Source organism: Zeus faber, assembly GCF_960531495.2.
Source record: "Zeus faber genome assembly, chromosome: 21".
Lineage (NCBI taxonomy): Eukaryota > Metazoa > Chordata > Actinopteri > Zeiformes > Zeidae > Zeus > Zeus faber.
Genome location: NC_137208.1, coordinates 22,533,316 through 22,605,404, shown reverse-complemented (window position 1 = coordinate 22,605,404; position 72,089 = coordinate 22,533,316).

The window sequence follows — 72,089 nt, the reverse complement described above, 5'->3', positions numbered from 1 at the left end:
ATCGCAAAACTCTTCATATCGGGATGGTATCGTGTCGTGAGGTCTACGATGATTCCCAGATGATGATATATTTTTATACACATACATCAATAATTATTTCCACTTTTATATTCTAACACATTATAACCACTTTTCATTGACTACCGAAGTGGGCCACAGATAAAGCCTTGGGCTACATTTTTGTTTGCACTTAATCGTTGTGTCCTCCCAAGGTCTGGAAGCCACCACACCTAACACAAACATATGCAAACACAAACCCATTGACAAAAAATTTGACATTCCAATGGAGCAATCAACCCTATTTCACGGAGAGGTGAAAATTCCGATCCTCCCAATCCAATGGGCTCTCTGTAGTGGAGGAACCTATATAGGTTATTCAGTTTACTGTCATATAGGTCATCTTAAATAATGACTCAAAGCGATTAATCATTATCAAAAAAAGGTGGCGATTCATGAAATAGTTGGCAACTAATCTGTTGACTAATTGTTGCAGCTCCAAAAAAGGATAATTATTATTTTTTTTTAATATAAACCATGAACTTAAAACTGTGTTAACAGTGAAACAATCTTGAGTGTTCAGCAGAATCCATACACTATGAAGCCTAGTTATCTTTTGTACATATTGCTGGTGTATATTTTATTCTATTGACTTTTATTTATTGATTGTTCATATGTTATACATTACATTTACATTTAGTCATTTAGCAGACGCTTTTATCCAAAGCGACTTACAAGGGAGAATAACATTCAAGCTACATTGCGACAGAGATTAGTGTAACAACAACATTAGTGTAACAATAAATACTGCTAGGTAGTGCTAAGTAATTGTAGGTTAGGACAGGAGGTACTCACTGAAGAGCTGGGTCTTCAAGTGCTTCTTAAAGACAGAGAGGGAGGTCCCTGCTCTGGTCATTTTTGGCAGCTCGTTCTACCAACGTGGAACTACAAATGAGAATAGCCTGGATTGCCGTGGCTGTATGGCCGGCAGAGCCAGGCGACGCTAATTTGACGAGCGCAGCATCCGGGGGGCAACATGTGCTCTTACAGGAGCATTTAAGTAGGCGGGAGCCTTCCCAGCAATCACTCTGTAGGCCAGCATAAGAGACTTGAACTTGATGCGGGCGGCTACAGGTAACCAGTGGAGCTCGATGAGCAGCGGAGTGACATGTGCCCTCTTTGGCTGGTTGAACACCAGTCGCGCCGCCGCATTCTGCATCATCTGTAGTGGCTTCCCCGCATAGGCCGGCAAGCCTGTGAAGAGGGCGTTGCAGTAGTCGAGACGGGACACCACCAAGGTTTGTAGCAGCAGTTGAGTGGCATATTGGGTCAGGTACGGCCTGACTTTTCGGATGTTGAGTAGTGCGAAGCCGCAGGACCGGGAGACGGCGGCAACATGGTCCGAGAATGTCAGTTGGTCATCAATAATGACACCAAGATTCCTTGCAGCCTTGGTAGGAACAAGAGATAGAGAGTCGATTTTAATATCAATGTTGTGATATTGTGTTATTGTTTTATTGTTGCTTTTTGAAAATTTTAAATTTAATCTATTGAATGTGGGGTGGTTGAGGGGGGATGAGGCGTTTCTCAGAGAGCACTGCAAATGCAGAAATCTATTGCAATATTTCACAATTATTTTGATCCCAATAACTCCTAAAAATAGAAAGTTCAAAGACCTTGATATTGAAATCAAAAGGCCATTGACTAGAACCAATAAATCTACACACTTGGCCACTTTTAAACAAGGGAAAACTGTGACTTACCTCTCTCTTAGTAGTAAATTGCAGTGTTTGTCTGACAACAATGTCTCTACCTTACCATTCAGTATGACACTATATTATTGTGGCCCACGGATATTAAAGATGTAATATCACTTATTAGTGTCTTTATTTTACTAGTTTTTCTTTTAGGTAAATACTTTAATATGATTTATACTACTCCTTTGCATTTTTGATTTTTTTAAATACTGTTTTATTTTAATCACTACTATGCCTTTATTTGAGCTATTATGTAGAGTTGAGTTGGACGGCCTCTTTAAGTGGCTCCCATTGTACATCAGGGAACTGAATATAACATGACTTTTAATTCTAATACATTAAGTACATTATTACGCTGATGTTTATCTTGTTTATTTGCCTCCAAATATATAAAATTCACTGCAAAGCCAGTGTTTGATAAACAACCAGACACAAATCGCATAGGCTGGGAATCAAACCAGGTCAACTGCTTGGAAGGCAGCTATGCTCACCACTATAACACCAATGCCCATGCTGAGAAAAATGTGAGGGTTTCTTGGATTGTCATGTCTTACATTATTGCCCTGACGTTAATCTTGTCAATTTGCCTCCAATGTGTGTTGAAATCGGCTGAAATCTGGCTGGAGCAGTTCCTTATTATAAATCAGTTGAGTCGGTACAAGACCAAAACATGTAGTGTGTATGTCCTTGGCAAGGTAGTCAGAGTGTAGAAAGAACTCTGTACTTTAAATTGCCTTTCCCTGGAATTACTCAAAATGATGAAGGATGGTATCCACGGTTGTTGTTGAGGATGTGCCAAGCCTTTTCGGATGAGGTGGCCGAGTGGTTAAGGCGATGGACTGCTAATCCATTGTGCGCTGCACGCGTGGGTTCGAGTCCCATCCTCATCGTAGTATGGGAGAAATTTAAATAAGAAAGAGCATTCGTTATCTTGCCCATATGCTATATGAATGAAGTAAGTGTGTGTGAGACAGGGGTCAGCAAAGACATGAATAAGTGCTTTGTTGACTGTGGGCCATGTGACATGGGAAGGTGTGTGAATGCAACCATCCCCTCATAAAATGTGGCCTGGACTAGTGTCGGGAGGTTTGTTGTTGTAACTGATGTCAAAGAATGCAGACAAATGGCTTTTTTTGCACTATTGACCGTATAGGAGGAAGGAAGGGATCCTAATTGAGTAAACAGATGTACTTTCTCTACCAACAGAAAGAGGTTAAAAGGAGGAGTCCATGAGCGGCTCGGCAGTTCTTTGCCAAACCAACTCAGATTCTGTTGTCACTTCTTGCAAGTGATAATAAAGTCTTATATCTTCAGACCTCGACTCTCTCGAACTTCTCTTCTTCAGTTTAATTGTTAGATGCAGTTTTTTCCACTACATATTTGGCGTTGTCGGCAGGATTGAAGAACAGGGACCCGCCGGCTGCTGGGCTGTGGGTCGGGGACCGGCAAGGGTCACACAAAAACGGGTGGCCACCCAATTTGAAAAGGTAAGCATTGTTCTTACCTATTAGTTTAGTAAATTTGTGTGATCATTGTCTGCCCGATTCTCATGCCCGGTGGTAGGTTTTGTGTCTCTCCAAAAAGAACCAAAAGCATATATGTAAAGAAGGAGGAGAGAGAAAGAGAGTGGCTTGGAATGAAGTTGACGCATGCATGCACACACAACGCTCTGTGAATTATACACATTGTAGCAGAGTGTGGAAACGGTCCTGTATAGATCTCTTTTATTTCTGGTAAGCAGGTTAGTGACGTCCTGTATAAGATCTATTTTTGGTAAGCAGGGTAGAGACGGCCTGTATAGATCTCTTTTATTTCTGGTAAGCAGGTTAGTGACGTCCTGTATAAGATCTATTTTTGGTAAGCAGGGTAGAGACGGCCTGTATAGATCTCTTTTATTTCTGGTAAGCAGGTTAGTGACGTCCTGTATAAGATCTATTTTTGGTAAGCAGGGTAGAGACGGCCTGTATAGATCTCTTTTATTTCTGGTAAGCAGGTTAGTGACGTCCTGTATAAGATCTATTTTTGGTAAGCAGGGTAGAGACGGCCTGTATAGATCTCTTTTATTTCTGGTAAGCAGGTTAGTGACGTCCTGTATAAGATCTATTTTTGGTAAGCAGGGTAGAGACGGCCTGTATAGATCTCTTTTATTTCTGGTAAGCAGGTTAGTGACGTCCTGTATAAGATCTATTTTTGGTAAGCAGGGTAGAGACGGCCTGTATAGATCTCTTTTATTTCTGGTAAGCAGGTTAGTGACGTCCTGTATAAGATCTATTTTTGGTAAGCAGGGTAGAGACGGCCTGTATAGATCTCTTTTATTTCTGGTAAGCAGGTTAGTGACGTCCTGTATAAGATCTATTTTTGGTAAGCAGGGTAGAGACGGCCTGTATAGATCTCTTTTATTTCTGGTAAGCAGGTTAGTGACGTCCTGTATAAGATCTATTTTTGGTAAGCAGGGTAGAGACGGCCTGTATAGATCTCTTTTATTTCTGGTAAGCAGGTTAGTGACGTCCTCTATAAGATCTATTTTTGGTAAGCAGGGTAGAGACGGCCTGTATAGATCTCTTTTATTTCTGGTAAGCAGGTTAGTGACGTCCTGTATAAGATCTATTTTTGGTAAGCAGGGTAGAGACGGCCTGTATAGATCTCTTTTATTTCTGGTAAGCAGGTTAGTGACGTCCTGTATAAGATCTATTTTTGGTAAGCAGGGTAGAGACGGCCTGTATAGATCTATCTTTAATTTTGTCTGCGGGTAATCATATAGAAAGTCCATTAAAAGCATAGGGACAGTGCTCAGAGGCTTATCACTCATGTGATTATCTATTATAAGTTTTGTTTTTCCTGTATAAGATCTATTTTTGGTAAGCAGGGTAGAGACGGCCTGTATAGATCTCTCTTTAATTTTGGTAAGCAGGTTAGTGACGTCCTGTATAAGATCTATTTTTGGTAAGCAGGGTAGAGACGGCCTGTATAGATCTCTTTTATTTCTGGTAAGCAGGTTAGTGACGTCCTGTATAAGATCTATTTTTGGTAAGCAGGGTAGAGACGGCCTGTATAGATCTATCTTAAATTTTGTCTGCGGGTAATCATATAGAAAGTCCATTAAAAGCATAGGGACAGTGCTCAGAGGCTTATCACTCATGTGATTATCTATTATAAGTTTGTTTTTCCTGTATAAGATCTATTTTTGGTAAGCAGGGTAGAGACGGCCTGTATAGATCTCTTTAATTTTGTCTGCGGGTAATCATATAGAAAGTCCATTAAAAGCATAGGGACAGTGCTCAGAGGCTTATCACTCATGTGATTATCTATTTTAAGTTTGTTTTGAAGTTTAAAAATCTGGGGTTCTCCCTCTGACGAGAGGGCCCAGTTGGTCGAAAGAGTTATTTTGTGTTGTTTTGTGTTTGTTAGGAGCTTTGTTATGTGTTGGTAAATCTGGGAAACCGCCTTTCAAGAGAGAAAGGGTCTGCATAGTCAGAGAATTGTGTTTGTCTTCGTCTATTGTAGTTAATTAGCTTAGAGAAGGAGTTCTAGAAGTAATAGATAGAGATATAGGTGAAGATAAGGTATTGTAATTAACAACTAATATAAAATACATTTCTAATAATAGGGCCAAGCAGAGTGGCTTGGGAAGCCTGTAGAGAGCAGGGGTTAGAAAGGAGGAGAGGAGACAAGAGAAAAGGTGGGGGTCGAGGAGCTCCGGGGGAGCCGCAAGTCAGAAAAGAAAAAAAAGGGGAGTGGAGCAGCTTTACATTCACTTGGAGAAGACAGAGAAAAAGGCGTGAACGTAAACTGTAGTGAATAATAATAAAGTAAAACTAGATAATTAATAGTTACATACATTAGTATCATGGCACCTACAGCCGTGGAAATACTGACTAAAAAAAACCCTTTAAATAAAGAGGAGATAATAAAAATCTCAGCCAAATGGGGTAAGAGGACTGCCAAATTGGGAACAAAGTGGCCAGAGGGAGGAACATTTGATGCAACGGTGTGTGAAGAAATGGAGGTGATGATGAAGAATCACAAAATAAATAAAACCGGGAAAAAAGCGATTGAGAAAAGAGAAAGAGAGAGGATAATATTAGCAATGTTTCAAAAAGAAGGTACAAAGTGGAGGCAGAGAGAAAGAACAGCTAGGGAAATGTTGAGTGGAGTTGAGGAAGTTGAAAAGGTTCAGCCACCTCCATATAACACAGGACAGTACCCAATGATAACAGGTACGGTAGAGGTTAAAGGGGAGGTTCAGCTGGACAAAGAGAGGGATAAGGCTTGTAGAACACAGAGAGGGAGAGGACCACCCTTACAGATGGACTGTTATAAAGGCCTTAGAAGGACAGCAAACGAGTGGAGTAGTGATAGCGGAAGTGATAGTGATGGAGACGAGGTGGTTAATAGAGGAAGAAGGTTAAAAGATAGCCAGATGGAGATGACAGCGGAGCGCAGCCATGAGGGAGAGAGCTTCAGTGGGACACCAGGGAAAGAAAGGGAGGGGGCCGAGCCCAGCAGCAGTATATCAGCGCAAGTTCCCCTAGTGTTCGACTCTCAAGAGGAACTTAGGAGATCACAAAGGAAGAAAAGAGCAGCTAAGACTTATTCAGGAATATATCCTATCCTGGTAAAAGGACAACAAGCCCAATATATCCCATGGGGGTCCCAAGATTTAGAAGGATTGGTAAAAAAGTTACCTAATATTAACAAAGGGGCTGCAAAGTGGATAGGGATGTTTGAGGAAAACACCATAGGGAATATAATGGCGGTGGGTGATCTGAAAGCTTTGTTGGCCAGAGTGTTGGGGATAGAGAAGATGAAGAGCATACTAACAAACGGGGGTTTGAGCCAACTGTTGGACGAGGCCTCTGATGGAACCACATTTGACGCTTATAGACAAAGAACTTGGACAGCACTCAGATGCGAGTACCCAGTCTGTATTGACCACAGGATCCTGAGAGGTCACACAATAGGCGACACAGAGAACCCTGCAACATTCCTGCAGAACCAAGTTAGGAGGTGGCAATTGGAGACGGAGAAAGATCCAGAAAATGATGGATTGATCTCGATGCTGTTCAGAAATGCCATAATAGAAGCATTGCCTGGCCCGGTCAAAAGCAAGCTAGGAGATGTGGTGGGACTGACCTCATCAATGCCCCATAAAGAGTTCAGCGATCATCTGGTCCACGCAGTGGAGAGATATCGACAAAAATAACAGAAGATTCAAGAACAAAGCAAAGAGGTGCAGAGAAAGCTGACTCAGCTTCAGCTAGAAGAACTCACGAAGAAAGAAAAGAAAAAGCAGGCGGTTGTTGTGAAACCAGATGTTGCAACAATGCAAAACGTCCAACAGGCCCCGCCACAGATCCAACCTCTTCAACAGACACTACCCCCCCCCCGGCACGACAGCCTCAGAGCCAAGGGTCACTCACCCCACCTGTGGTTAATGTATATACGCAGAATAGTGGGAACACACAGAACCAGTATAGGGGACAGCGAGAATATTCAAGGTATATTTAGCAGCAGGGACAGACTAGTTACACCCTGGGACGGGGGACCCCGAGACAGATGAAATCCGAGGCAGAGGCAGGCATTGCTCCCACCATAGAAGGACTAATAAAGGCAGGTGTTATAATAGAGACAAAAAGTAACTGTAACACTCCTTTGCTTCCTGTGCTAAAAGCAGATAAACAAAAATGGCGGTTGGTGCATGATTTGCGAGCTGTCAATGATGTTGTTGAGGACATGCAGGCTGAAGTTCCAAATCCACACACGATGCTGACCAACGTTCCTCCTGATGCCAAGTATTTCACAGTGATTGATTTATGTGGTGCATTTTTCAGTGTACCTCTTGCAGAAGAAAGCAGACATTTGTTCGCATTTACGTATAAAGGTAAACAATACACTTATACAAGAATGCCATAGGGGTTTAAACATTCTCCACATTTGTTTAATCAGGTGTTGAAAAGTGATTTGAACGAACTGGTACTACATGGTACACTGATACAGTATGTGGACGATCTCCTGATCTGTTCTCCTACATTGGAACAGTGTCATGAGGACTCCATGGCTGTATTAACACGATTGGCAATAGGGGGGCACAAGGTGTCCAGGAAAAAATTACAATACTGCCAGACAGATGTTGAATACTTGGGGAGGCTGATAGCACACCAAACTAAAGCCCCCAAATAGCACCCAATCAGCTCGAGGGGATTAGCAAAGCACCTAAACCAGACACGGTACGACAAATGATGACATTTCTGGGGATGACAGGGTTTAGTTCAGATTGGATAGAGGACTATGCCCTTAAAACTGCACCATTAAGAGCAATAATGAAGAACGTAGGAACAACTAACCTTCAAGCTAAACTTATGTGGGATGCAGATGCATTGGCAGCGTTTGAAAGCATCAAATGAGAACTTCAGGGAGCAAGTGTATTGGCAACTCCAGACTATACAAAACCATTCCTATTGTATGTAGCAAATAGGAGTCAGGGGTACGCATCAGCAATACTAATGCAAGAATCCTGCAGTGGGAGGCGAAATCAACCCATAGCATATTATAGCTCAAAATTGGATACAGTAGCACAAGGCTACCCACCCTGTTATCAGGGATTAGCTGCGGTACAGTATGCTTATGACAAAGCTTCGTCCATCACGATGGGATATCCGGTAACTATTTTTACACATCATAAAGTTACTGAACTGATTGAACAGGGGAAATTTGTGTTGACAAACGCGAGGTTGTTGGAATATTTGACCTTGCTTACGTTCCCCGATGTTACCATCAGAAGGTGTTCAACGGTGAACCCAGCAGAAAAAATTCTGCATGATTTTGAAGGGACGTCACACGACTGTGTGACTGATTCTCTGACGTTTACCAAGTTAAGGCCTGATTTGTTGTCAACACCACTAATTGGGGCTGAGGAGGAGTTGTTTGTAGATGGTTCGTGCTACAGAGATCATTTGGGTAACCATGCAGGATTTGCAGTAGTACGACAAAACCCGGATAGAACTTTTGCTGTCATTCAAAGTTCTTATTGTAAACAACCATGTTCAGCACAGGTGGCTGAATTGAAAGCTCTTACAGCTGCCTGCCGGGAAGGGGCAGGTAAAATTGTGAACATATATACTGATTCTGCATATGCACATGGTGTGTCATCTGTTCGGAGCAGTATGGAAAATGAGGGGTTTTAAGAAGACTGATGGGTCCCCCATAATGCATTGTGATCAGATTGTGGAACTGATGTTGGCATTGTTGCTACCTAAGCAAGTGGCGATAATCAAATGTCAGGCACACAAGAAAGGAAATGACTATATCACAAAAGGTAACAGTGCTGCAGATGAGGCGGCCAAGAGAGCCTCTAACAGTTGTGTTCTGATTCAGGCAGTGTTGACTATGCCTGTGGCGTCACCTACTGAAGATGATGTTGTCCGCATGCAAGAGAAGGCTGGTGTCTATGAGCAAAACATGTGGCTGAAGAGGGGTGCGGTGCGCACTCCGACTGGGTTATGGAGAACTCATGATGGGATGTTAGTGGCACCGACCGCGTTGTTAGGATTGCTTATCACTAATGCGCATGGTTTTGACCATTGCGCAAGGGGGGAAGTAGTAAGGAGAATCAGAAAACAAGGTTTTTGGTCACCATACTTGCAAACAATGGTTGAAAATCAGCTCAATGAATGTGAAGTATGTGCGAAAAATAATGTAAGAAAAACAATCACCACCCCATTGGGACACATTCCAACACCAGAGGGACCATTCAGACATCTAGTCTTAGACTATGTGGACATGATCAAAAAAGTAAATGGGAAAAGATACATGCTTGTAGTCATTGACAGATTTAGCAGATGGGTGGAGGCAGTCCCATCAAAAGATCAGAGTGCGGTTACAGTAATCAAATTTTTGACCAGAGAGGTCATGCCAAGGTTTGGAATTCCAACAGAAATAAGCTCAGACAACGGCTCTGCGTTTATCCAAAAAACTGTTAAACAAGTAATACAGCAATTACATGTCAAACAAAGATTGGGTTGTGTGTATCACCCTCAATCACAAGGAATGGTGGAAAGAGTGAATGGAACAATCAAGACAAAAATTAACAAAATTTGTGCAAGTGCTAAATTGAACTGGGTAGATGCACTCCCATTAGCACTAATGAGTTATCGCATGCAAACTAACAGAATGACACATTTAACTCCGCACGAAATGCTCCGGGTCGACCCATGCCTGCACCTAACCTCAGAGGACCCCATAAGGGTCCTCCACTGGAACAATTGCAATTAGAAATAAGAGAATATATCAAGCAACTAACTGGCATACATAAGCATATATTCCAACAGGAGAAGAACCGAGTACCAGAACCAGAAGACGACCCACCAAGGGGGGTGGAACCAGGCGACCAGGTGTACCTAAGGGTGTTCCGGAGAAAGTGGAACGAGCCCAGGAGAGAAGGACCATACAAAGTCACCAATGCAACCCCAACTGCCATCCAGGTGGAAGGGAGTTCCACCTGGTACCACCTCAACCACTGCACGAAAGCTGCGCAACCCAGGACGAGGGAAGAGAGTGGGGAGGAGTCGGATGCTGACGCACCCGATACTGACCCACCACCCCAAGACCAGACCTAGCCCAGCCAGGATGATGATGATGTTGAAGCTGATGAAGCTGTTCCTGATCCTCTACGGCTTTGGGCAGACCCCAGTGGCCCAAGGACGGATTCAGAGGAAGGATGAAATCACACTAACAGAGCAGACCTGGAACAACCAGGAATCAGATGGTAACAACAGAGAAAACATGACAGTGTTGCAGGAAAGGCTAGCCCCGAGGTATTCAGGAAAAGTAAATAGTGTAAGGAAAAAGAGGTCAGAGAGAGAAGCCTTACATATTGAAACACCCCCACAAGAAGTAAAATTTGACAATGAACAAATTATCTTAAGTATTATGGCAGATGGAGAACGTCAATGTGCGGTAATGATTCTCAAGAATTTCAAACCAATTATCTGGGGACAAGAACAATGCAAAATAAGTATTTCAAAGACTCATGCATACTGGTGTTTTACAGTCGAACCTACAAATCAATGGAACTATGAGATAAACCACTACAGATTAGAAATTACGAAACTGCAGATTCCAAATATACGTGAAGATACAAAAATATTTTCCTTATTAAGACGAAATGCCTCTTGTATAATACAAGAGAATAATGATATGACCAAGGCAAATAAAATATTAACTATGGATTCGGACATAATTAATAATAATACTAATATAACAAGCGTCACCGTAAAGGGTAGTGTGATAACAACAGATGATGCCGTATCCATTTTTCAGACGGAAGGAACATTCACACTTGCCATGAATAAATTTAAAAAGCTAAGACAGGAGGTTAAAGATAATGCGGGACATGGGAATGATTGGATGTCATGGCTAGAACTGCGTATGGGAAAATGGGGAACAATATTGGCTCAAATAGGATTAGTTCTTTTGATTGTATTCACAATGATGGGACTGATTTTTTGTTGTTGTATTCCAATACTAAGGTCCATGATAGAATCTAGGCTAAACAAGCAAATGTTCCTTATGTCCAAAGGCATAGGTGAGGAGAAAGGATTAGAATGGGAATATGTTGGGAATAAAAGCCAGAGTGAATATGGGGATGATGACGACATGGAAGGGGAGAAATTCAAGGTTTGACCTGGCCTTGAGGAGGCTCACATGTGATTGTGCTAGTAACCTCTCCATGTGGGTCACACCCTTGTTAAGCAGGATGAACACTGAACTCATCAAATAACCGGACATGAAGAGGCTGATGAAAGCTGAAGCAACGACTACAATAATGCCCAAAACCCCCCACAAACATACAGCACACCAATACATGAAGATCACCTGATCATCCACGACAATGCATGTTGAAAGAATTTAAGTTTTATTTCTTATTCTGTGATACATACTTCCTGTAAGGATGACTTTCAATGCATGCTGAAAGTTTGTTTAATTTTGTGTTATGCATTTGTTGAAGTACTTATATGATGTTTATCTAGGTTATGGGTTGTGGAGAGATAATGATTTAGATGTTTTTCACGATTTATAGAGGAAATAACACATGCAAGACTCTACTTAAATAACAGGCTGCCGCTTACATGACATTTATAACTGAACTCACTATGCTAAGTGATTTACTAAGTTAACTTGTACTCATGTTAAGATGTTTTGCAATAATATGCAATTTGATATAGGTATGCTAAAGGTTTTTATGTTAACTTTTAATTTTTGTATTGCATGTATTTATATTCGATTATATATTTCATTATGGGTACCAACTCAGAGGATTGAAACACTTATAGGGTATCGCACATTTGGTAACCTTTTTTAACTTGCTTAAGTAGAAGGTTCAGGTTGAAAACCCTGAAACAGGTTGAAATTCCTGTGATGATAAGAAAGCAAGACGTTTTTTCCAGGTAATCAAATGTGAATACTGTTCGTTTATCTAGCAGTTAAATTTGGGTTATTAAAGATAATGGTAATTGACATTGGGACTTAATAAGTCCCAAAGGGGGGATATATGGGAGAAATTTACTAGTACATTTAAAATAAATATGTTCATTATATTCTACCATTAAATAAGAAAGAGCATTCGTTATCTTGCCCATATGCTATATGAATGAAGTAAGTGTGTGTGAGACAGGGGTCAGCAAAGACATGAATAAGTGCTTTGTTGACTGTGGGCCATGTGACATGGGAAGGTGTGTGAATGCAACCATCCCATCATAAAATGTGGCCTGGACTAGTGTCGGGAGGTTTGTTGTTGTAACTGATGTCAAAGAATGCAGACAAATGGCTTCTTTTCACTATTGACCGTATAGGAGGAAGGAAGGGATCCTAATTGAGTAAACAGATGTACTTTCTCTACCAACAGAAAGAGGTTAAAAGGAGGAGTCCATGAGCGGCTCGGCAGTTCTTTGCCAAACCAACTCAGATTCTGTTGTCACTTCTTGCAAGTGATAATAAAGTCTTATATCTTCAGACCTCGACTCTCTCGAACTTCTCTTCTTCAGTTTAATTGTTAGATGCAGTTTTTTCCACTACAGTAGCTGGTGATAAAACATTTATGAGGGCGTCATGGCTTTCAATCCTACAGTGTCTCTTTATTATTCCTGTCGAACGCACTCAAAAATGTTCTCTGTCTCTGTAGCTTAATGGAGAGAGCGCATTGGACATCTAGTCCTCATAAGCAAGCAATTACAAAGTTGCTTGTTTCACTCCCATCACAGTCAGGTGTCTGTCTTGTCATCCTTACACCATTCATAAAACGAAGAGCTGCAAAGTTAAACTTTGTTTGTTCTGCAACCCTTGTCCCATCTACTGTAGCTCCTGCCTCATACTGTTAGAAAATCCCTTCCTTTACTAACTGCTTACTCAAAATGATAAAGGATGCATCTGCTACCCGGGTGCTCTCGTCCGGGATATAGACTCCAGAATCCCACAGCTGCTGGATCAAAACCCGTCTGCCTCCACTGTTCTGATCCACATGGGAACCAACGATCTCAGGAACAAACAATCAAAGACACTTAAAGAAGGCATTTTGAAGCTTATTGACAGTCTTCTACAGTCGGACCGCCGGTTCATCGTATCCGGCCTGCTGCCGTGTCCCAGCTTTGGAGACATAAAATTCACGCATGTCCTTCAGCTACACACATGGTTCAAGCGATTCTGCTGCTCCCTCAACGTACCGTTTGTGGACAACTTCTGCACCTTCTTAAACCATCCAAACGTCTTCAGACATGATGGAGTTCATCCAAACTTTCACGGATCACGCCTCATCACCTTGAACATGGAACTTACGCTGAAATCCTCTGTTCGCTGCTGATGTTTGGTGAGTCCGATCCACTCTGACATTGACGACTGTCACTCTGCTTTACAAATTCCTGTAGCTATTAACAATAGACCGAAATTACCTAACTTCCCAGTAACATACAGGAATCTAAACAATTTACTCTCAGTTCAGACTCAAACTCTAAGTACCCCACTAAGCCATGCACCCAGAACAATAAAAATGTCTCTATTAAACATCAGGTCACTAACTAACAAGTCATTTTTAGTTAATGAGCTTATAAGTACCCATAACTTGGATTTCTCTCCCCTGACTGAGACCTGGCAGGATAGAAATGGCACAGTCACCCTCATTGAGACAGCACCTCCTCATTTCAATTTCATTCAGACAACTAGAGCTGATAAGAGAGGCAGTTGAATAGCTGCTGTCTTCTTCTCTGATATCTATACTTGCAAGGAAATTCTCCTCGGACAATTCATGTCATTTGAACACCTTGCTATATCTATGAACTGCAGTACCCCGATTTTAATCATCGCTGTTTATCGGTCACCAAAATCGAAATGTTGCTTTCTTGATTAATTCTCTGAGCTACTGTCCAAGGTCTCCACTGATTATGATCGTGTAATAATCTCAGGTGGTTTTAATATTCCTGTTGACAATCAAATAGACCCAGATGCTCAACCATTCATTAGCCTATTGGAGAAATTTGACCTCACTCAGCATGTTTCTGGACCCACCAACACTAAGGGGCATACTCTGGACTTGGTCATATCAAAAGGACTAAATATCACTGTACCCTATGTCATGGATGTTGCTATTTCAGATCACTGTTGCATTTTCTTCGACGTGTCTACTCTTCCTGTACAACAGAGAGGTACCAGAACAATTGTGACATTCCAATACAGCCCCATTGTATAAGATAATTACTACGGGTACACTTCTTCTTCATCAATACATCAAATTCATCAAGGAACTACAAAGTGGCGTCACGAACTAGGATCTGCTGGGCCTCATCTGCCGATGCTGCTTGCTCCAGCGAATAACCACTCTCAGGGTGAGTGTTATCTCACAAATTGAGCTGTGTGTGGTTTTTAAAGCGGTAGTATTTTGGGTGGATACACTGCACTGACAAGAGCAAATTGTGCGGAGATGGAGATGATGTGTTGATGTGTGAAGTGAGTTTCCGTCTAAATTGGGGTTTATTAATTTGTAAAAGACGTAAATAAGGGGAATAAGAGAATAATAAACGAAGAAAAAGAGAATTAAGTGGAAATAGAGAATAGAGAGGAGAGAAATAAAAGATGAAGTTAAAAGTAAAAGATAAAGGCTTAAAAGATGTGGAGAAAGTTTAAGTAAAAAGTAATTATAGAATGGCAGAACGAGTAGCCAAAAGTTATTTAAATAACCATGCAGGATTAACGAAAACAAGGCCCGTTTCTCCTTAATCAGTTAGACATGTGTACATTAAATGCTGCGTGAAAGTGGCGAAATGAAAATATAATATAATCAAATCTATGTAGGAAAAACAAAGAGGAAATAACCCTGGCCAGGGGAATTGACTCAAAATAAAATTATATGAATAAAGATGAAAAAGGATGAAAAGTGAAAAGGAGATAAAAGTCTAAAGTAAGATGAAAAAGACGAAAAGTGAAGCAAAAAGAGTTACAAGTTAAAGGCTTAAAAGATGAAAAATAAGTTTGAGAAAAAATGGGGAAAAGTTTGGCCAAAGTGAAAATCTTGAAAAGTATACATGAGTTGACGTTAAAGTATAAAATTAAGCGCTGTTCAGATGTGGTGCCAGAAAGACATGTCTTCTTTTTCCTTTTGGGGTGTGAGTGTGCCTGTGTGTGTGTGTGAGTGTGCCGGCTAAAGAGATGTGAAGAGATTTGGGTTTTGGTCGTGTATATGTATAAATGATATATAGAATACATGGGTTATTAAATAGGTATAAATATGTGGTGAGCAGTTAAATAATTCATAAAAGAAATATTTCTTGCCCCTTTAGTGATAAATATATATGAGGTTTTTTTTGCCTCCGCTTCAGTGTGTGTGTGTGTAACAGTTTTTCCAAGAATGAAGCGGCTTGTATCGTTCAAACTTATACATAGAAAGCACTGTAAAAAGACAAACGTGTTATCCAGCCAACCGGATAAAAAAAAGAAAAGCATGTGGCAGCTCACTTCCACATGTGTCATCAAACCCAAACTACGGCAAGATCGATAGTAAAACAAACATCGCGTTCAGAGTTACCACTAGGGTCGCCCTTTCCCCAGATATACATCAGAACATTACACTCCCCGCTTGTTATAATGTATAATAACACTATTCCTCTTTTACAAGTAAAACCACTTCAGAGACTGGTCTAGAATACACCTGCTGAGTACCCTGTCTGACCACTCTCACATCTACTTTGCAGACTTTAGAGTCTTTGCTGGGAATGGCGTTCACCCCACTCCGACTGGCCATTCGTTCTGCTTGACCTGTGCATCCTTGAGCAGCACAACATCTCCTTGGCTCAGGTTTGGCTTGTCAACGTGCCAATTTCTCCTTGGTTGGAGTGACACCAGGTACTCTTGATGCCAGCGTTTCCAGAATGCGTCGGCCAAAGCCTGTACCTGCCTCCACTGCTTGTTGTTGTAGCCCAATACGATTGGGCTGTCTATAATCAAGTCCGCCATTTCAACAGCCAAGACAGCACCACAAAGTTCGAGCCGTGGAACAGTATGTGGGGGATGAGGAGCCAGCTTTGACTTGGTCATGACGAATCCAATGTGAATGTGTCCGTTTTCCTCTGTTGCTTTAAGATAGGCCACTGCTGATATGGCCATAGTGGATGCATCAGAGAAGACACAGAGTTCTCTGTGTTTTGTGGAGCACAAGGAAATGGGCACATAGGGTCTTTCAATCTGAAACTGCTCAAGCTCACAGAGTGAGTTGGTCCACATTTTCCATTGTTCCTCTTTTAGCGCTGGCAGGGGAGCATCCCATTGAGCTTGTTCGGCAGACAGCTCCCTGACTAAGACCTTTCCTTGAATTGTGACAGGTGCATGAAGTTGAAGAAGTGTTCTTTCATTGCATGTTTCTTTTCCAGCATGCGGCGGAGGGAGGCAAGGCGGTTAACAGCATGTTTACTGTTGTTGGGCAGACGCGGCCTGTTTGGCCTTAATGGCAGCGGTGCTACCCAGCAGTGTGCTTCATTCATGTAAATCTCCTTATCCATGAGGTCAAGGAACAGCTCATCTTTGATGGAGAGGCCAAATTGGTTGTCGCGTTGTGTTCTTTGAAACATGTTTCTGCCCAGGCTGTCTGTTTCATCGGCTGAATGAGACACACATGGAGGGATGTGGCGTGGATCAGGGCTGTCAATCTTCTCTCTGACCGTTAAGCTGCTGGTGCATGGGCTGAGGTGGGATTGGCGCCCACTCCTCAGCACACTGGTTCTGAAGACGCTGGCAGTGGTGGGTTTGTGTGCTCTTCCCAGACACACATCTCCAATTATCACCCATCCAAGGTCGAGTCGTTGGGCAAACAGTGCGTTGTGTGGCCCATTACATTGTTCCCGCACATTGTGTACCTGAATTAAGTCTCTCCCAAGGAGAATAAGGATGGGCGCGTCTGGGTCCAGGACTGGGATTTTGTCTGCCAAGTATTTGAGGTGAGGATGGTGTCTGGCTACGTCTGGTGATGGTATTTCAGACCTGTCGTCTGGCAGCATGTTGCACTCAATCAGAGTAGGCAAGGGAATGTGAATGTTGCCATCTAATGACTCCACCATGAAGTTGCTGGCTCGCTGTCCGGCCGTATCCACCACTCCTGAACATGTCTTCAAAGTATATCTTGTTCCTGTGCCTTGGATTCCGAATTGTTGGAAGAATTCGGTTTTGCCTAGGGACTTGTTACTCTGGTCATCAAGAACAATGTAGGTCTTCATGGCTAGGTCTCTTTGGCCCCACAGGAAACACGAATGCAAGCCAGATTTTGGAGCATGATTTTGACGTGTTCATACTTCCACAGATATCCGTGCATTTGGATGTCACAGACGGAATGGCTATCAGCGGCTGTCGCTCCCGCTGTGATCTACGGTGCTCACGTGGGCATCGGTTTTCCATGGGGCGGGCCCTGGATGAAGCGCTGATGGGTCTTTGTTGCTGTTGCACTCTTGGCACAGCACAGAATTGCCACAGTCTTCTAAAATAATCTAAAGGTTGCTGGTTTGATCCCAGGCTCCTCCTGCTAGCATACTGTAGTGTCCTTGAGCAAGACACTTAACCCCCTAATTGCTCCTGATGGCTGCATCCATCGGTGTTTAAATAATTGTAAGTCGCTTTGGATAAAAGCATCTGCTAAATGTAATGTAATTATAACCCTGATGTTTATTTGCCTCCAAATATATAAAGTCAGTGTTAGATAAACAACCAGATCTCAAATTGCATTGGCTGGGAATCGAACCCAGGTCAACTGCTTGGAAGGCAGCTATGCTCACCACTATACCACCAATGCCCATATTGGGAAACATGTGAGGGTTTCTCGGATTGTCTCGCTCACATATCCACGTGGATGAAGGATTATCATCTTCAACTAAATCTGGCGAAAACGGAACTGCTGGTCTCCCCGGCCAAACAAGGTATTTATCACAACATTGATTTTAAAATCGACTCTCTATCTCTTGTTCCTACCAAGGCTGCAAGGAATCTTGGTGTCATTATTGATGATCAACTGACATTCTCGGACCATGTTGCCGCCGTCTCCCGGTCCTGCCGCTTTGCACTACTCAACATCCGAAAAGTCAGGCCGTACCTGACCCAATATGCCACTCAACTGCTGCTACAAACCATGGTGATGTCCCGTCTCGACTACTGCCACGCCCTCTTAACAGGCTTGCCGGCCTGTGCGGTGAAGCCACTACAGATGATACAGAATGCGGCGGCGCGACTGGTGTTCAACCAGCCAAAGAGGGCACATGTCACTCCGCTGCTCATCGAGCTCCACTGGTTGCCTGCAGCCGCTCGCATCAGGTTCAAGTCTCTTATGCTGGCCTACAGAGTGATTATTGGGAATGCTCCCGCCTACTTAAATGCTCTTGTAAGAGCGCATGTTGCCCCCCGGATGCTTCGCTCGTCAAATGAGTGTCGCCTGGCTCTGCCGGCCATACAGCCACGGCAATCCAGGCTATTCTCATTTGTAGTTCCACGTTGGTGGAACGAGCTGCCAAAAATGATCAGAGCAGGAACCTCCCTCGCTGTCTTTAAGTTGCACTTGAAGACCCAGCTCTTCAATGAGTACCTCCTGTCCTAACCTACAATTTCTTAGCACTACCTAGCAGTATTTATTGTTACACTAATGTTGTTGTTACACTAATCTCTGTTGCAATGGAGCTTGAATGTTATTCTCCCTTGTAAGTAGCTTTGGATAAAAGCGTCTGCTAAATGATTAAATGTAAATAAACGTTGTCCAGGTAGCAAGCTTTTTCGGTGTCAACATATATTAGCATGGGTTGAGCATGAGGACGGTTGTGATCCATTGACCTCTGGATTATGGGCCCAGCCTGCTTCTGCTGGGAACTCTGCTCACGAGCACCATACATGGGACTTGAATTTACAATACCTGGTTTAGAAGGGGAGACTTGTCATGACTGGTCAGAAGATGTTCATGAGTTGTCATGACTGGTCTGAAATTGTTTTGTGAGCAGCAGATAAGAAGCTGATTCCTTTTCAACATACAGTTGGCATGAGTTCACGTCCTGAATCATATGTTGTGGTTGCAAAAGGGAGGACTTCATGGAGGATGGTGTTGATCCATCAACATCACTCTGCTTTTAAGAAGCTCAGATAGGACTCAAACCAACAATGTTTTGTTTGGGAGGTGAAATTTCAAGAACGGCTGTGTGATCAGCATCAACACCTGTTACGTACATGTAAGAAGCTCTCTTTTGTTCAAAGCTTACTCAGCATGAGTTTAGAGAACACCTGTTACGAGCATATTACATTGGTAAGAAGCTGTTTGTTCTGAACATGAAATCACTTATATCCACATCTTGAGTCATATACTGTGGTACGGAACACGAAGCCTTAGCAGAGGATGGTTTCGATCCATCGACCTCTGGGTTATGGGCCCAGCACGCTTCCGCTGCGCCACTCTGCTTTTGGGAGCATCCTGTGGTACTTGAGCACACAATCCCTTGTTTAGGAGGTGAAATCATCAAAAGTGGAGGGAGATTTTCATGAATGGTTGGAAGATGTTTTGCGATCAGCATCAACACCTGTAAAATAGATGATTTATAGGTAAGAAGCAGTGTCCTCCTCAACATATAGTTAGATAGAGTTTAGGACCAAATGCATTTGGTCTGATAGTAAAGGTAAGGCCTCAACAGAGGCTGATTTTGAGCAATCAAACTCTGGATTATGTGGGCAGCATGCCTTAGCTGTTTTGATTACAACAATTAGCATGAGTTCACATCCCAAAGAATGCATTTGTGAGGGAAAATTGTCATGACTGGTTGTAAATTGTAATGAGTGGTCAAAAGTTCTCATGCCTGGCCTGAAATTGATTTGCGATCAGCATCAACAACTGTTAAATACACGTTGTCTAGGTAGCAAGCTTTTTCGGTGTCAACATATATTAGCATGGGTTGAACATGAGGACGGTTGTGATCCATTAACCTCTGGATTATGGGCCCCGCCTTCTTCTGCTGGGAACTTTGCTCACAAGCACCTTACATGGGACTTGAATTCACAATAGCTGGTTTAGAAGGGGAGACTTGTCATGACTGGTCATAAAATGTTCATGAGTTGTCATGACTGGTCTGAAATTGTCTTGTGAACAGCATGACCACCTGTTCATTAAATGTTATGGAGATAAGAAGCTGATTCCTTTTCAACATATAGTTGGCATGAGTTCACATCCTGAATCATATGTTGTGGTAGCAAAGTGGAGGCCTTCATGGAGGATGGTGTTGATCCATAAACATCATTCTGCTTTTAAGAAGCCAGATACAACTCAAACCAACAATGTTTTGTTTGGGAGGTGAAATTGTCAGGAATGGTTGTGTGATAAGCATCAACACCTGTTAGGAGCATATTATATTGGTAAGAAGCTGTTTTGTTCTGAACATGAAATCAGTACAATCCACATCTTGAGTCACATCCTGTGGTACGGAACACAATACCTTAGCAGAGGATGGATTCGATCCATCAACCTCTGGGTTATGGGCCCAGCACGCGTCCGCTGCGCCACTCTGCTTTTGAGAGCCTCCTGTGGTACTTGAGCACACAATCCATTGTTTAGGAGGTGAAATCATCAAGAGTGGAGGGAAATTTTGGAAGATGTTTCGCGATCAGCATCAACACCTGGTAAATAGATGATTTATAGGTAAGAAGCAGTGTCCTCCTCAACATATAGTTAGCTAGAGTTTAGGTCCAAATGCATTTGGTCTGATAGTAAAGGTAAGGCCTTAACAGAGGATGGTTTTGAGCAATCAAACTCTGGATTATGTGGGCAGCATGCCTTAGCTGTTTTGATTACAACAATTAGCATGAGTTCACATCCCAAAGAATGCATTTGTGAGGGAAAATTGTCATGACTGGTTGTAAATTGTTATGAGTGGTCAAAAGTTCTCATGCCTGGTCTGAAATTGTTTGCGATCAGCATCAACAACTGTTAAATACACGTTGTCTAGGTAGCAAGCTTTTTCGGTGTCAACATATATTAGCATGGGTTGAGCATGAGGACGGTTGTGATCCATTGACCTCTGGATTATGGGCCCAGCCTGCATCTGCTGGGAACTCTGCTCACGAGCACCTTACATGGGACTTGAATTCACAATACCTGCTTTAGAAGGGGAGACTTGTCATGACTGGTCAGAAGATGTTCATGAGTTGTTTTGTGAACAGAAGATAAGAAGCTGATTCCTTTTCAACATATAGTTGGCATGAGTTCACATCCTGAATCATATGTTGTGGTAGCAAAGGGGAGGCCTTCATGGAGGATGGTGTTGATCCATCAACATCACTCTGCTTTTAAGAAGCTCAGATAGGACTCAAACCAACAATGTTTTGTTTGGGAGTTGAAATTGTCAAGAGTGGTTGTGTGATCAGCATCAACACCTGTAAGAAGCTCTCTTTTGTTCAAAGCTTACTCAGCATCAGTTTAGAGAACGTCTGTTAGGAGCATATTACATTGGTAAGAAGCTGTTTTGTTCTGAACATGAAATCAGTACAATCCACATCTTGAGTCACGGAACACGAAGCTTTAGCAGAGGATGGTTTCGATGCATCGACCTCTGGGTTATGGGCCCAGCACGCTTCCGCTGCGCGCTCTGCTTTTGAGAGCCTCATGTGGTACTTGAGCACACAATCCCTTGTTTAGGAGGTGAAATCATCAAGAGTGGAGGGAGATTTTCATGAATGGTTGGAAGATGTTTTGCGATCAGCATCAACACCTGGTAAATTGATGATTTATAGGTAAGAAGCAGTGTCCTCCTCAACATATAGTTAGCTAGAGTTTAGGTCCAAATGCATTTGGTCTGATAGTAAAGGTAAGGCCTTAACAGAGGCCTTACCTTTGAGGCCTTTTGAGCAATCAAACTCTGGATTATGTGGGCAGCATGCCTTAGCTGTTTTGATTACAACAATTAGCATGAGTTCACATCACAAAGAATGCATTTGTGAGGGAAAATTGTCATGACTGGTTGTAAATTGTTATGAGTGGTCAAAAGTTCTCATGCCTGGTCTGAAATTGTTTGCGATCAGCATCAACAACTGTTAAATACACGTTGTCTAGGTAGCAAGCTTTTTCGGTGTCAACATATATTAGCATGGGTTGAGCATGAGGACGGTTGTGATCCATTGACCTCTGGATTATGGGCCCAGCATCTTCCTCTGATAACTCTGCTCATAAGCTCCTCAGGTGGGACTCAAATTCACAATCCTTGGTTTAGCAGGGGAGACTTGTCATGACTGGTCAGAAAATGTTCCTGAGCTGTCATGACTGGTCTGAAATTGTTTTGTGAACAATATGACCATCTGTTCTTTAAACGTTGTGTAAATAAGAATCAGTTTCCTTTTCAACATATAGTGGGCATGTTATGGTAGCAAAGGGGAAGGATTAGAGGAGGATGGTGTTGATCAATCAACATCGGGGTTGTGGTTACTCTGCTTTCAAGAACCCCAGATAAGCCTTGAGCCCACATGCTCTTGTTTGAAAGGTGGAATTGTAAGAGAATGGCTTGATCCATAGACATTTGGTTTATGGGCCACTGCGCCACTCTGCTTTTGAAAGGCACCAGGTAAGACTTGAGCCCGCAATCCCTTGTTTAGGAGGTGAAATCGTCAAGAGAGGAAGGAGATTTTCATGAATTGTTGGAAGTTGTAAATAGGTAAATAGATGATTTCTAGGTAAGAAGCAGTTTTCTCCTCAACATATTGTTAGATAGAGGTCGGGTCCAAATGCAATTTGACTGATAGTAAAGGTCAGGCCTTTACAGAGAATGGTTTTGATCCATCAATCTCTGGGTTATGGGGCCAGCATGCCTTTGCTGGCAACTCTGCTTACAAGCACATCAGGTGGGACTCGGACCCAAAATCCGTGCTTTAGGAGGGGGAAATTGTAGGAGGAAAAGCTGGAACTCTGCCAGATTCCTTGGACCGTTCCAGATCCTCCTCACCACTGCAGCATCAGTTAAGGTGGCCGACCGACCTACGTGGGCACACGCATCTCATTGCAAGAAAGTCTGCAACCTTCCAGAGGACCAGATAAACGGCAACAACGGAGAATCATGGGACGTGAACTGAGATCACGATCCTAGCGGGATATGTGCTAGTAACCTCCGTCTCCGCGAAGAGGATATGCCATGACAGAACTCGTACTTGAAAAGGATGACGCCCCGTCAACAGGAAAAAATTGATCACGTCTTTGTGATAATCCTTCTTGCCATTGCAATCGCCCTGTTAATCATCCAACCCTGGAATCATCCAACCCACTATCACTCACATCAGATACAGAAGAAGAGTCCCAAGTGAGAAATGAACGTTCATAAAAATATTGATAAGTGTACTGATAATGTGTTTAATGCTATGTTGCTGTCTAGCATTTGTAGTACCTATCCTTGGTAAGATGACTACTAATATGACGGCGGGACAGTTTATTTCCATACCACTAGATGATTGGAAACCACCTTATGATGATCACGGAAATGTTGAGATACTGAGATCTTGAAAGGTGAAGATGTTTGTCGAATTATGGTTATCCCTACTTATTGCATGTGTTAGTCATAACGTGAACAATGAATTTTGCTGTTGTCATTATGAAGTGATAACCATTGATTTATCTGCATAGTATTATGTATTAGTGGAATCTCTGTGTTTATTTTGTTTATTTCACGATGCGATTCATGATTTTTGTTTTTTAGTTAGAATTTAGAATATGGCTTCACACAGGATGTTCCTGCACGACTAAGGGTTTTTTGTCTTGTGCGTTGTCATTGTATAGTGTAGATAACCCTTACTGGTCTTTTACTCTTCTGTAGCCTAATGTGAGAAGAGAGTTTTGGCCAAGTTGAGGTGGAGATATCTTTGAATTATATCTGGAATATTCCGCTATGAGTTTATATAGTTACATTTAGTATAAGATGTGTGTTTTCCCAGTAGATTCCGATAAGATAGAATTGAAGGATATCTCTGCAGTATAATTGTATTGTATCCAATTACCATTATAGTTATATTCTGATGCCTTTGCCGAAAGTATATGAAATTAAAACATTATTGCATTTTTCCTTGAGGTGTTGGGAGTGTGAGAAAAAAATACATATGATCAACTATTTGAATGATGTCTTACCTGTTTTATATTGGACAAATGCCTTTTGTGTATGTTAGCTAGCTTTTAAAATACATTGCCTCTGGGTTTTGAAATGAGTCTCTCACAGTTTTATATGAACACTGCTCTTTCTAACAATGTCTATTGTAGTATAAAGACGAGATCTCGGGGGGGAGCATGCTGTGATCTCGCGAGAAGACGGAAGCGGAAGTGAGTAGTGAGTGGAGACCGAACATGGCGGCTCCCTGCTACACTATCAAATGCACCGGTAGCCCCACCTCAGACAAAATAACAAAGCGAATTGCAAAAAATATTTATATATATATGAGCTAACATTTTTCATCACAATTAACAAGTAATAAACAATTATTCTGTGTCTTTTTAAAGTATAACAGGTAAGAGAAATTTCATTTTGAAAATGAAATTCAAAATAAATATGTGGCAGACAAAGGGGCGTAGTCAGGCACCGGCTGAAGACCACAGAAAGACTCCGGGGCGCCTTTTACTCGGCGCCCTGCCCCTGGTCTGTGGTCAGGCGCCACTTGTAGGACTCTCTGCCCACAGCTAAGTGTTTAGGGAGGGAGATGGAATCCATCTGGCCGTGGTGCGCCGACATGGCGAGAGTTTTATTGTTCATTTCAATATGCCGCACGCAGGCCACAATTATATATATCACTGAGGATTATTGTAATAATTGTGGATAATAATGATCCTCTTGGGTGCAGGAGGAATGGCGTGCCATTGCTGGCCTGCTTACGAGCCCGTGCGCCGATCCCCATTTTAAGACAGACAAACATTAAGAAAAATCCCTGCCTCCAGTCTGACCAATCAGCTGAACGCAAGTGGACAGAAATGGAATAAAGTTCAATATGTATGTGACAAATAATCTCTTGAACTTGAACCTGAAGACCAGCTGATTCTTAAAACTTGGAAGGAGCTTCCTGTCACATACCACACAATGCAGCTTGTGAGTATTGCCGTATTGACCATGTTTGGCTCTACATACTCATGTGAGCAGTCTTTCTCGCATCTGAGGAACATTAAGACCAACCTATGCTCACGTTTAACTGATGGAAGCCTCAAGGCAACATGAAGCTTAACCTCACTACGTATGAACAAGAGTACAAGGCCATCAGCAAAACCATGCAGCACTAAGAGTCGCATTAATTGTTCAAAGTATTTCATTTATTATTGGTTAGCTACAGAATAACAACAATTAATAAGAAGAATACAGAGAAATTGATTATGTATAGCAGTTTTTTAAGTACTCAGAGATGTGTTATACATTAAAAATGTATGCCTTACTTAAAAAATTCACACATTAAGTTGCATTCAATTGTATTAAATATTATATGGCTCACAAGGAAATACATTTAGAAATATTTGGCCTTTCTGGCTCTCCCAGCAAAAAGGTTCCCGACCAATGCTCTCGCCGCTCACTTCCTCCTATCTCCGTTCATGACTTTTAACAGTCCATTTCTCATCCATTTTCCATGTCATTCTTTTTCCCTCACAATACAATAATATTTCCGTCATCTTTATCCCAACAGCACTCAAACAACATTATTTTCAGCAATAATGCTGTGTTAAGGAAATTCTTCCGCAATGATCGGTAAGGTTAATCTGCCCGCTACAAGAAGACTGAGAGTATCCAAGATTATTTATTCTGCAGAATAAAGAGGAAGATTCAGTACTGCTCCAAATCAGCGCTGGGATCAATCTAACATCACAGAGAGAGACAGGAGGCTTTATACAGGAGAACAGGGTGTGGTTTGGGTCAGAGGTCTCCAACAGGTCTGCGCCCACCCCCCACCCCCAACTGTCTTCCTGGGTGCCCCCCCTTCCTAGACAAGGGAAATAACAGGTACTTGCAAACTTGACCATGCAGAATGGGGGTTGCATGACAATTCACTTCTAGGTGTCCCCCATCTCTATAGAAGGTAAACAGGCCACGTGTGATCTGATTCTTCTGGGAAGACAGACAAATGTTTTCAAACCCCCTTTTGGAGGTAGAGGCCTTTGTCCTCATTCAAAATAGTTGATTGTAATCATTTTTCCCTCACAACAGCAACACAAAATACAGTGCACATGAGCAGGAAACACACATTCTACAACTACCAAAGCCTTACCACGTCCCAGACAGTCAACACTAATACAGATTCTAAAATGGCTCTGCGCAGAATAAACAGATCTCACAGCATACGGAGCACACACACTAATCTCACAACATAGAGAACACGCACACGCAGATGTCAGTCATAGACTGTAGTGAACAGCAAAGTTTTTAACCTGCTTTTAAAAGTGTTGAATGTGGGGGCCTCTCTCAGGTCCTCCAGCAGGGTGTTCCATTCACTTTGAGCATAGATAAGGCAGCCTCCCCTGCTGTAGAGTTGGTACGAGCATAGTCAAAAGACCGTGGACAGTGGACCTGAGAGTTCTTGCTGTTTTGCGTATAACTAGCGTTTATTGTATTTGCTGAGGTGCAAGGCCGTTTATAGCTTTATATACAAGTAGCAGAATCTTAAAATCAATCCTAGTTTTAACGGGGAGCCAATGTAGAGATCTAAGAACAGGTGAGATGTGTTCACTTTTTATTTTTTGTCCCAGTGGGAACGTGTGCAGCTGCATTTTGGATGAACTGAAGCCTCTGCACAGCTGATTTTGGGAGGCCGTTGAATAGGCCATTACAGTAGTACAATCTCCCTGTTATGAATGCATGGATACATTTTATCAGATTCTGCTTTTGACAGGAAGCCTCTTCATTTCCAAATGGTTTTTTTTGTACAATTATTCATTTTTTGTGATGTGATTGATATGGCTCTTAAAACTTTGATCGCCGTCTATTATTACACCCAGATTTTTGACTTCATTCTTGCTGTCCAGAAACAGAGAACTGAGATGAGCTGCAAATTTCTGTCTCTGAGCCTTTGCACCAAAGATGAGTAGTGCAGTGTAGTGTCATTATTTTCAAATTTTGCTACAGCCGATGGCGGTACATGTTTTATCAGACAAAGGAGGTTTAACGGGTGTTTTGGTGGAGGATATTAGTGTGCGTGAGGCACACTAACGAGAAAGGTTAATTTGTGACTTCAAATATGTAAATCAATGGTTGGGAACTCGACAACGGCATTCTCATGCATGGTAGAAGAAGAAACAGTCTTTATTCGTCACGCAACACACCAACACACGCTTTTGATGGTGGCCGGTGAAATGGATCCTCTGCATTTGACCCATCCTGGCTTGTCCTTCCTCCGGGGGCACAGCCAGGAGCAGTGGGCAGCATAAGTGGACGCGCCCGGGGACCAGGTGATGAATGTCCATCGCTGGTCAGACTATGATGGGCGCATGTTTTTTAGTGGGGGTCCTTACTGACATGAGGTGGAGGAAACCCCATGTGAGCACGGGGAGGACATGCAAACTCCACACAGAAAGGCTCCTATTTGGGAGCACGGTGCCAAAAGCACCCCAGGCGGGAATCGAACCCAGTACCTTCTTGCTGTGAGGTAGCAGTGCAATGCACTGCGCACTGCGCCACCATGCCACACTGCTGTCATCAAACCCAAACTACGGCAAGATATATAGTAAAACAAACATCGCGTTTAGAGTTACCACTAGGGTCGCCCTTTCCCCAGATATACATCAGAACATTACACTCCCCGCTTGTTATAATGTATTATAACACTATTCCCCTTTTACATGTAAAACAACTTCAGAGACTGGTCTAGAATACACCTGCTGAGTACCCTGTCTGACCACTCTCACATCTACTTTGCAGACTTCAGAGTCTTTGCTGGGAATGGCGTTCACCCCACTCCGACTGGCCATTCGTTCTGCTTGACCTGTGCATCCTTGAGCAGCACAACATCTCCTTGGCTAAGGTTTGGCTTGTCCACGTGCCAATTTCTCCTTGGTCGGAGTGACACCAGGTACTCTTGACGCCAGCGTTTCCAGAATGCGTCGGCCAACGCCTGTTCCTGCCTCCACTGCTTGTTGTTGTAGCGCTGTCTATAATCAAGTCCGCCATTTCAACAGCCAAGACAGCACCACAAAGTTCGAGCCGTGGAACAGTATGTGGGGGATGAGGAGCCAGCTTTGACTTGCTCATGACGAATCCAATGTGAATGTGTCCGTTTTCACCTGTTGCTTTAAGATAGGCCACTGCTGATATGGCCATAGTGGAAGCATCAGAGAAGACACAGAGTTCTCTGTGTTTTGTGGAGCACAAGGAAACGGGCACATAGGGTCTTTCAATCTGAAGCTGCTCAAGCTCACAGAGTGAGTTTGTCCACATTTTCCATTGTTCCTCTTTTAACGCTGGCAGGGGAGCATCCCATTCAGCTTGTTCGGCAGACAGCTCCCTGACTAAGACCTTTCATTGAATTGTGACAGGTGCATGAAGTTGAAGAAGTGTTCTTTCATTGCATGTTTCTTTTCCAGCATGCGGCGGAGGGAGGCAAGGCGGTTAACAGCATGTTTACTGTTGTTGGGCAGACGCAGCCTGTTTGGCCTAATGGCAGCGGTGCTACCCAGTAGTGTGCTTCATTCATGTAAACCTCCTTATCCATGAGGTCAAGGAACAGCTCATCTTTGATGGAGAGGCCAAATTGGTCGTCGCGTTGTGTTCTTTGAAACAGGTTTCTGCCCAGGCTGTCTGTTTCATCGGCTGAATGAGACACACATGGAGGGATGTGGCGTGGATCAGGGCTGTCAATCTTCTCTCTGACCGTTAAGCTGCTGGTGCATGGGCTGAGGTGGGATTGGCGCCCACTCCTCAGCACACTGGTTCTGAAGACACTGGCAGTGGTGGGTTTGTGTGCTCTTCCCAGACACACATCTCCAATTATCACCCATCCAAGGTCGAGTCGTTGGGCAAACAGTGCGTTGTGTGGCCCATTACATTGTTCCCGCACATTGTGTACCTGAATTAAGTCTCTCCCAAGGAGAATAAGGATGGGCGCGTCTGGGTCCAGGACTGGGATTTTGTCTGCTAGTATTTGAGGTGAGGATGGTGTCTGGCTACGTCTGGTGATGGTATTTCAGACCTGTCGTCTGGCAGCATGTTGCACTCAATCAGAGTAGGGAAGGGAATGTGAATGTTGCCATCTTATGACTCTACCATGAAGTTGCTGGCTCGCCGTCCGGCCGTATCCACCACTCCTGAACATGTCTTCAAATTATATCTTGTTCCTGTGCCTTGGATTCCGAATTGTTGGAAGAATTCAGTTTTGCCTAGGGACTTGTTGCTCTGGTCATCAAGAACAATGTAGGTCTTCATGGCTAGGTCTCTTTGGCCCACAGGATACACAAATGCAAGACAGATTTTGGAGCATGATTTTGACGTGTTCATACTTCCACAGATATCCGTGCATTTGGATGTCACAGACGGAATGGCTTCCAGCGGCTGTCGCTCCCGCTGTGATCTACGGTGCTCACGTGGGCATCGGTTTTCCATGGGGCGGGCCCTGGATGACGCGCTGATGGGTCTTTGTTGCTGTTGCACTCTTGGCACAGCACAGACTTGCCACAGTCTTCTAAAGTAATCTAAAGGTTGCTGGTTGATCCCAGGCTCCTCCTGCTAGCATGCTGTAGTGTCCTTGAGCAAGACACTTAACCCCCTAATTGCTCCTGATGGCTGCGTCCATCGGTGTTTAAATGATTGTAAGTCGCTTTGGATAAAAGCGTCTGCTAAATGTAATGTAATTATTACCCTGATGTTTATTTGCCTCCAAATATATAAAATACACTGGGAAGTCAGTGTTAGATAAACAACCAGATCTCAAATTGCATTGGCTGGGAATCGAACCCAGGTCAACTGCTTGGAAGGCAGCTATGCTCACCACTATACCACCAATGCCCATTTTGGGAAACATGTGAGGGTTTCTTGGATTGTCGTGCCTTACATTATTGCCCTGACTTTATCTTGTCAATTTGCCTCCAATGTGTGTTGCTCAAATCTGGCTGGAGCAGTTCCTTATTATCCATCAGTTGAGTCAGTACAAGACCAAAACATGTAGTGTGTAAGTCCTTGGCAAGGTAGTTGGAGTGTAAAAAGAACTCTGTACTTTTCTTTCCCCGGAATAACTCAAAATGATGAAGAATGGTATGCATGGTTGTTGTTGAGGATGTGCCAATCCTTTTCGGATGAGGTGGCCGAGTGGTTAAGGTGATGGACTGCTAATCCATTGTGCTCTGCACGCGTGGGTTCGAGTCCCATCCTCATCGTAGCAGGTGATGCAACATTTATGAAGGCGTCATGGATTTCAATTCCTACAGTGTCTCTTTGTTATTTCTGTCAATGTGCCTTTCGAACGCACTCAAAGAGTGTCTCTGTCTCTGTATCTTAATGGAGAGAGCGCATTGGACATCTAGGCCTCATAAGCAAGCAATTAAAAAGTTGCTTCTTTCACTCCCATCACAGTCAGTTTGTCCGTCTTGTCATCTTTAAACAATTCATAAAACCAAGAGCTGCAAAGTTAAACATTGTTTGCTGTGCAACCCTTGTCCCATCTACAGTAGCTCCTGCCTTATACTGTTAGAAAATCCCTTCCTTTACTAACTGCTTACTCAAAATGATAAAGGATGCACCTTATTATGCAGTGCTACCTCTGCTTTCTCCATATTTGCAAGGCAGTCTGTCTGAGCAATTATCTTCTCATTTAAAATCCTGCGCATCTGGTTGATCTGGGCCAACTCAGAAGCATGACATTTAGCCATCTCATGGGCCTGGTCTGCCTGTGCCTGTAGAGTCAGGAGCTGCTGTTTACCATCTTGCAGCTGCAGTTGGAGTGCAAACTCCAGCCAATCCACGTCGTCCTGCAGAGATACCACCCACTCTTGCATGGAGCTCTTCTCAGCATCAAGGGAATGCACCCTCGCTCCAAGGGCTTTCACCTCCTGGTCTAGGTGATTATCCTACCATATGCTGCTCTTTTACTCTTAGTTGGTTTTTATTTTACTTTCTCTGGTTTTGATGTTCAAGGTTTCTCACACCGGGAGAGTTGCCGGAATAGCCTCCCCAGGTGTTATTATAGGGAATTGTCCTACTTCGAAAAATGTTTAAATTGTGTTTTGTTATGAACCTGGCTAAATGACAAGTGGATTAGGCTAATAGACTATTTCAGTTTTAAGGAGGATTGGTACCATTTACTAATGTATAATAATGTTGGGTTACAGCTGCAACAAAAAAAGTCTCAATAAGACTAAGGTTTTGGCACTTCCTCAGTTGGGCAGGAAGTGGGGTCAAAGGGGTGCATGTAGGGTTTGGTTTGACTTTTTGCCGTTGTTTGTTTTTTTGTTTTTTTTATTTGTTTCTTATTTCTTTTGTTTCTTCTTTTATATTTGCCTTCAACTATGGTACAGGACATACAAATGAACGCCTTACATAAAACAGTGGCCTGGGCTAAATATCCTAACTGGTTTCATTGGATCTTATATTACCTTTTGGGAAAAATAGATACGTGAAATGACAACTGTAGCACTTCGGTATTTGACATGGAACACTTATGACATCAATAAACTGTCCAAACGTAAAAAGGTACTTAGCTTTCTAAAAAAATCATAAAATAGACATAGCTCTACTACAGGAGACACATCTCACAGATGCTGAACATGCCAATCTGACACGTCAATGGCAGGGACAGATCTTCTATTCATCGTTTACAGTAAAAATGTCCGTTTGCATGTGGATAACGTTGAGAAAGACACACAGGGCAGATACCTGATTCTTAAAGGCACCATAGCAGGTGAATCTACTACACTAGTTAATATTATGGCCTGAATTATGACAGCCCTCAATTTTCCAAAGTCTGTGGAGATATGAATGTAGTTTTGGATCCACCCTTAGATCGGTCATCTTCTAAGGATGGACCCAAGCAGCTAAGGCACTCCATGAAGAAATGTTAGATTTCCAACTTGTAGATGTCTAGAGGGAAAGACAAAAATTGTTGCACGAATACTCTTTTGACTCACATGCTCATAAAAGCTATTCCAGAATGATATATTTCTTGCTCACGCTGAAAGAATCCACCTCATATCCTCATGTGAATATCTACCTATAACTTATTCAGACCATGCTCCTCTTATGCTCCTGATGTCTCAGAAGAATATCGCTAGTAGTCATAGACTTTGGTAATTCCCCATGCACCTGCTCAATGACACAGATTATGTTAAAGTTATCATAAAACAACATTGACAGTTTTCTTAGCATTAACAAATGGACTGCCTCATCAACTGCTGTGTGGGAATCCTTAAAGGCTTATTTAAGAGGTGTGACTAGAAGTTATGCATCATGGAAAAAAATGCAACAAAAGCTTGTAAAGGCCAAAACACTTGAATCAGAGATAAAGAATCTTGAAAAGGAGCATATTCAAATGCTAAATGGGATGACTTTTGACTTGCTCAACAACAAAGGGAATGAGTATGACGTGCTAACCACTGTAGTGATTGAAAATGCAATGGCTAGAACTAAACAAAATAAATTTGAACACAGGGATAAGAGTGGTAAATAACTAGCCTGGCAGATCCAAAAAGAGGACAACTCAAGATGTATCCCCTCAGTTAAGATCAATGATGCTGTCACTGTCGTTCATAATCCTAAACGTATTAATGAAACCTTCAAGGACTTCTACCTGGACATGTACTCCTCTCAGGGTGTAGATACTCATAAAATGAATAACTTCTTAGTGGGACTCACCATGCCGGGGTTGACTGCGGAGACACGGGACAGTCTAGAAGCTGACATTGCTAAACAGGAACTTCTAGGTGCAATAGGAAGGCTTTCGGGAGGAAAATCGCCAGGGCCAGATGGGTTTCCTATGGACTTCTACAAAGCATTTGCATCTAATCTGATTACACCACTGATGGATATGTTTAAGCATGCACTTGAAATCCACAACCTGCCAAAAACTTTAGAACAGGCTCTGATTACAATTCTGTTAAAGCCATGCAAAGATCCAGAACTCTGTTGATCCCATAGGCCCATTGCCCTACTCTCATCAGAATATCGACACAGTCGACACAAACTCTTACAGTTTAACCTTATACACAGGGTTTACCTGACACCTCAACGCCTCCATAAGATTAGTAGCAGTTCCTCAGAGTATTGTCCGAGATGTAAGACTGAAACAGGGACTCTTTTACATATGTTCTGGACGTGTAGATGTCTGGAGCAATACTGGAGGTCTATCTTGGATACCATAGGGGAGGGGCTGCGAACAATAACAAACTACAAGAGCAGCTCCTCCCCAGCCACGAGTGTGGACGCCTCCCTAGCCAACCAACTGAACTCCTTTTATGCGCGGTTCGAGTCTGGCAGCAACACCGCTGGCTCGCCGGCTCATTGGAGTTACACCGCTGGGGATGAGCCCGCCCTCTCAATGTCCGTGCACGAGGTCAGGAGGGCTCTGATGCGGGTGAACACCAGGAAAGCTGCGGGCCCAGATGGCATATCTGGGCGAGTACTGAAGACCTGTGCTAACCAGCTAGCTCCGGTGTTCACCACAATATTCAACATCTCCCTGGCTGAATCAGTGGTCCCGTCCTGCTTCAAGATGTCCACCGTCGTTCCTGTCCCGAAGATCGCCTCTCCAACCTGCCTGAATGACTACCGTCCGGTGGCCCTCACCTCGGTGGTCATGAAGTGTTTCGAGAGGCTGATTAAGGATTACATCTGCGCCTCCCTTCCCCGCACCTTAGACCCTTTGCAGTTTGCGTACCGGCAAAACAGATCCACGGATGACGCGGTCTCTCAGGTACTGCACACCACGTTAACGCATCTGATTAGTTAATCGATTATAGTTCAGCTTTCAACACCATAGTCCCCACCAGACTGGCTGTCAAGCTGATGGAGCTCGGATTGAATGGTCCGCTGTGCACCTGGATCCTGGACTTCCTCACAGCCCGCCCCCAGGTGGTCAAGGTGGGGAAGTACATGTCAAGCTCCCTCACCCTGAATACAGGATCCCCCCCAGGGCTGCGTCCTCAGCCCCCTACTGTACTCCCTGTACACACATGACTGTGTGGCCAGGTCCAGCTCCAACACCATCATCAAGTTTGCTGACGACACCGTGGTCGTGGGCCTGATCACCGACTGCGATGAGAAGGCCTACCGCGAGGAGGTGGCTGACCTGTCACTCTGGTGCCAGGACAACAGCCTACACCTGAACGTCAGCAAAACCAAGGAGCTTATTGTGGACTTTAGGCGTGGATCACAATCGAGGACGCACGCGCCCTTGTGGATTAATGGGACTTCTGTCGATAGGGTGAGCAGCTTCAGATATCTGGGAGTCCACATCACAGAGGACTTAACATGGACTGTACACACAGACACTCTGGTGAGAAAGGCGAGGCAGCGTCTCTACCACCTCAGGCATCTGAGGAAATTCCGGGTCTCGGTGAGAATCCTCAAGTCCTTCTACTCTGGAGCAGTGGAGAGCATCCTGACAGGCAACATCACTGCCTGGTTTGGGAACTGTACTGCCCAGGACAGGCGGGCCCTGCAGAGGGTGGTGCGTTCAGCTGAACGTACCACTGGAACTACCCTCCCCCCCTTGCAGGAGCTATACACCAGGAGGTGTAGTAGCAGAGCCTGCAGGATCATGAAGGATCCTCATCACCCCAACAACGGACTGTTTCAGCTGCTGCGGTCAGGCAAGCGCCTCCGCAGTCACACAGCGAGAACAGAGAGACTGAGACTGAGTTTTTTCCCGCAAGCCATTAGAACTGTCAATGATGACCTCACCAGGGGTCCTAACTGAGCCATACACTAGGCTCCACTACCTACTGTACTGTATGTAGCATACTGTACCACATACTGTGTCACTGTTCAGGGTTGCTCGTGATGCCCTATTGCTGCGCCGTACTGTTGTATACTGTGCTGTATTATCCCAAACACTACCTCACTCACTCATTCACATTCACATGCCACTTTAATTCACATGCCACTTTAATTGCACATATCTGTATATACATAGGCATATTCCCTCTATCTATTCCATTTTATTTCATTTTAAGGAATTTTTTACTTTTATTTTTTTTCCTAGGACATATTGTGTGCAATCACCGGGTGCGTTGCATTGCATTTCACTGCATATATGTAGGAAAGTATGTATATGTATGTGACAAATAAAAAATCTTGAATCTTGAATCTTGAATCATCAAAATAATTGTGGGGGTTGAGATTAACCCGAGACTGGCACTTCTGGGGGACTTCTCAGTTTTACCAATCAATATGAGGTGCAATGTTCGGTTCATCTGGCTTACCCGATTTGCAGCGAATAATTGTATAGCCGTTCGCTGGAAAAGTGGGGAACCCCCTGATGTATCTTTGTGGCTTAGAGAGCTTTCATCATACTTACCCTCGGAAAAGATTATGTTTAATCTCAGGAAAAAAATACTACTTTTTGATGAATGCTGGGGAGGCTTTGTAACCTTTTTACAGAATAGGACTTCTCTTAACACTGATGTCCATGATCAGGCTTGAAGCTGTTATGTTCTGTGGGGGTCTTGGGTGCTCCCTGGGGCTGTTGGCTGTGGTCGCTGGCCCTGGTGGGTGCGTAGGGCGCTGTATGGCTCTATAAACCACTAAGGGTCTGGGTAAACCACCAGAAAGGCTGAGTGCACTGTAACAATATCTAAAGGAATAATATAGTGCTTGCATTACACTGTTAGTATGTCCTGTACTGTTTTTAATGCTATACCTGTCACAATGAATACTGTTATTATAACTCTTCTTATAATTATGATTCACTTATTAATTTACTTAATTATTATTTTTATTTATTTTATATTTTTTTATTTTACTCATTTATTTATGTGTTTTTCTTTGTCCATTATAAATATTCTGAAAGGAGGGGAGTGATGTCTGATGCTGTTGTTACTGATTATATTGTTGTATTGTATCTATTGTTTTTTTTTAAACATATTGTTTAAATCGGGGAAAACAAGGATTCATTTCTTGACCGCATTTGAAGGAGCCTTCAGAATGGGCCAGCACTTCGTTGTGCCGGTGTAATGCATTCGGTCTTAAAATGCAGCCCACAAGGCGGAAGCCCCTGAAATGGGACATAGCTTGTATGTCCCTATCATGGCTTTTCTTGAAGCCAGGTGACAGCAGGGTGCAGACGACACTAGGCGCCCGCACATTTTGAGAGATCGACATACAGATGGATTGAAGCCACCCCCAGGTGACCAATTTTGGTTTCAAAACGGCAAATTTCGCCAAAAGGTGACAAGTTTGCATGCCTGGTATATGCCAATGAGATGGCAGAATTAATCAAGTCCTTGGCACCAATCCGTGCCTTGACAGAGGACAAAAATCTTTTGGCCAAAGCAATAGAAGAGAGGACAGTTGCATCAGCTAATATTTCTGCAAGATACCCAGAGAAACAAGGTGGTTGAAATGCTGTGCCAGCATGGACTAACGGACATGATCCACAGGAGTGCTACAGAACAAGTGGTCTACCTTCTTGGAGAGAGGACTTCCCTGCTGGAGAAGACAGATGGCTCTGAAGGATCAAGAGGACATCCCTGCACAAGGCCACCAACTGGACGTCGATGCCCAGGGATGGAAAGAGAATACATATGGAGCAGAGGTCAGGCTGCGGTATGGCCAGGCAGTCGGTATTGGGGGTTCCTGTCTGCAGCGGGAAAGGGCTTTGTGCCGACTAGCCAAGGCCCACATTGAAATCCGGTGCTGACGGATGAGTTGGAGTCTGCACAGACAGCTCAGACAGTAAGTAGATCAGCTGAAGAATTGTGAAATTGTTGAGCTGCACAAGGTGCTCAATAATCACCTAGACCAGGAGACGAGAGCCCTTAGAGCAAGGCAACAAGGTAGAAAAACTATTTCTTGGCAATTTACTGTTATGAAACTGCTATATACTTGACAGCTTAGGAAACACCATTGTGACCAGTTTCATCAGCAAGCAAATACTTTTTTGTAGGTTCCAAAGAATACACTTTGCGATCAACATTAATATCTGTTAAATAATGTTTTGCGATCACCTAGTAAACAGATGATTTCTAGGTAAGAAGCAGTGTCCTCATCAACATATAGTCAGCTAGAGTTCAGGTCCAAATGCATTTGGTCTGATAGTAAAGGCATTAACAGAGGATGGTTTTGATCAATCAATCTCTGGATTATGGGTGCAGCAAACCTCAGTATTTAGCTCGGCTCATAAGCACATCAGGTGGGACTCGGACTGATAATCCCTGGTTAAGGAGGGGAAACTTGTCATGACTGGTTTTAAAGTATTTGTGAGTAGTCATGAGTGTTTTTGTGAAGAGCATGAGCACTTGTTGGATTCTGGTTGTGTCGGGAATAAGCAGTTTTTTTTACAACAAATACATGAGCTGACATCCTGTGGGAGCAAATTAGAGGCCTGAAGAGTCTGTGGTTTTGATCCATTGAACAATGGGTCATGAGGCCTGCATGCACTCTGCATTTTCATATACAATGGCAACAAGATAGAGAATTTTGGCAATTTACTGCAGTGAAATTGCTATATTCTTGACAGCTTACGTAACACCATTATGATCAGTTTATACAGCAAGCAAATACTTTTTTCTAGTTGACATCGTTTATACTTGTTGTTAATTAGCATGATGTAACATCCCAAGGAATGCATTTGTGAGGGAAAATTGTCATGACCGGTTGTAAATTGTCATGAGTGGTCAAAAGTGCTCATGCCAGGTCTGAAATTGTTTTGTGATCAGCATCAACAACTGTTAAATACACGTTGTCTAGGTAGCAAGCTTTTTCGGTGTCAACATATATTAGCATGGGTTGAGCAGAGGACGGTTGTGATCCATTGACCTCTGGATTATGGGCCCAGCCTGCTTCTGCTGGGAACTCTGCTCATGAGCACCTTACATGGGACTTGAATTAACAATAGCTGGTTTACAAGGGGAGACTTGTCATGACTGGTCAGAAGATGTTCATGAGTTGTCATGACTGGTCTGAAATTGTTTTGTGAACAGCAGATAAGAAGCTGATTCCTTTTCAACATATAGTTGGCATGAGTTCACATCCTGAATCATATGTTGTGGTAGCAAAGGGGAGGACATCATGGAGGATGGTGTTGATCCATAAACATCATTCTGCTTTGAAGAAGCCAGATAGGACTCAAACCAACAATGTTTTGTTTGGGAGGTGAAATTGTCAAGAACGTTTGTGTGATCAGCATCAACACCTGTTAAGTACATGTAAGAAGCTCCCTTTTTTTCAAAGCTTACTCAGTATCAGTTTAGAGAACACCTGTTAGGAGCATATTATATTGGTAAGAAGCTGTTTTGTTCTGAACATGAAATCAGTACAATCCACATCTTGAGGTACAGAAAACAAAGCCTTAGCAGAGGATGGTTTCGATCCATCGACCTCTGGGTTATGGGCCCAGCACGCTTCCGCTGCGCCACTCTGCTTTTGGGAGCCTCCTGTGGTACTTGAGCACACAATCCCTTGTATAGGAGGTGAAATCATCAAAAGTGGAGGGAGATTTTCATGAATGGTTGGAAGATGTTTTGCGATCAGCATCAACACCTGGTAAATAGATGATTTATAGGTAAGAAGCAGTGTCCTCCTCAACATGTAGTTAGCTAGAGTTTAGGTCCAAATGCATTTGGTCTGATAGTAAAGGTAAGTTCTCAAGAGAGGATGGTTTTGAGCAATCAAACTCTGGATTATGTGGGCAGCATGCCTTAGCTGTTTTGATTACAACAATTAGCATGAGTTCACATCCCAAAGAATGCATTTGTGAGGGAAAATTGTCATGACTGGTTGTAAATTGTTATGAGTGGTCAAAAGTTCTCATGCCTGGTCTGAAATTGATTTGCGATCAGCATCAACAACTGTTAAATAAACGTTGTCTAGGTAGCAAGCTTTTTCGGTGTCAACATATATTAGCATGGGTTGAGCATGAGGACGGTTGTGATCCATTGACCTCTGGATTATGGGCCCAGCCTGCTTCTGCTGGGAACTTTGCTCACAAGCACCTTACATGGGACTTGAATTCACAATAGCTGGTTTACAAGGGGAGACTTGTCATGACTGATCATAAAATGTTCATGAGTTGTCATGACTGGTCTGAAATTGTTTTGTGAACAGCATGACCACCTGTTCATTAAATGTTATGGAGATAAGAAGCTGATTCCTTTTCAACATATAGTTGGCATGAGTTCACATCCTGAATCATATGTTGTGGTAGCAAAGGGGAGGACTTCATGGAGGATGGTGTTGATCCATAAACATCATTCTGCTTTGAAGAAGCCAGATAGGACTCAAACCAACAATGTTTTGTTTGGGAGGTGAAATTGTCAAGAACGTTTGTGTGATCAGCATCAACACCTGTTAAGTACACGTTGTCTAGGTAGGAAGCTTTTTCCGTGTCAACACATATTTGCATGAGTTCACATCCTTTTGTAGCAAAGGAAAGGCCTTAGCAGAGGATGATTTTGATCCATTGACCTCTGGATTATGGGCCCAGCATCTTCCTCTGATAACTCTGCTCATAAGCTCCTCAGGTGGGACTCAAATTCACAATCCTTGGTTTAGGAGGGGAGAATTGTCATGACTGGTCAGAAGATGTTCCTGAGTTGTCATGACTGGTCTTAAATTGTTTTGTGACCAGTATGACCATCTGTTCTATAAACGTTGTGTAAATAAGGAGCTGTTTCCTTTTCAACATGTAGTGGGCATGTTATGGTAGCAAAGGGGAAGGATTAGTGGAGGATGGTGTTGATCAATCAACATCAGGGTTATGGTTACTCTGCTTTCAAGAACCCCAGATAAGCTTTGAGCCCACATGCTCTTGTTTTCGAAAGGTGAAATTGTAAGAGAATGGCTTGATCCATAGACATTTGGTTTATGGGCCGTAAATAGATGATTTCTAGGTAGGAAGCAGTTTTCTCCTCAACATATTGTTAGATAGAGGTCGGGTCCAAATGTAGTTTGACTGATAGTAAAGGTCAGGCCTTTACAGAGAATGGTTTTGATCAATCAATCTCTGGGTTATGGGGCCAGCATGCCTTTGCTGGCAACTCTGCTTACAAGCACATCAGGTGGGACTCGGACCCCAAAATCCGTGCTTTAGGAGGGGGAAATTGTAGGAGGAAAAGCAGGAACTCTGTCAGATTCCTTGGACCGTTCCAGATCCTCCTCACCACTGCAGCATCAGTTAAGGTGGCAGACCGACCTACGTGGGCACACGCATCTCATTGCAAGAAAGTCTGCAACCTTCCAGAGGACCAGATAAACGGCAACAACGGAGAATCATGGGACGTGAACTGAGATCACGATCCTAGCGGGATATGTGCAAGTAACCTCCATCTCCACGAAAGGGATATGCCATGACAGAACTCGTACTTGAAAAGGATGACGCCCCGTCAACAGGAAAAAAATGATCAGGTCTGTAAATAATCCTTCTTGCCATTGCAATCGCCCTGTTAATCATCCAACCCTGGAACACAGTTCCACAGCGAGACTGGAATGTGAGAGGCTTGGGCTCACCTGCTAAACGTAGCAAAATACTAACTCACCTCACCAAGATGAACCCCAGCTTCTGTCTACTGCAAGAAACCCACGTCACTGCATTTGAGCACCTCAAACTCAAAGCTAAATGGCTTAGTCAGATGTTTTCGGCATCATACAACTCAAAAAAAAGAGGTCTATCTATATTGATCAATAAAAGTATCCCATATCAAAATAAAACCACAATATCAGACACAGAAGTGCGTTTCATAATGATGAATGGGATTTTAGGTAACATCAAATGAACCTTAGCTAATATTTATGGCCCCAATGAAGATGACCAAAATTTCTTTCACAATATATTTTCAAAACTTTTAGAATTTTCTGAATAAACTATCATTTATGAGAGGAGACTTCAACACAGTACTGGATCCAAATTTAGACCTTTCTCAAACCAGAAATATTCCCAAATCCTGGCGTTTGCCGGACACTATAAAACAATACATGAGTGATCTTGCTGTTGGGGATTGTTGGAGATCAAATAACCCACATTCTATAGAATACACATATTATTCACCATCCCACCAAAGTTTCTCTCGAATCGACCTTTTCTTGACAAATAACTCCGCACTGTCCAAAATCACAAATCCAGAAATTCACCCTATTGTAATTTCCGATCACGGGCCGATTAGTTTCAACCTGATAAAGGAGACAAACCGGAACCCTCCCAGCAGGTGGCGGTTTAACACCTCACTTTTAACAGATAAAGAATTTAACCATTTATTTTCAAGAGAATGGACTTCCTTCACTGAACCGAATGACTCCCCAGAAATATCACCATCCTTACTTTGGGAAACAGCTAAGGCAGTTCTAAGAGGTAATATTATTTCATTCTCCACTCACGAGAAAAAGAAAGGACAAGAATGCCCAAATAAACTCGAACAGCGACTAAAGGAGTCTCAACTTGAAATCCATCAAAGACACAATTCCTTATGACAGGAACAAGAGCAAATTTTTTTGAATTCAATGACAAATCAGGTAAATTTCTTGCCAATCAATTGAAACGTGATAGAGAAAAATCACTTATTACAGCCGGAGTTCGGGGAGGCTTCGTGGCCCCTTGCACTGTTTGGAGGCGCCGCAACATAATACCGACCTTCTACACCAGTACCTATGGGGATAAGTCATGTAGACTTACCGGTGGACATCCTACATACGCACGCACGCACGCACGCACGTCTGCCTGGAGGTTACCCCAGAAACCTCCTGGTTGCTTTCCTCCCTCATTTACTACCATAACTATGACAGGAAGAGGCCACGTGACCAGTTTGAGTTCCAGTTTTCCTTGACCTAATTCAGTTTTTCAAGACATGTTGTCGTCCAATGTTCATGTTTTGGTGTAAATGTTGTTTGTTTCTATGTTTATTTGTCTCACCGTGATGATTGTCCCCCTCTTGGAGTAGTGATCAGTTGTTTATATACCCAAACATGATAAATAGGTCTCCAAAGAGGGGGGTTGGTGGTGGCTCTCCATAACCAAAAACTGTGCTCTTGTCATTCTACAGGTCATCCACAGGACAGAGTTATTGCAGCAGTTCTTGATGATTTAAGAATTAATAAAGAGTTGCATTGCAGGTTGAGAACTTGAACTCCACTTGCAGACTAACTCTGTCCTGAATGCAATGGCATACAAATACTCTATGTTGTATGCCCAGCATGCTGACAACACAGTTTAAAAAAATAAAAGAAAAAGTAGTATAAAGACGAGATCACATTGAACCGGCCCAACTGAAACCAGGCCAACTGACACCAGGTCGGTTTCTTTTTTCTTTTTGTTTGCCTAACCCAATTTTAATGCATTAGTTGAAATAACAAAGTCTCTACTTAAAATGTTAAGGCAACAAGGTTACTTTGTTTAAGCGGAGGTACTCACCCATCCTCCCTGACTCTGGATCCATGGATCAAGGTGGTGGCCCAGGTATATGGTCATCTAGTCTATGATACAGGGCACCATGTGTTGATCATGTGCTTCTGCACGCAATCCACGTAGAGGGCACCTCCAAAGGCTAACAGGCCCACCATGCGTCCCCAGTTGATCCTGTCCCGAAAAACCTCGTCCATCACGTTCTCAAAGCTGTTGTAGGCCATGGCGGTAGTCATGTGGAGCTGGGATGACATGTCGCTGAAGGCCTTCATATAGCGCAGCTCAAACTTGTCCGCCAACTCCCGAAGTGCCTTTTCACTGGCGCTCTCCGGCGCCAACTGCAGTGTTGGATTGTTCTGCTGAGACAATTTGTAGCTGATGAAGGAGACCACCATCTCTCTGTTGCTGTGCTCCATGCTGGAAACTGCCAAGCTCAGTGTTTGTTCTTCTGAGTAAGCTGTTAATCATCTGGAAGGTATCTGTTTACTGACCAACTAACTGATTCCTAAAACGTAATGCAGTAAGTCGAATACTATAGAATAATATAAAAATATATAGACTAAAATAAAATAAAATAAAATAAATAGAATAGAAAAAGGGAATAGGCGCAGTAATACGGTAATACTGAACAACCCAGAACAGTCACACAGTGTGCGGTACAGAATGCTACATACAGTACAGTGAGGTAGTGGAGCCTATGTGTGTGGCTCAGTGAGGACCCCTGGTGGGGTCAGCATTGACAGTTCTTATGGCTTGCGGGAAAAAACTCAGTCTCAGTCTCTCTGTTCTCGCTGTGTGACTGCGGAGGCGCTTGCCTGACCGCAGCAGCTGGAACGGTCCGTTGTTGGGGTGGTGAGGATCCTTCAGAATCCTACGGGCTCTGCTACTACACCTCCTATAAGTCCTGCAGGGAGGGGAGTGTAGTTCCAGTGGTACGTTCAGCCGAACGCACCAACTTCTGCAGGGCCTGCCTCTCCTGAGCAGTACAGTTCCCAAACCAGGCAGTGATGTTGCCCTGTCAGGATGCTCTCCACTGCTCCAGAGTAGAAGGACTTGAGGATCCTCACCGAGACCTGGAATTTCATCAGCTGCCTGAGGTGGTAAAAATGCAGCCTCGCCTTTCTCACCAGAGTGTCTGTTTGTAAAGTCCATGTTAAATCCTCTGTGATGTGGACTCCCAGGTAATTGAAGCTGCTCACCCTGTCGACAGAAGTCCCATTAATCACCAATCATCACTTCACAATTTACGCCTCAATTTCACTCATCGATGGCAGCGGCAGTGCACACCAGCTCATCGAGGGCACTTTAGGGTTCAGTGTCTTCCTCAAGGATACTTTGACGTGCTGCCAGGAGTGACGGGGCATTACCCCAGGAACCCTCTGATTACTGGACAACACGCTCTACCTCCTGCGCCACCATCGCCCACAAGCCAACGAAGGCATTTAGAGCGACACAGGGGGCGTTCACAGATTGTGTTATTTTTCAGTTGACATGGGCGCAGTGTATCGTGCAGTCCCAGACGTATGGCCATGTGTACTCCATTGGTTGTGGGGTCGTAGGTACGAGGACCCCATTATCTTTTAGTGGTTGAGCATAATGCCATAGTATCTGGAGTACTATTAATGATGTTGTGATTAGTATGAATACTAAGGTCCCTCTGACCCTGCAGAGTCGTTTTAATGGGTTAAATGGATGCAATGTGCTTTGCCGGCTCACGCTTTCTGCTGGGTGTAATCACTGGGTGTGAGTACTTAGCTTTTGGCAGTGGCATTGGATTCCTCGGTGGATGCAGCGCTGATGGCGTTGGTGTCGTTTTGTCCACAGGTTGGCAAGGATGTCGGTGAGCGGGGGAGACAGTTCTGGTGGTTCCGTTGGGGTCAGTTGGGTTCAGTCGTGGTTATATGTGGGTTTTAGTTAATAATCAGCACTAGTGTCTATGCCAAATGTGTGGAGCTTGGAGTGGGTGCAACTCAGTGTTATAATCTTGCTGAGTGGTGGCTAAGCTGTGGATCCTGGGCGGGGTTAGTCACACACACACACACACATTCACACATCATCAGCAAAGCGCATGCAGTTGGAATCTCTTCCAGAAACTTCTCTCAGCACGCTCCAAACCTTTAGCCTAGGGGTCGGGAACCTTTGGCTCGCAATCTAATTCTGGCTCTTTGGATGATGCTTGCAGACAATTTTGAGCTAAAATTTTTCATCACAATTAACAAGTAATAAGTAATTATTCTGTGTCTTTTTAAAGTATAACAGGTAAGAGAAATTTCATTTTGGAAATGAAATTCAAAATAAAAATGTGGCGGACAAAGGGCCGTAGTCAGGCACTGGCTGCGGACCACAGAAAGACTCTGGGGCGCCTTTTACTCGGCGCCCTGCCCCTGGTCTGTGGTCAGGCGCCACTTGTAGGACTCTCTGCCCACATGTAAGTGTTTAGGGAGGGAGATGGAATCCTTCTGGCCGTGGTGCGCCAACATGGCGAGAGTTTTATTGTTCATTTCAATATGCCGCACGCAGTCCACAAATATATATATCACTGAGGATTATTATAATAATTGTGGATAATAATGATCCTCTTGGGTGCAGGAGGAATGGCGTGCCAGTGCTGGCCTGCTTACGAGCCTGTGCGCCGATCCCCTTTTTAAGACAGACAAACATTAAGAAAAATCCCTGCCTCCAGTCGGACCAATCAGCTGAACACAAGTGGACAGAAATGGAATAAAGTTCAATATGTATGTGACAAATAATCTCTTGAACTTGAACCAGAAGACCAGCTGATTCTTAAAACTTGGAACCTACTTCCTGTCACATACCACACAATGCAGCTTGTGAGTATTGCTGTATTGACCATGTTTGGCTCTACATACTCATGTGAGCAGTCTTTCTCGCATCTGAGGAACATTAAGACCAACCTACGCTCACGTTTAACTGATGGAAGCCTCAAGGCAGCATGAAGCTTAACCTCACTACGTATGAACAAGACTACAAGGCCATCAGCAAAACCATGCAGCACTAGGAGTCGCATTAATTGTTCAAAGTATTTCATTTATTATTGGTTAGCTACAGTATAGCAACAATTAACAGGAAGAATAAAGAGAAATTGATTATGTATAGCAGTTTTTTAAGTACTCAGAGATGTGTTTACTTGCCTTACTTGAAAAATTCACACATTAAGGTGCATTCAATTGTATTAAATGTCATATGGCTCACAAGGAAATACATTTCGAAATATTTGGCTTTTCTGGCTCTCCCAGCCAAAAAGGTTCCCGACCAATGCCCTCTCCGCTCACTTCCTCCTATCTCCGTTCGTGACTTTTAACAGTCCATTTCTCATCCATTTTCCATGTCATTCTATTTCCCTCACAATACAATAATATTTCCATCATCTTTATTCCAACAGCACTCAAACAACATTAATTTCAGCAATAATGCTGCAACACAAAATACAGTGCACATGAGGAGGAAACACACATTCTACAACTACCAAAGTCTTACCACGTCCCAGACAGTCAACACTAATACAGACTTTTAAAATGGCTCTGCGCAGAATAAACAGATCTCACAGCATACGGAGCACACACACTAATCTCACAACATAGAGAACACGCACACGCAGATGTCAGTCATAGACTGTAGTGAACAGCAAAGTTTTTAACCTGCTTTTAAAAGTGTTGAATGTGGGGGCCTCTCTCAGGTCCTCCAGCAGGGTGTTCCATTCACTTTGAGCATAGATAAGGCAGCCTCCCCTGCTGTAGAGTTGGTACGAGGATAGTTAAGAGACCGTGGACAGTGGACCTGAGAGTTCTTGCTGTTTTGCGTATAATTAGCGTTCATTTTATTTGCTGAGGTGCAATTTTATTTGCCGTTTATAGCTTTATATACAAGTAGCAGAATCTTAAAATCAATCCCAGTTTTAACGGGGAGCCAATGTAGAGATCTAAGAACAGGTGAGATGTGTTCACTTTTTATTTTTTGTCCCAGTGGGAACGTGTGCAGCTGCATTTTGGATGAACTGAAGCCTCTGCACAGCTGATTTTGGGAGGCCGTTGAATAGGCCATTACAGTAGTACAATCTCCCTGTTATGAATGCATGGATACATTTTATCAGATTCTGCTTTTGACAGGAAGGCTCTTCATTTACAAATGTTTTTTTTTATACAATTATTCTTTTTTCGTGATGTGATTGATATGGCTCTTAAAATTTTGATCGCCGTCTATTATTACACCCAGATTTTTGACTTCATTCTTGCTGTCCAGAAACAGAGAACTGAGATGAGCTGCAAATTTCTGTCTCTGAGCCTTTGCACCAAAGATGAGTAGTGCAGTGTAGTGTCATTATTTTCAAATTTTGCTACAGCCGATGGCGGTACATGTTTTATCAGACAAAGGAGGTTTAACGGGTGTTTTGGTGGAGGATATTAGTGTGCGTGAGGCACACTAACGAGAAAGGTTAATTTGTGACTTCAAATATGTAAATCAATGGTTGGGAACTCGACAACGGCATTCTCATTCATGGACGTGTGTATTTCATCATTACTTTTATCGGGTATAATTTAGTGTGTGTGGGTGCGATTCACAATATTCACATTTGTGTGTGTATGTGTATGTGTCATCTGATCAGGGTGTGCAGAGCCATGGCTTGGGTCGTTCCCTGGGGTCCCCTCCTCCGGGCGTCAACTCGGATATTGTCCAGATTCCCCTGTCCGACCCAGTTGCCCTGTGGTCGTTTCTGTCGCAGCATGGAACAGTCGCTGGTCCAGTGTCCTTCTGGCCGCAGCGATGACAGGTGTTGCGGCCTATGTTGGGACTTCCTCGGCCTCGGTCTATTGCGACAGCTTCCACGGAATCTTCCGCCTCGTTGGGTCCGGCCTTTTGATCTTGTTTGCCGTCTTTGTCCCTTTGGTTTGTCTCATAGGCATGTTCAGCATGGAGGATGGTGTCACCGAGGGTCGCCGTCTTCCAGGTGACAAACGAGCGTTTCAACATGTCACCGAATGGGAACATCAGTCCGTTGATGAATGTGGACTGTAGATGAGTCTTATATGGTGTCAGGGGGAGTGCCCCCTTTTTTCCAGGTTTCACCAGTCAACTGTGGTTTTGGAAAACAACTTTCAGGCCTCCGGCGTAGGCTTGAGATACCTCCGACGAGGTATCTCGTCGTCATCGCTGTCGAGGTCGACCACTGGTATGCCTGCGTTGATTCAAGATTCAAGATTCAAGAGGTTTATTCGTCACATACATATACTGTACATACTTTCATACATATATGCAGTGAAATGTAATACAACGCACCCGGTAATAATACACAATATGTCCTAGGAAAAATGTATTTCTAATAGACCAACTAACTGACTCCTAAAACGTAATACAGTAAGTCGAATACTTATAGAATATGATGATGTTAGGCTTGTCGTTAAGGACGAGGTTGGGTAGATTTGGAGGTTGACCCCGTACGTAAGGATAGGAGTCCAGGTCCAGATCCAGTATTTTCACCAGGAACATAGGATACAAGGAAATACATTTATGAGCATTATACGGTGGTGGTGCTGACGGTTTCTGCTTTCTTTGTTCCTTTTCCTGGCCCTGTCTCTTTCCCTGATCTCCATCTCGAGGCCCTTTCCCTCTCCCTGCTTCTCATCTTTGTTCTTTTCACTTTTATTTGCTTCCTCTACCCACTCTCCAAAAGCCCACCAATCGGCCTTGTACTTCCTCTTTTTCATTCCTTTATCTTGTAAGCTAACTTTCAGCTGCTGTAGCTGATTTAGACTAAAGCTTCCTCCTGTGGGAAAACCTGAGCTTTCCCATTCTACCAAACTCATACTGTTAGGAGGTGTGCTGAGTGAACCCAGGTGCAGAGAACAAGGCAGAGGCGAGGTGGCAAAAATAGAGGTTTACTCAAAACAAGTACAAAAACTGGGCAAAAACAAATAAGAAGTCTCGGGAGCTTGGAACAAGAGTGTTGTCATGAGGTTAGACAAACTCAAGACTGAGCGCCCGAGGACACAAACGACAGGGTCTAAATAGGGACGACCAAACGAGACACAGGTGAAATATATCATCTAATGAGGCAGGGTAATCAGGAACAGAAATAGGTGAAGCAGAGCAACCTTGAAAAGGCAGTACTGGCGGCATCTAGTGACTGATGCTGGTAGGACCCGGGCGAACCCTGACAGGACCCCCCCGTCTAGGAACGGCTCCCGACGTTCCTCCAGGGAGTGTCGGGTGGCGACGGCGGAAATCCTGGATCAGAGAGGGGTCCAGGATATCCCGGGCCGGAACCCAGGAGCGCTCCTCCGGCCCGTAACCCTCCCAGTCCACCAGGTATTGCAGGGCCCCGCGGACCCGGCGGGAGTCCAGGAGCCGGCGGACCGTCGATGATGCGAGGCGCCGGAGGAGGCCTCGTGGTGGGCGCCAAGGTGCTGGTGACCACCGGTCGGAGCCGCGACACGTGGAAGGTGGGGTTTATCCTCATGGACCTGGGGAGCAGAAGACGGTATGCGGCAGGATTGACCCGCCGCACGATCTTGAAGGGCCCAACATACCGTGGCGCGAGCTTGCGTGATTCCACCCGTAATGGAAGGTCCCTGGTGGACAGCCAGACCCTCTGGCCCAGACGGAGCATAGGCGCTGGTTTGCGCCGTCGGTTGGCCTGGATCTGCTGCTGCCGGGATGTCCTCAGCAGGACCTGACGAGCCCTCTGCCAGGTCCGTCGGCACCGCTGGACGAACCGCTGGGCTGACGGCACCTCCACCTCCGCCTCCTGCTCCTGAAACAGAGGAGGTACGTACCCAAACTGGCACTCAAACCGGGACATGCCAGTGGAAGAGCAGCGCGAGTGTTGCGAGCGTATTCCGCCCACACTAGATGGTCGCTCCAGGAGGCAGGGTTGGAGGACACGAGGCACCTCAGTGTTGTCTCCAGGTCCTGGTTGACCCGCTCCGTCTGGCCATTGGATTGCGGGTGGAAACCGGAGGACAGGCTGACGGAGGCGCCGAGGAGCTGGTGGAATGCTTTCCAGAACCGGGATGCAAACTGCGGACCGCGGTCTGACACCACGTCCAGGGGCAGGCCGAACACCCTGAAAACGTGCTGCACCATGAGCTCAGCAGTCTCCAGTGCTGAGGTGAGCTTGGGCAGAGGAATAAAACGGCAAGCCTTGGAGAACCGGTCAACAACGACAAAGATGACAGTGTGGCCCCGAGACGGTGGATGGCCGGTGATGAAGTCCACTGAGAGGTGTGACCAGGGCCGACTGGGGATGGGAAGGGGATGCAGCAGCCCCATGGGACGTGACCGGGGGTTCTTGTTCTAGGTGCAGATGGTGCAGGCAGCGACGAAGTACCGGATGTCCTGCTCCATGGTAGGCCACCAGAAACGCCTGCGGAGGAACTCGAGGGTCCTGGAGATCCCCGGGTGGCCAGTGAGGCGGGATGAATGCCCCCATTGCAGGACTTGTGATCGGACAGCCTTCGGGACAAACAGGTGACCCGGGGGCCCGTTGCCGGGATCCGCCTCCCTCCTTTGGGCCTGCCGGACCTGCGTCTCGATTCCCCAGCGGACCGGAGCCAAGATGCAGGAGCTCTGGAGAATGGGCTCGGGGAGTTCAACCAGCTTAGGAGGGTCAAACTGTCTGGAGAGAGCGTCGGGCTTGAGGTTCTTGGACCCGGGACGATACGACAGGATGAAGTTGAACCGATTGAAGAACAAGGCCCATCGGGCTTGACGGGAGTTGAGGCGTTTGGCCTCCTGAATGTATGTCAGGTTCTTGTGGTCGGTCCAGACGACAAATGGGTGTTGGGCCCCCTCCAGCCAGTGCCGCCACTCCTCCAACGCCAGTTTGACTGCCAGTAGCTCCCGGTTCCCTATGTCATAGTTCCGTTCCGCTGGGGTGAGGCGACGGGAGAAGAAAGCACATGGATGGAGCTTCCTGTCGTGAGTCCTTTGGGACAAAACGGCCCCCACTCCCACAGCGGAAGCATCCACCTCCACCACGAAGGGTAGGGTAGGCTCTGGTGTGGCCAGGACAGGGGCAGCGGTGAACCGCATCTTGAGAGCCCTGAACGCCCCCTCAGCCTCCGCAGTCCAGGCGAAGCGGGCTGTGGATGTCCTAGTGAGGGCGGTGAGGGGAGCTGCCACCGTGCTAAAACACCGAATGAATCGCCTGTAAAAATTGGCAAACCCGAGGAAGCGCTGCACCTGTTTGACCGAGGTGGGTGGTGGCCAGTCCCGGACGGCCTCGGTCTTGGCAGGATCCATCTGGACGTGACCCTCGGTGATGACGAACCCCAGGAACTGAACGGTGGTGGCGTGGAACTCACTCTTCTCCAGCTTCACATAGAGGCCATTGGCGAGCAGGCGGTGAAGGACCTGTCTCACATGCTGTATGTGTTCGGGAAGGGTCCTGGAGAAGATGAGGATGTCATCGATGTAGACGAACACGGAGCGGTTGAGAAACTCACGGAGGACGTCGTTTACAAAGGCCTGGAAGACAGCGGGAGCATTGGCCAATCCAAAAGGCATGACCAGGTATTCATAATGGCCGGTAGGTGTGTTGAAGGCGGTCTTCCACTCATCCCCCTCGCGGACGCGGACGAGATTGTATGCGTTTCGAAGATCGAGTTTGGTGAAGATGGTGGCGCCTTGCAGTTGCTCGAAAGATGTGGACATGAGAGGAAGGGGGTAGCGATTCTTGACCGTGATCTTGTTCAGACCACGGTAATCAATGCAGGGACGCAGGCCGCCATCCTTCTTACCCACGAAGAAAAACCCTGCGCCCGCCGGGGAGGTAGAAGGGCGGATGAACCCTGAGGTGAGCGCCCCCCGGATGTACTCCTCCATGGCTGTAGTCTCAGGGGCAGAGAGAGAGAAGAGACGTCCTCGAGGAGGGCAGGTGCCAGGCAGAAGGTCGATGGCGCAGTCATAGGACCGATGGGGAGGAAGCGTGGTGGCCCGTCTCTTGCTGAAGACCTCCCTCAGATCGGCATACTCGTGGGGCACTCGTGAAAACTCGGGATGGATGTGACCTTGAATACGGACTGGAGCCAGGACATGGACAGGAACTCCGGAGAGGGCAGGGGCTTGGGAAGGGGCCCGAGCTTGGACACGGACTGGAGACTCGAGAGGGTGAGAAGACGGACTAGAACGAAGACAGGTGGTGTGGCAGGCAGGGCCCCATTCGGTGAGACGCCCGGAGGCCCAGTCCAGATGTGGGTTGTGACGGGCTAGCCATGGGTAGCCCAGGACCAGTGGAAACTCAGGAGAGTGGATGAGGTGGAGCTGGATTACCTCTGAATGTTTTCCCTCCAGTGACAGCCAAAGTGGGGCGGTGAGATGGCACACGCTACCGGAACCCAGTGGTCTTCCATCCAGGGCTGTCACCGTGAGAGGATGCTCTAGAGGTGCCAGAGGGAGCTTTAGGGCTTTTGCTAGCCCTACATCCAGTAAGCTTCCTGCAGCGCCGGAATCCACCATAGCTTGGAGGGAGTGATGTTGATCTCCCCTGGCGAGGGAGGCAGCCAGCAGGACCCTGGTCGCCTCGAGCTCGGGAGAGAAGGTTGGCCTCGTCGCAGTTCTCCCTACCCTGGACGAGAGTTGGCTTTTCCCGAGAGCTCAGGGCAGGAAGAACGGAAATGCCCCGGGATCCCACAGTACAGGCGGCAGCGCTCTCTCATCCGCCGGTCACGTTCGGACCGAGAGAGCCGTGTGCTGCCTACTTGCATCGGCTCCTCCCTTGATGCTGGAGGCGAGCTCGGGATAGCCAGGAGATGCTCGGGAGGCCTCGTCCCCAGAGCCGCTCTGCGCGCTGGTGTTGGTGAAGCGGGGAAATCGCGTTCCCTTTGTCTCTCCCGGAGGCGGTTGTCCACCCAAATCGCTGCATCGATGAGCATGTCCAGGTCCTCCTGCGCCTCCAGGGATGCCAGCTCATCCTTGACCCCCTCATTGAGGCCCTCCTGGAAGGCCGCGATGAGTGCCTCGCTGTTCCATCCAGACGCCACGGCGAGGGTGCGGAATGCGATGGCGTAGTCCGCCACGCTCTGTCCCCCCTGGCGGAGCCGGAGTAGCCGTGTCGACGCCTCCCTCCCACTGACTGAGTGGTCGAACACTCGGCGCATCTCTCCGGCAAAAGCCTGGTAGCTGGAGCAGGCCGGGGTTTGCCGATTCCAGATGGCTGTGGCCCAGGAGAGTGCTTTGCCGGTGAGTAGCGTGACCACGTATGCCACCTGTGAGCGCTGGGTGGGGAACTGTGATGGCTGGAGCTCGAAAGCCAGGGAGCAATGTGTCAGAAAGCCACGACAGCCCCCTGGGTTACCGTCGTACCTCTCTGGCGCCGGCAGTCGTGGTTCGCGGTGCTCTGGAGGACGCGGGTCCATGGGAGGCAGCGCTGGCGCAGGGGCCATAGGTGGAGCCTGTGCCTGGCTCTGCTGGACGGCCTGGGCGAGCGACTGCAGGTTGTCCAGGACTTGTTGGAGAAGCCGCTCGTGTCGGCCAATCGCAGCCCCTTGGTTCGTCAAGGCCACCCGCAGGCTCTCCACCTCTGGAGGCTGGCTCTCTGCTGGGTCCATGTTGTGGCTCAGTCTTGCTGTTAGGAGGTGTGCTGAGTGAACCCAGGTGCAGAGAACAAGGCAGAGGCGAGGTGGCAAAAATAGAGGTTTACTCAAAACAAGTACAAAAACTGGGCAAAAACAAATAAGAAGTCTCGGGAGCTTGGAACAAGAGTGTTGTCATGAGGTTAGGCAAACTCAAGACTGAGCGCCCGAGGACACAAACGACAGGGTCTAAATAGGGACGACCAAACGAGACACAGGTGAAACATATCATCTAATGAGGCAGGGTAATCAGGAACAGAAATAGGTGAAGCAGAGCAACCTTGAAAAGGCAGTACTGGCGGCATCTAGTGGCTGATGCTGGTAGGACCCGGGCGAACCCTGACACATACATTTGTAACATTCCTTCGAATCCCTAACTTGTTGATCCTTCTGTAGTGTTTTACTATTACTTTTATTACTATTACTGTTACCAAGGCGACTTAAATTTTTTTTTTAATTTATTTATTTATTTCATTATTAATTTATGTAATAATTGCTTTTTAACCTGGAGATTTCCTTTGTGTCAATTGGTATTTACTTTTTCTCCCTTTTTCTTCCCTTTTTCATGTACCTATTTACCATCAATCACAATGTGATTGATGGTATCGTGGAGGACACAACGATACAACGGTATCGGGATGGTATCGTGTCGTGAGGTCTACGATGATTCCCAGATGATGATATATTTTTATACACATACATCAATAATTATTTCCACTTTTATATTCTAACACATTATAACCACTTTTCATTGACTACCGAAGTGGGCCACAGATAAAGCCTTGGGCTACATTTTTGTTTGCACTTAATCGTTGTGTCCTCCCAAGGTCTGGAAGCCACCACACCCAACACAAACATATGCAAACACAAACCCATTGACAAAAAATTTGACATTCCAATGGAGCAATCAACCCTATTTCACGGAGAGGTGAAAATTCCGATCCGCCCAATCCAATGGGCTCTCTGTAGTGGAGGAACCTATATAGGTTATTCAGTTTACTGTCATATAGGACATCTTAAATAATGACTCAAAGCGATTAATCATTATCAAAAAAAGGTGGCGATTCATGAAATAGTTGGCAACTAATCTGTTGACTAATTGTTGCAGCTCCAAAAAAGGATAATTAAATTTTTTTTTTAATATAAACCATGAACTTAAAACTGTGTTAACAGTGAAACAATCTTGAGTGTTCAGTAGAATCCATACACTATGAAGCCTAGTTATCTTTTGTACATATTGCTGGTGTATATTTTATTCTATTGACTTTTATTTATTGATTGTTCATATGTTATACATTACATTTACATTTAGTCATTTAGCAGACGCTTTTATCCAAAGCGACTTACAAGGGAGAATAACATTCAAGCTACATTGCGACAGAGATTAGTGTAACAACAACATTAGTGTAACAATAAATACTGCTAGGTAGTGCTAAGTAATTGTAGGTTAGGACAGGAGGTACTCACTGAAGAGCTGGGTCTTCAAGTGCTTCTTAAAGACAGAGAGGGAGGTCCCTGCTCTGGTCATTTTTGGCAGCTCGTTCCACCAACGTGGAACTACAAATGAGAATAGCCTGGATTGCCGTGGCTGTAAGGCCGGCAGAGCCAGGCGACGCTCATTTGACGAGCGCAGCATCCGGGGGGCAACATGTGCTCTTACAAGAGCATTTAAGTAGGCGGGAGCATTCCCAGCAATCACTCTGTACGCCAGCATAAGAGACTTGAACTTGATGGGGGCGGCTACAGGTAACCAGTGGAGCTCGATGAGCAGCGGAGTGACATGTGCCCTCTTTGGCTGGTTGAACACCAGTCGCGCCGCCGCATTCTGTATCATCTGTAGTGGCTTCCCCGCATAGGCCGGCAAGCCTGTGAAGAGGGCGTTGCAGTAGTCGAGATGGGACACCACCAAGGTTTGTAGCAGCAGTTGAGTGGCATATTGGGTCAGGTACGGCCTGACTTTTCGGATGTTGAGTAGTGCGAAGCCGCAGGACCGGGAGACGGCGGCAACATGGTCCGAGAATGTCGGTTGGTCATCAATAATGACACCAAGATTCCTTGCAGCCTTGGTAGGAACAAGAGATAGAGAGTCGATTTTAATATCAATGTTGTGATATTGTGTTATTTTTTTATTGTTGCTTTTTGAAAATTTTAAATTGAATCTATTGAATGTGGGGTGGTTGAGGGGGGATGAGGCGTTTCTCAGAGAGCACTGCAAATGCAGAAATCTATTGCAATATTTCACAATTATTTTGATCCCAATAACTCCTAAAAATAGAAAGTTCAAAGACCTTGATATTGAAATCAAAAGGCCATTGACTAGAACCTATAAATCTACACACTTGGCACACATTTTAAAACAAAGGAAAACTGTGACTTACCTCTCTCTTAGTAGTAAATTGCAGTGTTTGTCTGACAACAATGTCTCTACCTTACCATTCAGTATGACACTATATTATTGTGGCCCACGGATATTAAAGATGTAATATCACTTATTAGTGTCTTTATTTTACTAGTTTTTCTTTTAGGTAAATACTTTAATATGATTTATACTACTCCTTTGCATATTTGATTTTTTTAAATACTGTTTTATTTTAATCACTACTATGCCTTTATTTGAGCTATTATGTAGAGTTGAGTTGGACGGCCTCTTTAAGTGGCTCCCATTGTACATCAGGGAACTGAATATAACATGACTTTTAATTCTAATACATTAAGTACATTATTACGCTGATGTTTATCTTGTTTATTTGCCTCCAAATATATAAAATTCACTGCAAAGCCAGTGTTTGATAAACAACCAGACACAAATCGCATAGGCTGGGAATCAAACCAGGTCAACTGCTTGGAAGGCAGCTATGCTCACCACTATAACACCAATGCCCATGCTGAGAAAAATGTGAGGGTTTCTTGGATTGTCATGTCTTACATTATTGCCCTGCCGTTAATCTTGTCAATTTGCCTCCAATGTGTGTTGAAATCGGCTGAAATCTGGCTGGAGCAGTTCCTTATTATAAATCAGTTGAGTCGGTACAAGACCAAAACATGTAGTGTGTAAGTCTTTGGCAAGGTAGTCAGAGTGTAGAAAGAACTCTGTACTTTAAATTGCCTTTCCCTGGAATTACTCAAAATGATGAAGGATGGTATGCACGGTTGTTGTTGAGGATGTGCCAAGCCTTTTCGGATGAGGTGGCCGAGTGGTTAAGGCGATGGACTGCTAATCCATTGTGCTCTGCACGCGTGGGATCGAGTCCCATCCTCATCGTAGCTGGTGATAAAACATTTATGAGGGCGTCATGGCTTTCAATCCTACAGTGTCTCTTTATTATTCCTGTCGAACGCACTCAAAAATGTTCTCTGTCTCTGTAGCTTAATGGAGAGAGCGCATTGGACATCTAGTCCTCATAAGCAAGCAATTACAAAGTTGCTTGTTTCACTCCCATCACAGTCAGGTGTCTGTCTTGTCATCCTTACACCATTCATAAAACGAAGAGCTGCAAAGTTAAACTTTGTTTGTTGTGCAACCCTTGTCCCATCTACTGTAGCTCCTGCCTCATACTGTTAGAAAATCCCTTCCTTTACTAACTGCTTACTCAAAATGATAAAGGATGCATCTGCTACCCGGGTGCTCTCGTCCGGGATATTGACTCCAGAATCCCACAGCTGCTGGATCAAAACCCGGCTGCCTCCACTGTTCTGATCCACATGGGAACCAACGATCTCAGGAACAAACAATCAAAGACACTTAAAGAAGGCATTTTGAAGCTTATTGACAGTCTTCTACAGTCGGACCGCCGGTTCATCGTATCCGGCCTGCTGCCGTGTCCCAGCTTTGGAGACATAAAATTCACGCATGTCCTTCAGCTACACACATGGTTCAAGCGATTCTGCTGCTCCCTCAACGTACCGTTTGTGGACAACTTCGGCACCTTCTTAAACCATCCAAACGTCTTCAGACATGATGGAGTTCATCCAAACGTTCACGGATCACGCCTCATCACCTTGAACATGGAACTTACGCTGAAATCCTCTGTTCGCTGCTGATGTTTGGTGAGTCCGATCCACTCTGACATTGACGACTGTCACTCTGCTTTACAAATTCCTGTAGCTATTAACAATAGACCGAAATTACGTAACTTCCCAGTAACATACAGGAATCTAAACGATTTACTCTCAGTTCAGACTCAAACTCTAAGTACCCCACTAAGCCATGCACCCAGAACAATAAAAATGTCTCTATTAAACATCAGGTCACTAACTAACAAGTCATTTTTAGTTAATGAGCTTATAAGTACCCATAACTTGGATTTCTCTCCACTGACTGAGACCTGGCAGGATAGAAATGGCACAGTCACCCTCATTGAGACAGCACTCCTCATTTCAATTTCATTCAGACAACTAGAGCTGATAAGAGAGGCAGTTGAATAGCTGCTGTCTTCTTCTCTGATATCTATACTTGCAAGGAAATTCTCCTCGGACAATTCATGTCATTTGAACACCTTGCAATATCTATGAACTGCAGTACCCCGATTTTAATCATCGCTGTTTATCGGTCACCAAAATCTAAATGTTGCTTTCTTGATTAATTCTCTGAGCTACTGTCCAAGGTCTCCACTGATTATGATCGTGTAATAATCTCAGGTGGTTTTAATATTCCTGTTGACAATCAAATAGACCCAGATGCTCAACCATTCATTAGCCTATTGGAGAAATTTGACCTCACTCAGCATGTTTCTGGACCCACCCACACTAAGGGGCATACTCTGGACCTGGTCATATCAAAAGGACTAAATATCACTGTACCCTATGTCATGGATGTTGCTATTTCAGATCACTGTTGCATTTTCTTCGACGTGTCTACTCTTCCTGTACAACAGAGAGGTACCAGAACAATTGTGACATTCCAATAAAGCCCCATTGTATAAGATAATTACTACGGGTACACGTCTTCTTCATCAATACATCAAATTCATCAAGGATCTACAAAGTGGCGTCACGAACTAGGATCTGCTGGGCCTCATCTGCCGATGCTGCTTGCTCCAGCGAATAACCACTCTCAGGGTGAGTGTTATCTCACAAATTGAGCTGTGTGTGGTTTTTAAAGCGGTAGTATTTTGGGTGGATAGACTGCACTGACAAGAGCAAATTGTGCGGAGATGGAGATGATGTGTTGATGTGTGAAGTGAGTTTCCGTCTAAATTGGGGTTAATTAATTTGTAAAAGACGTAAATAAGGGGAATAAGAGAATAATAAACGAAGAAAAAGAGAATTAAGTGGAAATAGAGAATAGAGACGAGAGAAATAAAAGATGAAGTTAAAAGTAAAAGATAAAGGCTTAAAAGATGTGGAGAAAGTTTAAGTAAAAAGTAATTATAGAATGGCAGAACGAGTAGCCAAAAGTTATTTAAATAACCATGCAAGATTAACGACAACAGGGCCCATATCTCCTTAATCAGTTAGACATGTGTACATTAAATGCTGCGTGAAAGTGGCGAAATGAAAATATAATATAATCAAATCTATGTAGGAAAAACAAAGAGGAAATAACCCTGGCCAGGTGAATTGACTCAAAATAAAATTATATGAATAAAGATGAAAAAGGATGAAAAGTGAAAAGGAGATAAAAGTTAAAAGTCTAAAGTAAGATGAAAAAGACGAAAAGTGAAGCAAAAAGAGTTACAAGTTAAAGGCTTAAAAGATGAATAATAAGTTTGAGAAAAAATGGGGAAAAGTTTGGCCAAAGTGAAAATGTAAAGGTCTGGCCAAAGTGAAAATCTTGAAAAGTATACATGAGTTGACGTTAAAGTATAAAATTAAGCGCTGTTCAGATGTGGTGCCAGAAAGGCATGTCTTTTTCCTTTTGGGGTGTGAGTGTGCCTGTGTGTGTGTGTGAGTGTGCCGGCTAAAGAGATGTGAAGAGATTTGTGTTTTGGTCGTGTATATGTATAAATGATATATAGAATACATGGGTTATTAAATAGGTATAAATATGTGGTGAGCAGTTAAATAATTCATAAAAGAAATATTTCTTGCCCCTTTAGTGATGAATATATATGAGGTTTTTTTTGCCTCCGCTTCAGTGTGTGTGTGTGTAACAGTTTTTCCAAGAATGAAGCAGCTTGTATCGTTCAAACTTTTACTTAGAAAGCACTGTAAAAAGACAAACGTGTTTTCCAGCCAACCGGATCCAAAAAGAAAAGCATGTGGCAGCTCACTTCCACATGTGTCATCAAACCCAAACTACGGCAAGATCGATAGTAAAACAAACATCGCGTTCAGAGTTACCACTAGGGTCGCCCTTTCCCCAGATATACATCAGAACATTACACTCCCCGCTTGTTATAATGTATAATAACACTATTCCTCTTTCACTAGTAAAACAACTTCAGAGACTGGTCTAGAATACACCTGCTGAGTACCCTGTCTGACCACTCTCACATCTACTTTGCAGACTTTAGAGTCTTTGCTGGGAATGGCGTTCACCCCACTCCGACTGGCCATTCGTTCCGCTTGACCTGTGCATCCTTGAGCAGCACAACATCTCCTTGGCTCAGGTTTGGCTTGTCCATGTGCCAATTTCTCCTTGGTTGGAGTGACACCAGGTACTCTTGACGCCAGCGTTTCCAGAATGCGTCGGCCAAAGCCTGTACCTGCCTCCACTGCTTGTTGTTGTAGCCCAATACGATTGGGCTGTCTATAATCAAGTCCGCCATTTCAACAGCCAAGACAGCACCACAAAGTTCGAGCCGTGGAACAGTATGTGGGGGATGAGGAGCCAGCTTTGACTTGGTCATGACGAATCCAATGTGAATGTGTCCGTTTTCCTCTGTTGCTTTAAGATAGGCCACTGCTGATATGGCCATAGTGGATGCATCAGAGAAGACACAGAGTTCTCTGTGTTTTGTGGAGCACAAGGAAACGGGCACATAGGGTCTTTCAATCTGAAACTGCTCAAGCTCACAGAGTGAGTTGGTCCACATTTTCCATTGTTCCTCTTTTAGCGCTGGCAGGGGAGCATCCCATTGAGCTTGTTCGGCAGACAGCTCCCTGACTAAGACCTTTCCTTGAATTGTGACAGGTGCATGAAGTTGAAGAAGTGTTCTTTCATTGCATGTTTCTTTTCCAGCATGCGGCGGAGGGAGGCAAGGCGGTTAACAGCATGTTTACTGTTGTTGGGCAGACGCGGCCTGTTTGGCCTTAATGGCAGCGGTGCTACCCAGCAGTGTGCTTCATTCATGTAAACCTCCTTATCCATGAGGTCAAGGAACAGCTCATCTTTGATGGAGAGGCCAAATTGGTCGTCGCGTTGTGTTCTTTGAAACACGTTTCTGCCCAGGCTGTCTGTTTCATCGGCTGAATGAGACACACATGGAGGGATGTGGCGTGGATCAGGGCTGTCAATCTTCTCTCTGACCGTTAAGCTGCTGGTGCATGGGCTGAGGTGGGATTGGCGCCCACTCCTCAGCACTCTGGTTCTGAAGACACTGGCAGTGGTGGGTTTGTGTGCTCTTCCCAGACACACATCTCCAATTATCACCCATCCTAGGTCGAGTCGTTGGGCAAACAATGCGTTGTGTGGCCCATTACATTGTTCCCGCACATTGTGTACCTGAATTAAGTCTCTCCCAAGGAGAATAAGGATGGGCGCGTCTGGGTCCAGGACTGGGATTTTGTCTGCCAAGTATTTGAGGTGAGGATGGTGTCTGGCTACGTCTGGTGATGGTATTTCAGACCTGTCGTCTGGCAGCATGTTGCATTCAATCAGAGTAGGCAAGGGAATGTGAATGTTGCCATCTAATGACTCCACCATGAAGTTGCTGGCTCGCCGTCCGGCCGTATCCACCACTCCTGAACATGTCTTCAAAGAATATCTTGTTCCTGTGCCTTGGATTCCGAATTGTTGGAAGAATTCAGTTTTGCCTAGGGACTTGTTGCTCTGGTCATCAAGAACAATGTAGGTCTTCATGGCTAGGTCTCTTTGGCCCCACAGGAAACACGAATGCAAGACAGATTTTGGAGCATGATTTTGACGTGTTCATACTTCCACAGATATCCGTGCATTTGGATGTCACAGACGGAATGGCTATCAGCGGCTGTCGCTCCCGCTGTGATCTACGGTGCTCACGTGGGCATCGGTTTTCCATGGGGCGGGCCCTGGATTAAGCGCTGATGGGTCTTTGTTGCTGTTGCACTCTTGGCACAGCACAGAATTGCCACAGTCTTCTAAAGTAATCTAAAGGTTGCTGGTTTGATCCCAGGCTCCTCCTGCTAGCATGCTGTAGTGTCCTTGAGCAAGACACTTAACCCCCTAATTGCTCCTGATGGCTGCATCCATCGGTGTTTAAATAATTGTAAGTCGCTTTGGATAAAAGCATCTGCTAAATGTAATGTAATTATTACCCTGATGTTTATTTGCCTCCAAATATATAAAGTCAGTGTTAGATAAACAACCAGATCTCAAATTGCATTGGCTGGGAATCGAACCCAGGTCAACTGCTTGGAAGGCAGCTATGCTCACCACTATACCACCAATGCCCATATTGGGAAACATGTGAGGGTTTCTCGGATTGTCTCGCTCACATATCCACGTGGATGAAGGATTATCATCTTCAACTAAATCTGGCGAAAACGGAACTGCTGGTCTCCCCGGCCAAACAAGGTATTTATCACAACATTGATTTTAAAATCGACTCTCTATCTCTTGTTCCTACCAAGGCTGCAAGGAATCTTGGTGTCATTATTGATGATCAACTGACATTCTCGGACCATGTTGCCGCCGTCTCCCGGTCCTGCCGCTTTGCACTACTCAACATCCGAAAAGTCAGGCCGTACCTGACCCAATATGCCACTCAACTGCTGCTACAAACCTTGGTGATGTCCCGTCTCGACTACTGCCACGCCCTCTTAACAGGCTTGCCGGCCTGTGCGGTGAAGCCACTACAGATGATACAGAATGCGGCGGCGCGACTGGTGTTCAACCAGCCAAAGAGGGCACATGTCACTCCGCTGCTCATCGAGCTCCACTGGTTACCTGTAGCCGCCCGCATCAAGTTCAAGTCTCTTATGCTGGCCTACAGAGTGATTGTTGGGAATGCTCCCGCCTACTTAAATGCTCTTGTAAGAGCGCATGTTGCCCCCCGGATGCTTCGCTCGTCAAATGAGTGTCGCCTGGCTCTGCCGGCCATACAGCCACGGCAATCCAGGCTATTCTCATTTGTAGTTTCACGTTGGTGGAACGAGCTGCCAAAAATGATCAGAGCAGGACCCTCCCTCGCTGTCTTTAAGTTGCACTTGAAGACCCAGCTCTTCAATGAGTACCTCCTGTCCTAACCTACAATTTCTTAGCACTACCTAGCAGTATTTATTGTTACACTAATGTTGTTGTTACACTAATCTCTGTTGCAATGTAGCTTGAATGTTATTCTCCCTTGTAAGTAGCTTTGGATAAAAGCGTCTGCTAAATGATTAAATGTAAATAAACGTTGTCCAGGTAGCAAGCTTTTTCGGTCCAACATATATTAGCATGGGTTGAGCATGAGGACGGTTGTGATCCATTGACCTCTGGATTAGGGGCCCAGCCTGCTTCTGCTGGGAACTCTGCTCACGAGCACCATACATGGGACTTGAATTTACAATACCTGGTTTAGAAGGGGAGACTTGTCATGACTGGTCAGAAGATGTTCATGAGTTGTCATGACTGGTCTGAAATTGTTTTGTGAGCAGCAGATAAGAAGCTGATTCCTTTTCAACATACAGTTGGCATGAGTTCACGTCCTGAATCATATGTTGTGGTTGCAAAGGGGAGGACTTCATGGAGGATGGTGTTAACCATCAACATCACTCTGCTTTTAAGAAGCTCAGATAGGACTCAAACCAACAATGTTTTGTTTGGGAGGTGAAATTTCAAGAACGGCTGTGTGATCAGCATCAACACCTGTTACGTACATGTAAGAAGCTCTCTTTTGTTCAAAGCTTACTCAGGATGAGTTTAGAGAACACCTGTTACGAGCATATTACATTGGTAAGAAGCTGTTTGTTCTGAACATGAAATCACTTATATCCACATCTTGAGTCATATACTGTGGTACGGAACACGAAGCCTTAGCAGAGGATGGTTTCGATCCATCGACCTCTGGGTTATGGGCCCAGCACGCTTCCGCTGCGCCACTCTGCTTTTGGGAGCATCCTGTGGTACTTGAGCACACAATCCCTTGTTTAGGAGGTGAAATCATCAAAAGTGGAGGGAGATTTTCATGAATGGTTGGAAGATGTTTTGCGATCAGCATCAACACCTGGTAAATAGATGATTTATAGGTAAGAAGCAGTGTCCTCCTCAACATATAGTTAGCTAGAGTTTAGGTCCAAATGCATTTGGTCTGATAGTAAAGGTAAGGCCTTAACAGAGGATGGTTTTGAGCAATCAAACTCTGGATTATGGGGGCGGCATGCCTTAGCTGTTTTGATTACAACAATTAGCATGAGTTCACATCCCAAAGAATGCATTTGTGAGGGAAAATTGTCATGACTGGTTGTAAATTGTTATGAGTGGTCAAAAGTTCTCATGCCTGGTCTGAAATTGTTTGCGATCAGCATCAACAACTGTTAAATACACGTTGTCTAGGTAGCAAGCTTTTTCGGTGTCAACATATATTAGCATGGGTTGAGCATGAGGACGGTTGTGATCCATTGACCTCTGGATTATGGGCCCAGCCTGCATCTGCTTGGAACTCTGCTCACGAGCACCTTACATGGGACTTGAATTCACAATACCTGCTTTAGAAGGGGAGACTTGTCATGACTGGTCAGAAGATGTTCATGAGTTGTTTTGTGCACAGCAGATAAGAAGCTGATTCCTTTTCAACATATAGTTGGCATGAGTTCACATCCTGAATCATATGTTGTGGTAGCAAAGGGGAGGCCTTCATGGAGGATGGTGTTGATCCATCAACATCACTCTGCTTTTAAGAAGCTCAGATAGAACTCAAACCAACAATGTTTTGTTTGGGAGTTGAAATTGTCAAGAGTGGTTTGTGATCAGCATCAACACCTGTAAGAAGCTCTCTTTTGTTCAAAGCTTACTCAGCATCAGTTTAGAGAACTTCTGTTAGGAGCATATTACATTGGTAAGAAGCTGTTTTGTTCTGAACATGAAATCAGTACAATCCACATCTTGAGTCACGGAACACGAAGCTTTAGCAGAGGATGGTTTCGATGCATCGACCTCTGGGTTATGGGGCCAGCACGCTTCCGCTGCGCGCTCTGCTTTTGAGAGCCTCATGTGGTACTTGAGCACACAATCCCTTGTTTAGGAGGTGAAATCATCAAGAGTGGAGGGAGATTTTCATGAATGGTTGGAAGATGTTTTGCGATCAGCATCAACACCTGGTAAATAGAAGATTTATAGGTAAGAAGCAGTGTCCTCCTCAACATATAGTTAGCTAGAGTTTAGGTCCAAATGCATTTGGTCTGATAGTAAAGGTAGGGCCTTAACAGAGGATGGTTTTGAGCAATCAAACTCTGGATTATGTGGGCAGCATGCCTTAGCTGTTTTGATTACAACAATTAGCATGAGTTCACATCCCAAAGAATGCATTTGTGAGGGAAAATTGTCATGACTGGTTGTAAATTTTAATGATTGGTCAAAAGTTCTCATGCCTGGTCTGAAATTGATTTGCGATCAGCATCAACAACTGTTAAATACACGTTGTCTAGGTAGCAAGCTTTTTCGGTGTCAACATATATTTGCATGTGTTGAACATGAGGACGGTTGTGATCCATTGACCTCTGGATTATGGGCCCAGCATCTTCCCCTGATAACTCTGCTCATAAGCTCCTCAGGTGGGACTCAAATTCACAATCTTTGGTTTAGCAGGGGAGACTTGTCATGACTGGTCAGAAAATGTTCCTGAGTTTTCATGACTGGTCTGAAATTGTTTTGTGAACAGTATGACCATCTGTTCTTTAAACGTTGTGTAAATAAGAATCTGTTTCCTTTTCAACATATAGTGGGCATGTTATGGTAGCAAAGGGGAAGGATTAGAGGAGGATGGTGTTGATCAATCAACATCGGGGTTATGGTTACTCTGCTTTCAAGAACCCCAGATAAGCCTTGAGCCCACATGCTCTTGTTTGAAAGGTGGAATTGTAAGAGAATGGCTTGATCCATAGACATTTGGTTTATGGGCCGCTGCGCCACTCTGCTTTTGAAAGGCACCAGGTAAGACTTGAGCCCACAATCCCTTGTTTAGGAGGTGAAATCGTCAAGAGAGGAAGGAGATTTTCATGAATTGTTGGAAGTTGTAAATAGGTAAATAGATGATTTATAGGTAAGAAGCAGTTTTCTCCTCAACATATAGTTAGATAGAGGTCGGGTCCAAATGTAGTTTGTCTGATAGTAAAGGTCAGGCCTTTACAGAGAATGGTTTTGATCCATCAATCTCTGGGTTATGGGGCCAGCATGCCTTTGCTGGCAACTCTGCTTACAAGCACATCAGGTGGGACTCGGACCCAAAATCCGTGCTTTAGGAGGGGGAAATTGTAGGAGGAAAAGCTGGAACTCTGCCAGGTTCCTTGGACCGTTCCAGATCCTCCTCACCACTGCAGCATCAATTAAGGTGGCAGACCGACCTACGTGGGCACACGCATCTCATTGCAAGAAAGTCTGCAACCTTCCAGAGGACCAGATAAACGGCAACAACGGAGAATCATGGGACGTGAACTGAGATCACGATCCTAGCGGGATATGTGCTAGTAACCTCCGTCTCCGCGAAGAGGATATGCCATGACAGAACTCGTACTTGAAAAGGATGATGCCCCGTCAACAGGAAAAAATTGATCACGTCTTTGTGATAATCCTTCTTGCCATTGCAATCGCCCTGTTAATCATCCAACCCTGGAACACAGTTCCACAGCGAGACTTAAAAAATAGCCACTGCTCCAACTCACTCTCACTCACATCAGATACAGAAGAAGAGTCCCAAGTGAGAAATGAACGTTCATAAAAATATTGATACCTGTACTGATAATGTGTTTAATGCTATGTTGCTGTCTAGAATTTGTAGTACCTATCCTTGGTAAGATGACTACTAATATGACGGCGGGACAGTTTGTTTCCATACCACTAGATGATTGGAAACCACCTTATGATGATCACGGAAATGTTGAGATACTGAGATGTTGAAAGGTGAAGATGTTTGTCGAATTATGGTTATCCCTACTTATTGGATGTGTTAGTCATAACGTGAACAATGAATTTTGCTGTTGTCATTATGAAGTGATAACCATTGATTTATCTGCATAGTATTATGTATTAGTGGAATCTCTGTGTTTATTTTGTTTATTTCACGATGCGATTCATGATTTTTGTTTTTTAGTTAGAATTTAGAATATGGCTTCACACAGGATGTTCCTGCACGACTAAGGGTTTTTTGTCTTGTGCGTTGTCATTCTATAGTGTAGATAACCCTTACTGGTCTTTTACTCTTCTGTAGCCTAATGTGAGAAGAGAGTTTTGGCCAAGTTGAGGTGGAGATATCTTTGAATTATATCTGGAATATTCCGCTATGAGTTTATATAGTTCCATTTAGTATAAGATGTGTGTTTTCCCAGTAGATTCCGATAAGATAGAATTGAAGGATATCCCTGCAGTATAATTGTATTGTATCCAATTACCATTATAGTTATATTCTGATGCCTTTGCCGAAAGTATATGAAATTAAAACATTATTGCATTTTTCCTTGAGGTGTTGGGAGTGTGAGAAAAAAATACATATGATCAACTATTTGAATGATGTCTTACCTGTTTTATATTGGACAAATGCCTTTTGTGTATGTTAGCTAGCTTTTAAAATACATTGCCTCTGGGTTTTGAAATGAGTCTCTCACAGTTTTATATGAACACTGCTCTTTCTAACAATGTCTATTGTAGTATAAAGACGAGATCTCGGGGGGGAGCATGCTGTGATCTCGCGAGAAGACGGAAGCGGAAGTGAGTAGTGAGTGGAGACCGAACATGGCGGCTCCCTGCTACACTATCAAATGCACCGGTAGCCCCACCTCAGACAAAATAACAAAGCGAATTGCAAAAAATATTTATATATATATGAGCTAACATTTTTCATCACAATTAACAAGTAATAAACAATTATTCTGTCTTTTTAAAGTATAACAGGTAAGAGAAATTTCATTTTGAAAATGAAATTCAAAATAAATATGTGGCAGACAAAGGGGCGTAGTCAGGCACCGGCTGAAGACCACAGAAAGACTCCGGGGCGCCTTTTACTCGGCGCCCTGCCCCTGGTCTGTGGTCAGGCGCCACTTGTAGGACTCTCTGCCCACAGCTAAGTGTTTAGGGAGGGAGATGGAATCCATCTGGCCGTGGTGCGCCGACATGGCGAGAGTTTTATTGTTCATTTCAATATGCCGCATGCAGGCCACAATTATATATATCACTGAGGATTATTATAATAATTGTGGATAATAATGATCCTCTTGGGTGCAGGAGGAATGGCGTGCCATTGCTGGCCTGCTTACGAGCCCGTGCGCCGATCCCCATTTTAAGACAGACAAACATTAAGAAAAATCCCTGCCTCCAGTCTGACCAATCAGCTGAACGCAAGTGGACAGAAATGGAATAAAGTTCAATATGTATGTGACAAATAATCTCTTGAACTTGAACCTGAAGACCAGCTGATTCTTAAAACTTGGAAGGAGCTTCCTGTCACATACCACACAATGCAGCTTGTGAGTATTGCTGTATTGACCATGTTTGGCTCTACATACTCATGTGAGCAGTCTTTCTCGCATCTGAGGAACATTAAGACCAACCTACGCTCACGTTTAACTGATGGAAGCCTCAAGGCAGCATGAGGCTTAACCTCACTACGTATGAACAAGACTACAAGGCCATCAGCAAAACCATGCAGCACCAGGAGTCGCATTAATTGTTCAAAGTATTTCATTTATTATTGGTTAGCTACAGAATAACAACAATTAATGAGAAGAATACAGAGAAATTGATTATGTATAGCAGTTTTTTAAGTACTCAGAGATGTGTTATACATTAAAAATGTATGCCTTACTTAAAAAATTCACACATTAAGTTGCATTCAATTGTATTAAATATTATATGGCTCACAAGGAAATACATTTAGAAATATTTGGCCTTTCTGGCTCTCCCAGCAAAAAGGTTCCCGACCAATGCTCTCGCCGCTCACTTCCTCCTATCTCCGTTCATGACTTTTAACAGTCCATTTCTCATCCATTTTCCATGTCATTCTTTTTCCCTCACAATACAATAATATTTCTGTCATCTTTATCCCAACAGCACTCAAACAATATTATTTTCAGCAATAATGCTGTGTTAAGGAAATTCTTCCGCAATGATCGGTAAGGTTAATCTGCCCGCTACCAGAAAACTGAGAGTATCCAAGATTATTTATTCTGCAGAATAAAGAGGAAGATTCAGTACTGCTCCAAAGCAGCGCTAGGATCAATCTAACATCACAGAGAGAGACAGGAGGCTTTATACAGGAGAACAGGGTGTGGTTTGGGTCAGAGGTCTCCCACAGGTCTGCGCCCACCCCCCACCCCCAACTGTCTTCCTGGGTGCCCCCCCTTCCTAGACAAGGGAAATAACAGGTACTTGCAAACTTGACCATGCAGAATGGGGGTTGCATGACAATTCACTTCTAGGTGTCCCCCATCTCTATAGAAGGTAAACAGGCCACGTGTGATCTGATTCTTCTGGGAAGACAGACAAATGTTTTCAAACCCCCTTTTGGAGGTAGAGTCCTTTGTCCTCATTCAAAATAGTTGATCGTAATCATTTTTCCCTCACAACAGCAACACAAAATACAGTGCACATGAGCAGGAAACACACATTCTACAACTACCAAAGTCTTACCACGTCCCAGACAGTCAACACTAATACAGATTCTAAAATGGCTCTGCACAGAATAAACAGATCTCACAGCATATGGAGCACACACACTAATCTCACAACATAGCGAACACGCACACGCAGATGTCAGTCATAGACTGTAGTGAACAGCAAAGTTTTTAACCTGCTTTTAAAAGTGTTGAATGTGGGGGCCTCTCTCAGGTCCTCCTGCAGGGTGTTCCATTCACTTTGAGCATAGATAAGGCAGCCTCCCCTGCTGTAGAGTTGGTACGAGGATAGTTAAAAGACCGTGGACAGTGGACCTGAGAGTTCTTGCTGTTTTGCGTATAATTAGCGTTCATTTTATTTGCTGAGGTGCAATTTTATTTGCCGTTTATAGCTTTATATACAAGTAGCAGAATCTTAAAATCAATCCCAGTTTTAACGGGGAGCCAATGTAGAGATCTAAGAACAGGTGAGATGTGTTCACTTTTTATTTTTTGTCCCAGTGGGAACGTGTGCAGCTGCATTTTGGATGAACTGAAGCCTCTGCACAGCTGATTTCGGGAGGCCATTGAATAGGCCATTACAGTAGTATATTCGATCGTAGTATAACCTGTTATGAATGCATGGATACATTTTATCAGATTCTGCTTTTGACAGGAAGCCTCTTCATTTTGAAATGGTTTTTTTTTATATATATTTTTTTTTTGTGATGTGATTGATATGGCTCTTAAAATTTTGATCGCCGTCTATTATTACACCCAGATTTTTGACTTTATTCTTGCTGTCCAGAAACAGAGAACTGAGATGAGCTGCAAATTTCTGTCTCTGAGCCTTTGCAACAAAGATGAGCAGTGCAGTGTAGTGTCATTATTTTCAAATTTTGCTACAGCCGATGGCGGTACATGTTTTATCAGACAAAGGAGGTTTAACGGGTGTTTTGGTGGAGGATATTAGTGTGCGTGAGGCACACTAACGAGAAAGGTTAATTTGTGACTTCAAATATGTAAATCAATGGTTGGGAACTCGACAACGGCATTCTCATGCATGGAAGAAGAAGAAACAGTCTTTATTCGTCACGCAACACACCAACACACGCTTTTGATGGTGGCCGGTGAAATGGATCCTCTGCATTTGACCCATCCTGGCTTGTCCTTCCTCCGGGGGCACTGCCAGGAGCAGTGGGCAGCATAAGTGGACGCGCCCGGGGACCAGGTGATGAATGTCCATCGCTGGTCAGAATATGATGGGTGCATGTTTTTTAGTGGGGGTCCTTACTGACATGAGGTGGAGGAAACCCCATGTGAGCACGGGGAGGAAATGCAAACTCCACACAGAAAGGCTCCTATTTGGGAGCACGGTGCCAAAAGCACCCCAGGCGGGAATCGAACCCAGGACCTTCTTGCTGTGAGGTAGCAGTGCAATGCACTGCGCACTGCGCCACCATGCCACACTGCTGTCATCAAACCCAAACTACGGCAAGATATATATTAAAACAAACATCGCGTTGAGAGTTACCACTAGTGTCGCCCTTTCTCCAGATATACATCAGAACATCACACTCCCCGCTTGTTATAATGTATTATAACACTATTCCCCTTTTACAAGTAAAACAACTTAAGGGACTGGTCTAGAATATACCTGCTGAGTACCCTGTCTGACCACTCTCACATCTACTTTGCAGACTTTACAGTCTTTGCTGGGAATGGCGTTCACCACACTCCGACTGGCCATTCGTTCTGCTTGACCTGTGCATCCTTGGGCAGCACAACATCTCCTTGCTCAGGTTTGGCTTGTCCACGTGCCAATTTCTCCTTGGTTGGAGTGACACCAGGTACTCTTGACGCCAGCGTCGCGTCGCGCGTTGAAGAAGTGTTCTTTCATTGCATGTTTCTTCTCCAGCATGCGGCGGAGGGAGGCAAGGCGGTTAACAGCATGTTGTCTGTTGTTGGGCAGACGCGGCCTGTTTGGCCTTAATGGCAGCGGTGCTACCCAGCAGTGTGCGTCATTCATGTAAACTTCCTTATCCATGAGGTCAAGGAACAGCTCATCTTTGATGGAGAGGCCAAATTGGTCGTCGCGTTGTGTTCTTTGAAACAGGTTACTGCCCAGGCTGTCTGTTTCATCGGCTGAATGAGACACACATGTAGGGATGTGGCATGGATCAGGGCTGTCAATCTTCTCTCTGACCGTTAAGCTGCTGGTGCATGGGCTGAGGTGGGATTGGCGCCCACTCCTCAGCATACTGGTTCTTAAGATGCTGGAAGTGGTGGGTTTGTGTGCTCTACCCAGACACACATCTCCAATTATCACCCATCCAAGGTCGAGTCGTTGGGCAAACAGTGCGTTGAGTGGCCCATTACATTGTTCCCGCACTTTATGCACCTGAATTAAGTCTCTCCCAAGGAGAATAAGGATGGGCGCGTCTGGGTCCAGGACTGGGATTTTGTCTGCCAAGTATTTAGGGTGAGGATGGTGTCTGGCTACGTCTGGTGATGATATTTCAGACCTGTCGTCTGGCAGCATGTTGCACTCAATCAGAGTAGGCAAGGGAATGTGGATGTTGCCATCTAATGACTCCACCATGAAGTTGCTGGCTCGCCGTCCGGCCGTATCCACCACTCCTGAACATGTCTTCAAAGTATATCTTGTTCCTGTGCCTTGAATTACGAATTGTTGGAAGAATTCAGTTTTGCCTAGGGACTTGTTGCTCTGGTCATCAAGAACAATGTAGGTCTTCATGGCTAGGTCTCTTTGGCCCCACAGGATACACGAATGCATGACAGATTTTAGAGCACGATTTTGACGTGTTCATACTTCCACAGATATCCGTGCATTTGGATGTCACAGACG